Source organism: Micromesistius poutassou (genome assembly GCF_964030765.1).
Source record: "Micromesistius poutassou genome assembly, chromosome: 3".
Classification (NCBI taxonomy): Eukaryota; Metazoa; Chordata; class Actinopteri; order Gadiformes; family Gadidae; genus Micromesistius; species Micromesistius poutassou.
The window spans coordinates 19,198,568-19,270,656 of NC_140273.1; the positions used below are offsets into that span (position 1 = coordinate 19,198,568).

The 72,089-nt window shown below is 49.4% G+C and overlaps 3 protein-coding genes across 3 annotated transcripts in view; all 3 read left to right on the top strand.

Moving 5' to 3' along the window:
- Positions 1-207: 207 nt before the first annotated feature.
- LOC311341102 (uncharacterized protein) lies at positions 208-13,590 on the top strand (the record flags this gene model as incomplete). Its single annotated transcript, XM_084466006.1, has 6 exons — positions 208-339; positions 832-900; positions 1,225-1,287; positions 3,892-3,951; positions 4,735-4,810; positions 12,242-13,590. Coding segments are annotated over 6 exons (1,749 nt in total), but the record flags the coding sequence as incomplete, so codon positions are not given.
- A 4,173-nt stretch (positions 13,591-17,763) lies between these two features.
- LOC311341103 (uncharacterized protein) lies at positions 17,764-55,344 on the top strand (the record flags this gene model as incomplete). Its single annotated transcript, XM_084466007.1, has 6 exons — positions 17,764-18,256; positions 21,599-22,455; positions 23,899-23,929; positions 36,560-37,317; positions 54,454-54,531; positions 55,288-55,344. Coding segments are annotated over 6 exons (2,274 nt in total), but the record flags the coding sequence as incomplete, so codon positions are not given.
- A 16,356-nt stretch (positions 55,345-71,700) lies between these two features.
- LOC311341104 (uncharacterized protein) overlaps positions 71,701-72,089 on the top strand; it is a gene marked incomplete at both ends in the record, with an annotated part of 9,075 nt that continues 8,686 nt past the window's right edge. Inside the window, one exon of the mRNA XM_084466008.1 lies at positions 71,701-72,089. This exon is cut by the window's right edge and continues 409 nt beyond it. Coding sequence (XP_084322134.1) covers positions 71,701-72,089 — 389 coding nt within the window.

Here is a 72,089-nt window from a genome sequence, read left to right on the forward strand (position 1 = left end):
CGACCAACGACAACAGCTGCACCAACGACAACGATTGCTGAAGCAACAACGACAAATGCTGAACCAACCACCACAACTGCTGGACCCACCACAACATTTGCAGTACCCACAACAACTGCTGCACCAACGACAACAACTGCTGCACCATCAACAACTGCTGCACCCACCACAACTACTCCTGAACCAACAACCACAACTACTGCACCAATGACAACAACTGATGCACCAACGACAACAACTGCTGGACCAACAACGACAGCTGCTGCACCAACGACAACAACTGCTGGACCAACGAAAACAACTACTACACCAGCGACAACAACTGCTGCACCAACGACAACTGCTGTACCCACCACAACATCTGCAGGACCCACAACAATTGCTGCAACAACGACAACAACTGCTGCACCAACGACAACTGCTGGACCCACCATAACATTTGCAGTAACCACAACAACTGCAGGACCAACAACAACAACTGCTACACCAACGACAACAACTGCTTTACCAACGACGACAACTGCTCGACCAACGACAACAGCTGCACCAACGACAACGATTGCTGAAGCAACAACGACAAATGCTGAACCAACCACCACAACTGCTGGACCCACCACAACATTTGCAGTACCCACAACAACTGCTGCACCAACGACAACAACTGCTGCACCATCAACAACTGCTGCACCCACCACAACTACTCCTGAACCAACAACCACAACTACTGCACCAATGACAACAACTGATGCACCAACGACAACAACTGCTGGACCAACAACAACAGCTGCTGCACCAACGACAACAACTGCTGGACCAACGAAAACAACTACTACACCAGCGACAACAACTGCTGCACCAACGACAACTGCTGTACCCACCACAACATCTGCAGGACCCACAACAATTGCTGCAACAACGACAACAACTGCTGCACCAACGACAACTGCTGGACCCACCATAACATTTGCAGTAACCACAACAACTGCAGGACCAACAACAACAACTGCTGCACCAACGACAACAACTGCTGCACCACCAACAACAACAACTGCTGCACCAACGACGACAACTGCTGCACCAACGACAACAATTGCTACAGCAACAACAACAACTGCAGAACCGACCACCACAACTCCTGGACCCACCACAACATCTGCAGGACCCACAACAACTGCTGCACCAATGACAACAACTGCTGCACCAACGACAACTGCTGCACCAATGACGACAACTGCTGAACCAACGACAACAACTGCTGCACCAACGACAACAACTGCTGCACCAACAACAACAATTGCTGCACCAACGAAACCAATTGCTGCACCAACGACAACAAATGCTGAACCAATAACAACAACTGCTGCACCAACGACAACAACTGCTGCAGCAACAACAACTTCCGGACCAACGACAACAACTGCTGCACCAACGACAACAACTGCTGGACTCACTACAACAACTGCTGGACCAACGGAAACTGCTGTACCCACCACAATTGCTACACTAATGACAACAACTGCTACACGAACAACAACAGCTGCACCAAAAACGACAGCTTCAGGACCAACAACGACAATTGCTGGACCCACCACAATAACTGCAGGACCCACAACAACAACTGCTGCACTAACGACAACAACTGCTACACCAACAACGACAACTGCTACACCAACTATAACAAATGTTGCACCAACGACAACAACTGCTGCAGCAACAACGACAACTGCAGAACCGACCACCACAACTCCTGGACCCACCACATCTGCAGGACCCACAACAACTGCTGCACCAATGACAACAACTGCTGCACCAACGACAACTGCTGCACCAATGACAACAACTGCTGAACCAACGACAACAGCAGCTGCACCAATGACAACAACTGCTGCACCAACGACAACTGCTGTACCCACCACAACATCTGCAGGACCCACAACAATTGCTGCAACAACGACAACAACTGCTGCACCAACGACAACTGCTGGACCCACCATAACATTTGCAGTAACCACAACAACTGCAGGACCAACAACAACAACTGCTACACCAACGACAACAACTGCTTTACCAACGACGACAACTGCTCGACCAACGACAACAGCTGCACCAACGACAACGATTGCTGAAGCAACAACGACAAATGCTGAACCAACCACCACAACTGCTGGACCCACCACAACATTTGCAGTACCCACAACAACTGCTGCACCAACGACAACAACTGCTGCACCATCAACAACTGCTGCACCCACCACAACTACTCCTGAACCAACAACCACAACTACTGCACCAATGACAACAACTGATGCACCAACGACAACAACTGCTGGACCAACAACAACAGCTGCTGCACCAACGACAACAACTGCTGGACCAACGAAAACAACTACTACACCAGCGACAACAACTGCTGCACCAACGACAACTGCTGTACCCACCACAACATCTGCAGGACCCACAACAATTGCTGCAACAACGACAACAACTGCTGCACCAACGACAACTGCTGGACCCACCATAACATTTGCAGTAACCACAACAACTGCAGGACCAACAACAACAACTGCTGCACCAACGACAACAACTGCTGCACCACCAACAACAACAACTGCTGCACCAACGACGACAACTGCTGCACCAACGACAACAATTGCTACAGCAACAACAACAACTGCAGAACCGACCACCACAACTCCTGGACCCACCACAACATCTGCAGGACCCACAACAACTGCTGCACCAATGACAACAACTGCTGCACCAACGACAACTGCTGCACCAATGACGACAACTGCTGAACCAACGACAACAACTGCTGCACCAACGACAACAACTGCTGCACCAACAACAACAATTGCTGCACCAACGAAACCAATTGCTGCACCAACGACAACAAATGCTGAACCAATAACAACAACTGCTGCACCAACGACAACAACTGCTGCAGCAACAACAACTTCCGGACCAACGACAACAACTGCTGCACCAACGACAACAACTGCTGGACTCACTACAACAACTGCTGGACCAACGGAAACTGCTGTACCCACCACAATTGCTACACTAATGACAACAACTGCTACACGAACAACAACAGCTGCACCAAAAACGACAGCTTCAGGACCAACAACGACAATTGCTGGACCCACCACAATAACTGCAGGACCCACAACAACAACTGCTGCACTAACGACAACAACTGCTACACCAACAACGACAACTGCTACACCAACTATAACAAATGTTGCACCAACGACAACAACTGCTGCAGCAACAACGACAACTGCAGAACCGACCACCACAACTCCTGGACCCACCACATCTGCAGGACCCACAACAACTGCTGCACCAATGACAACAACTGCTGCACCAACGACAACTGCTGCACCAATGACAACAACTGCTGAACCAACGACAACAGCTGCTGCACCAATGACAACAACTGCTGCACCAACAACATCAACTGCTGAAGCAACAACGACAACTGCAGGACCAACAACCACAACTGCTGCACCAATGACAACAACTGCTAAACCAACAACAATTGCTAAATCAACAACAACAACTGCTGGACCAAAGAGAACAAATGCTGCAGCAAGAACAACTGCAGGACGAACTACAACTGCTGCACCCACTACAACTACTGAAGGACCAACAACCACAACTGTTTTACCAATGACAACAAATGTTGCACCAACGACAACAATTGCTGCACCAACGACAAAAACTGCTGCAGCAACGACAAATGCAGGACCAACCACCACAACTGCTGGATCCACCACAATATCTGCAGGGCCCACAACAACTGCTTCACCAACGACAACAACTAATGCACCAACAACAACAACTGCTGCACCAACAACGACAACTGCTGCACCAACAACAACTGCTGCAGCAACAACGGCAACTGCTGCACCAACGACAACAACTGCTGCACCAACAACGACAGTTGCCGCACTGACAATGACAACTGCTGTTCCAACGACAACAATTGCTGCAACAACAACAACAATTGTTGAAACAACGACGACAACTGCTGAACCAACGACAACAACTGCTGGACCAACGAAAACAACTACTACACCAGCGACAACAACTGCTGCACCAACGACAACTGCTGCAACCACCACAACATCTGCAGGACCCACAACAATTGCTGCACCAACGACAACAACTGCTGCACCAACGACAACTGCTGCACCCACCACAACTACTGCACCAATGACAACAACTGCTACACAAACAACAACTGATGCACCAAATATGACAACTTCAGGACCAACAACAACAACTGCTGGACCCAACACAATAACTGCAGGACTCACAACAAAAACTGCTGCACCAACGACAACAACTGCTGCACCAACAACAACTGCTGGACCCACCACAACATTTGCAGTAACCACAACAACTGCAGGACCAATAACCACAACTGCTGCACCAATGACAACAACTGATGCACCAACGACAACTACTGCTGAACCAACGACAACAACTGCTGGACCAACAAAAACAACTGCTGCACCAACGACAACAACTGATGCACCAAGGACAACAACTGCTGCACCAAAGTCAACAACTGCTGCAGCAACAACGACAACTGCAGAACCAACCACCACAACTCTTGGACCCACCACAACATCTGCAGGACCCACAACAACTGCTGCACCAACGACAACAACTGCTGCACCAACGACAACTGTTGCACCAACGACGACAACTGCTGAACCAACGACAACAACTGCTGCACCAATGAAAACAACTGCTGCACCAACGACAACAACTGCTGCAGCAACACCGACAACTGCAGGTCCAACCATCACAACTGCTGGACCCACCACAACATCTGCAGGGCCCACAACTACTGCTGCACCAATGACAACAACTGCTGAACCAACGACAACAACTGCTGGACCAACGAAAACAATTGCTGCACCAACGACAACAACTGCTGCACCACCAACAACAACTGCCGCACCAACGACGACAACTGGTCGACCAACGACAACAAATACTGCACCGACGACAACAATTGCTACAGCAACAACAACAACTGCAGAACCGACCACCACAACTCCTGGACCCACCACAACATCTGCAGGACCCACAACAACTGCTGCACCAATGACAACAACTGATGCACCAACGACAACAACTGCTGGACCAACAACGACAGCTGCTGCACCAACGACAACAACTGCTGCACCAACAATGACAGCTGTACCCACCACAACATCTGCAGGACCCACAACAATTGCTGCACCAACGACAACAACTGGACCCGCCATAACATTTGCAGTAACCACAACAACTGCAGGACCAACAACAACAACTGCTGCACCATCAACAACTGCTGCACCCACCACAACTACTCCTGAACCAACAACCACAACTACTGCACCAATGACAACAACTGATGCACCAACGACAACAACTGCTGGACCAACAACGACAGCTGCTGCACCAACGACAACAACTGCTGCACCAACAACGACAGTTGCCGCACCGACAATGACAACTGCTGTACCAACGACAACAACTGCTGCACCAACAACAACTGCTGGACCCACCACAACATTTGCAGTAACCACAACAACTGCAGGACCAACAACCACAACTGCTGCACCAATGACAACAACTGATGCACCAATGACAACTACTGCTGAACCAACGACAACAACTGCTGGACCAACAAAAACAACTGCTGCACCAACGACAACAACTGATGCACCAAGGACAACAACTGCTGCACCAAAGTCAACAACTGCTGCAGCAACAATGACAACTGCAGAACCAACCACCACAACTCTTGGACCCACCACAACATCTGCAGGACCCACAACAACTGCTGCACCAACGACAACAACTGCTGCACCAACGACAACTGTTGCACCAACGACGACAACTGCTGAACCAACGACAACAACTGCTGCACCAACGAAAACAACTGCTGCACCAACGACAACAACTGCTGCAGCAACACCGACAACTGCAGGTCCAACCATCACAACTGCTGGACCCACCACAACATCTGCAGGGCCCACAACTACTGCTTCACCAACGACAACAACTGCTGCACCGACGACAACAACTGCTACACCAACGACAACAACTGCTTTACCAACGACGACAACTGCTCGACCAACGACAACAGCTGCACCAACGACAACGATTGCTGAAGCAACAACGACAAATGCTGAACCACCCACCACAACTGCTGGACCCACCACAACATTTGCAGTACCCACAACAACTGCTGCACCAACGACAACAACTGCTGCACCATCAACAACTGCTGCACCCACCACAACTACTCCTGAACCAACAACCACAACTACTGCACCAATGACAACAACTGATGCACCAACGACAACAACTGCTGGACCAACAACGACAGCTGCTGCACCAACGACAACAACTGCTGGACCAACGAAAACGTCTACTACACCAGCGACAACAACTGCTGCACCAACGACAACTGCTGTACCCACCACAACATCTGCAGGACCCACAACAATTGCTGCAACAACGACAACAACTGCTGCACCAACGACAACTGCTGGACCCACCATAACATTTGCAGTAACCACAACAACTGCAGGACCAACAACCACAACTGCTGCACCAATGACAAAAACTGATGCACCAAGGTCAACTGCTTCACCCACCACAACTATTGCAGGACCAACAACCACAACTGCTGCACCAATGACAACAACTGATGCACCAACGACAACAACTGCTGAACCAACAACAACAACTGCTGGACAAACAAAAACAACTGCTTCACCAACGACAACAACTGATGCACCAAGGACAACAACTGCTGCACCAAAGTCAACAACTGCTGCGGCAACAACGACAATTGCAGAACCAACCACCACAACTCCTGGACCCACCACAACATCTGCAGGACACAGAACAACTGCTGCACCAACGACAACAACTGCTGCACCACCAACAACAACAACTGCTGCACCAACGACGACAACTGGTCGACCAACGACAACAAATGCTGCACCAACGACAACAATTGCTACAGCAACAACAACAACTGCAGAACCGACCACCACAACTCCTGGACCCACCACAACATCTGCAGGACCCACAACAACTGCTGCACCAATGACAACAACTGCTGCACCAATGACGACAACTACTGAACCAACGACAACAACTGCTGCACCAACGACAACAACTGCTGCACCAACAACAACAATTGCTGCACCAACGAAAACAATTGCTGCACCAACGACAACAAATGCTGAACCAACGACAACAACTGCTGCAGCAACACCGACAACTGCAGGTCCAACCATCACAACTGCTGGACCCACCACAACATCTGCAGGGCCCACAACTACTGCTTCACCAACGACAACAACTGCTGCACCGACGACAACAACTGCTACACCAACGACAACAACTGCTTTACCAACGACGACAACTGCTCGACCAACGACAACAGCTGCACCAACGACAACGATTGCTGAAGCAACAACAACAAATGCTGAACCAACCACCACAACTGCTGGACCCACCACAACATTTGCAGTACCCACAACAACTGCTACACCAACGACAACAACTGCTGCACCATCAACAACTGCTGCACCCACCACAACTACTCCTGAACCAACAACCACAACTACTGCACCAATGACAACAACTGATGCACCAACGACAACAACTGCTGGACCAACAACGACAGCTGCTGCACCAACGACAACAACTGCTGGACCAACGAAAACAACTACTACACCAGCGACAACAACTGCTGCACCAACGACAACTGCTGTACCCACCACAACATCTGCAGGACCCACAACAATTGCTGCAACAACGACAACAACTGCTGCACCAACGACAACTGCTGGACCCACCATAACATTTGCAGTAACCACAACAACTGCAGGACCAACAACCACAACTGCTGCACCAATGACAAAAACTGATGCACCAAGGTCAACTGCTTCACCCACCACAACTATTGCAGGACCAACAACCACAACTGCTGCACCAATGACAACAACTGATGCACCAACGACAACAACTGCTGAACCAACAACAACAACTGCTGGACAAACAAAAACAACTGCTTCACCAACGACAACAACTGATGCACCAAGGACAACAACTGCTGCACCAAAGTCAACAACTGCTGCGGCAACAACGACAATTGCAGAACCAACCACCACAACTCCTGGACCCACCACAACATCTGCAGGACACAGAGCAACTGCTGCACCAACGACAACAACTGCTGCACCACCAACAACAACAACTGCTGCACCAACGACGACAACTGGTCGACCAACGACAACAAATGCTGCACCAACGACAACAATTGCTACAGCAACAACAACAACTGCAGAACCGACCACCACAACTCCTGGACCCACCACAACATCTGCAGGACCCACAACAACTGCTGCACCAATGACAACAACTGCTGCACCAATGACGACAACTACTGAACCAACGACAACAACTGCTGCACCAACGACAACAACTGCTGCACCAACAACAACAATTGCTGCACCAACGAAAACAATTGCTGCACCAACGACAACAAATGCTGAACCAATAACAACAACTGCTGCACCAACGACAACAACTGCTGCAGCAACAACAACTTCCGGACCAACGACAACAACTGCTGCACCAACGACAACAACTGCTGGACCAACGGAAACTGCTGTACCCACCACAATTGCTGCACTGATGACAACAACTGCTACACGAACAACAACTGCTACACCAACAACGACAACTGCTACACCAACTATAACAAATGTTGCACCAACGACAACAACTGCTGCAGCAACAACGACAACTGCAGAACCGACCACCACAACTCCTGGACCCACCACATCTGCAGCACCAACGACAACAACTGCTGCACCAACGACAACAACTGCTGCACCAACGACAACTGCTGCACCAATGACGACAACTGCTGCACCAACAACATCAACTGCTGAAGCAACAACGACAACTGCAGGACCAACAACCACAACTGCTGCACCAACGACAACAACTGCTAAACCAACAACAATTGCTAAATCAACAGCAACAACTGCTGGACCAAAGAGAACAAATGCTGCAGCAAGAACAACTGCAGGACGAACTACAACTGCTGCACCCACTACAACTACTGAAGGACCAACAACCACAACTGTTTTACCAATGACAACAAATGTTGCACCAACGACAACAATTGCTGCACCAACGACAAAAACTGCTGCAGCAACGACAAATGCAGGACCAACCACCACAACTGCTGGATCCACCACAATATCTGCAGGGCCCACAACAACTGCTTCACCAACGACAACAACTAATGCACCAACAACAACAACTGCTGCACCAACAACGACAACTGCTGCACCAACAACAACTGCTGCAGCAACAACGGCAACTGCTACACCAACTATAACAAATGTTGCACCAACGACAACAACTGCTGCAGCAACAACGACAACTGCAGAACCGACCACCACAACTCCTGGACCCACCACATCTGCAGGACCCACAACAACTGCTGCACCAATGACAACAACTGCTGCACCAACGACAACTGCTGCACCAATGACAACAACTGCTGAACCAACGACAACAGCTGCTGCACCAATGACAACAACTGCTGCACCAACAACATCAACTGCTGAAGCAACAACGACAACTGCAGGACCAACAACCACAACTGCTGCACCAACGACAACAACTGCTAAACCAACAACAATTGCTAAATCAACAACAACAACTGCTGGACCAAAGAGAACAAATGCTGCAGCAAGAACAACTGCAGGACGAACTACAACTGCTGCACCCACTACAACTACTGAAGGACCAACAACCACAACTGTTTTACCAATGACAACAAATGTTGCACCAACGACAACAATTGCTGCACCAACGACAAAAACTGCTGCAGCAACGACAAATGCAGGACCAACCACCACAACTGCTGGATCCACCACAATATCTGCAGGGCCCACAACAACTGCTTCACCAACGACAACAACTAATGCACCAACAACAACAACTGCTGCACCAACAACGACAACTGCTGCACCAACAACAACTGCTGCAGCAACAACGGCAACTGCTGCACCAACGACAACAACTGCTGCACCAACAACGACAGTTGCCGCACCGACAATGACAACTGCTGTTCCAACGACAACAATTGCTGCAACAACAACAACAATTGTTGAAACAACGACGACAACTGCTGAACCAACGACAACAACTGCTGGACCAACGAAAACAACTACTACACCAGCGACAACAACTGCTGCACCAACGACAACTGCTGCAACCACCACAACATCTGCAGGACCCACAACAATTGCTGCACCAACGACAACAACTGCTGCACCAACGACAACTGCTGCACCCACCACAACTACTGCACCAATGACAACAACTGCTACACAAACAACAACTGATGCACCAAATATGACAACTTCAGGACCAACAACAACAACTGCTGGACCCAACACAATAACTGCAGGACTCACAACAAAAACTGCTGCACCAACGACAACAACTGCTGCACCAACAACAACTGCTGGACCCACCACAACATTTGCAGTAACCACAACAACTACAGGACCAATAACCACAACTGCTGCACCAATGACAACAACTGATGCACCAACGACAACTACTGCTGAACCAACGACAACAACTGCTGGACCAACAAAAACAACTGCTGCACCAACGACAACAACTGATGCACCAAGGACAACAACTGCTGCACCAAAGTCAACAACTGCTGCAGCAACAACGACAACTGCAGAACCAACCACCACAACTCTTGGACCCACCACAACATCTGCAGGACCCACAACAACTGCTGCACCAACGACAACAACTGCTGCACCAACGACAACTGTTGCACCAACGACGAAGACTGCTGAACCAACGACAACAACTGCTGCACCAACGAAAACAACTGCTGCACCAACGACAACAACTGCTGCAGCAACACCGACAACTGCAGGTCCAACCATCACAACTGCTGGACCCACCACAACATCTGCAGGGCCCACAACTACTGCTGCACCAACGACAACAACTGCTGAACCAACGACAACAACTGCTGGACCAACGAAAACAATTGCTGCACCAACGACAACAACTGCTGCACCACCAACAACAACAACTGCCGCACCAACGACGACAACTGGTCGACCAACGACAACAAATACTGCACCGACGACAACAATTGCTACAGCAACAACAACAACTGCAGAACCGACCACCACAACTCCTGGACCCACCACAACATCTGCAGGACCCACAACAACTGCTGCACCAATGACAACAACTGATGCACCAACGACAACAACTGCTGGACCAACAACGACAGCTGCTGCACCAACGACAACAACTGCTGCACCAACAATGACAGCTGTACCCACCACAACATCTGCAGGACCCACAACAATTGCTGCACCAACGACAACAACTGGACCCGCCATAACATTTGCAGTAACCACAACAACTGCAGGACCAACAACAACAACTGCTGCACCATCAACAACTGCTGCACCCACCACAACTACTCCTGAACCAACAACCACAACTACTGCACCAATGACAACAACTGATGCACCAACGACAACAACTGCTGGACCAACAACGACAGCTGCTGCACCAACGACAACAACTGCTGCACCAACAACGACAGTTGCCGCACCGACAATGACAACTGCTGTACCAACGACAACAACTGCTGCACCAACAACAACTGCTGGACCCACCACAACATTTGCAGTAACCACAACAACTGCAGGACCAACAACCACAACTGCTGCACCAATGACAACAACTGATGCACCAATGACAACTACTGCTGAACCAACGACAACAACTGCTGGACCAACAAAAACAACTGCTGCACCAACGACAACAACTGATGCACCAAGGACAACAACTGCTGCACCAAAGTCAACAACTGCTGCAGCAACAATGACAACTGCAGAACCAACCACCACAACTCTTGGACCCACCACAACATCTGCAGGACCCACAACAACTGCTGCACCAACGACAACAACTGCTGCACCAACGACAACTGTTGCACCAACGACGACAACTGCTGAACCAACGACAACAACTGCTGCACCAACGAAAACAACTGCTGCACCAACGACAACAACTGCTGCAGCAACACCGACAACTGCAGGTCCAACCATCACAACTGCTGGACCCACCACAACATCTGCAGGGCCCACAACTACTGCTTCACCAACGACAACAACTGCTGCACCGACGACAACAACTGCTACACCAACGACAACAACTGCTTTACCAACGACGACAACTGCTCGACCAACGACAACAGCTGCACCAACGACAACGATTGCTGAAGCAACAACGACAAATGCTGAACCAACCACCACAACTGCTGGACCCACCACAACATTTGCAGTACCCACAACAACTGCTGCACCAACGACAACAACTGCTGCACCATCAACAACTGCTGCACCCACCACAACTACTCCTGAACCAACAACCACAACTACTGCACCAATGACAACAACTGATGCACCAACGACAACAACTGCTGGACCAACAACGACAGCTGCTGCACCAACGACAACAACTGCTGCACCAACAACGACAGTTGCCGCACCGACAATGACAACTGCTGTACCAACGACAACAATTGCTGCACCAACGACAACAATTGCTGAACCAACGACGACAACTGCTGAACCAACGACAACAACTGCTGCACCAACGAAAACAACTGCTGCACCAACGACAACAACTGCTGCAGCAACACCGACAACTGCAGGTCCAACCATCACAACTGCTGGACCCACCACAACATCTGCAGGGCCCACAACTACTGCTGCACCAACGACAACAACTGCTGAACCAACGACAACAACTGCTGGACCAACGAAAACAATTGCTGCACCAACGACAACAACTGCTGCACCACCAACAACAACAACTGCCGCACCAACGACGACAACTGGTCGACCAACGACAACAAATACTACACCGACGACAACAATTGCTACAGCAACAACAACAACTGCAGAACCGACCACCACAACTCCTGGACCCACCACAACATCTGCAGGACCCACAACAACTGCTGCACCAATGACAACAACTGATGCACCAACGACAACAACTGCTGGACCAACAACGACAGCTGCTGCACCAACGACAACAACTGCTGCACCAACAATGACAGCTGTACCCACCACAACATCTGCAGGACCCACAACAATTGCTGCACCAACGACAACAACTGGACCCGCCGTAACATTTGCAGTAACCACAACAACTGCAGGACCAACAACAACAACTGCTGCACCATCAACAACTGCTGCACCCACCACAACTACTCCTGAACCAACAACCACAACTACTGCACCAATGACAACAACTGATGCACCAACGACAACAACTGCTGGACCAACAACGACAGCTGCTGCACCAACGACAACAACTGCTGCACCAACAACGACAGTTGCCGCACCGACAATGACAACTGCTGTACCAACGACAACAATTGCTGCACCAACGACAACAATTGCTGAACCAACGACGACAACTGCTGAACCAACGACAACAACTGCTGGACCAACGAAAACAACTACTACACCAGCGACAACAACTGCTGCACCAACGACAACTGCTGCACCCACCACAACATCTGCAGGACCCACAACAATTGCTGCACCAACGACAACAACTGCTGCACCAACGACAACTGCTGCACCCACCACAACTACTGCAGGACCAACAACCACACATGCTGCACCAATGACAACAACTGCTACACAAACAACAACTGATGCACCAACAATGACAACTTCAGGACCAACAACAACAACTGCTGGACCCAAGACAATAACTGCAGGACGCACAACAAAAACTGCTGCACCAACAACAACAACTGCTGAACCAACGACAACAACTGCTGGACCAACAAAAACAACTGCTGCACCAACAACGATAACTTCAGGACCAACAACAACTGCTGGACCCACCACAACATCTGCAGCACCCACAACAACTGCTGCACCAATGACAACAACTGCTGCACCAACAACAACAACTGCTGCACCAACAACAACAATTGCTACATCAACAACAACTGATGCACCAACAACAACAACTGCTGCACCAACAACGATAACTTCAGGACCAACAACAACTGCTGGACCCACCACAACATCTGCAGCACCCACAACAACTGTTGCACCAATGACAACAACTGCTGCACCAACGACAACAAGTGCTGCACCAACAACAACAACTGCTGCACCAACGACGACAATAGTTGCAACAACAATGACAACTGCGGCACCAACAATCACAACTGCTGCACCAACGACAACTGCTGCCCCAACGACAACAATTGCTGCACCAACAACAACTGCTGCACCCACCACAACTACTCCTGGACCAACAACCACAATTGTTGCACCAATGACAACAATTGCTGCACCAACGACAACAACTGCTGGACCACCAACAACAACTGCTGCATCAAAAACAACAATTGCAGGACCAACAACAACAACTGCTGAAATAACGCCAACAACTGCTGCACCAACAACAACATTTGCTGCAGCAACAACAACAATTGCAGGACCAACAACAACAACTGTAGGACCCACAGCCACAACAGAAGGACAGACAACTGCAGGACCAATAACAACAAATGCAATACACACAACTACTACAGCAATATCCACAACTGCTACAGTAGGATTCACTACAACTGCAGTACAAAGAACAACTGCAGGCCCAACAACTACAACAGCAAAACCATCAAGAACAGCTGCAGAACCAACAACAACTACTGGACTATTAACTACTACCGTGGGATCCACAACATCAACGACTGCTGCACCGACGACAACAACTGCTACACCAACGACAACAACTGCTTTACCAACGACGACAACTGCTCGACCAACGACAACAGCTGCACCAACGACAACGATTGCTGAAGCAACAACGACAAATGCTGAACCAACCACCACAACTGCTGGACCCACCACAACATTTGCAGTACCCACAACAACTGCTGCACCAACGACAACAACTGCTGCACCATCAACAACTGCTGCACCCACCACAACTACTCCTGAACCAACAACCACAACTACTGCACCAATGACAACAACTGATGCACCAACGACAACAACTGCTGGACCAACAACGACAGCTGCTGCACCAACGACAACAACTGCTGGACCAACGAAAACAACTACTACACCAGCGACAACAACTGCTGCACCAACGACAACTGCTGTACCCACCACAACATCTGCAGGACCCACAACAATTGCTGCAACAACGACAACAACTGCTGCACCAACGACAACTGCTGGACCCACCATAACATTTGCAGTAACCACAACAACTGCAGGACCAACAACCACAACTGCTGCACCAACGACAAAAACTGATGCACCAAGGTCAACTGTTGCACCCACCACAACTATTGCAGGACCAACAACCACAACTTCTGCACCAATGACAACAACTGATGCACCAACAACAACAATTGCTGAACCAACGACAACAACTGCTGGACCAACAAAAACAACTGCTGCACCAACAACGATAACTTCAGGACCAACAACAACTGCTGGACCCACCACAACATCTGCAGCACCCACAACAACTGCTGCACCAATGACAACAACTGCTGCACCAACAACAACAACTGCTGCACCAACAACAACAATTGCTACATCAACAACAACTGATGCACCAACAACAACAACTGCTGCACCAACAACGATAACTTCAGGACCAACAACAACTGCTGGACCAACCACAACATCTGCAGCACCCACAACAACTGTTGCACCAATGACAACAACTGCTGCACCAACGACAACAAGTGCTGCAACAACAACAACAACTGCTGCACCAACGACGACAATAGTTGCAACAACAATGACAACTGCTGCACCAACAATCACAACTGCTGCACCAACGACAACTGCTGCCCCAACGACAACAATTGCTGCACCAACAACAACTGCTGCACCCACCACAACTACTCCTGGACCAACAACCACAATTGTTGCACCAATGACAACAATTGCTGCACCAACGACAACAACTGCTGGACCACCAACAACAACTGCTGCATCAAAAACAACAATTGCAGGACCAACAACAACAACTGCTGAAATAACGCCAACAACTGCTGCACCAACAACAACATTTGCTGCAGCAACAACAACAATTGCAGGACCAACAACAACAACTGTAGGACCCACAGCCACAACAGAAGGACAGACAACTGCAGGACCAATAACAACAAATGCAATACACACAACTACTACAGCAATATCCACAACTGCTACAGTAGGATTCACTACAACTGCAGTACAAAGAACAACTGCAGGCCCAACAACTACAACAGCAAAACCATCAAGAACAGCTGCAGAACCAACAACAACTACTGGACTATTAACTACTACCGTGGGATCCACAACATCAACGACTGCTGCACCGACGACAACAACTGCTACACCAACGACAACAACTGCTTTACCAACGACGACAACTGCTCGACCAACGACAACAGCTGCACCAACGACAACGATTGCTGAAGCAACAACGACAAATGCTGAACCAACCACCACAACTGCTGGACCCACCACAACATTTGCAGTACCCACAACAACTGCTGCACCAACGACAACAACTGCTGCACCATCAACAACTGCTGCACCCACCACAACTACTCCTGAACCAACAACCACAACTACTGCACCAATGACAACAACTGATGCACCAACGACAACAACTGCTGGACCAACAACGACAGCTGCTGCACCAACGACAACAACTGCTGGACCAACGAAAACAACTACTACACCAGCGACAACAACTGCTGCACCAACGACAACTGCTGTACCCACCACAACATCTGCAGGACCCACAACAATTGCTGCAACAACGACAACAACTGCTGCACCAACGACAACTGCTGGACCCACCATAACATTTGCAGTAACCACAACAACTGCAGGACCAACAACAACAACTGCTACACCAACGACAACAACTGCTTTACCAACGACGACAACTGCTCGACCAACGACAACAGCTGCACCAACGACAACGATTGCTGAAGCAACAACGACAAATGCTGAACCAACCACCACAACTGCTGGACCCACCACAACATTTGCAGTACCCACAACAACTGCTGCACCAACGACAACAACTGCTGCACCATCAACAACTGCTGCACCCACCACAACTACTCCTGAACCAACAACCACAACTACTGCACCAATGACAACAACTGATGCACCAACGACAACAACTGCTGGACCAACAACAACAGCTGCTGCACCAACGACAACAACTGCTGGACCAACGAAAACAACTACTACACCAGCGACAACAACTGCTGCACCAACGACAACTGCTGTACCCACCACAACATCTGCAGGACCCACAACAATTGCTGCAACAACGACAACAACTGCTGCACCAACGACAACTGCTGGACCCACCATAACATTTGCAGTAACCACAACAACTGCAGGACCAACAACAACAACTGCTGCACCAACGACAACAACTGCTGCACCACCAACAACAACAACTGCTGCACCAACGACGACAACTGCTGCACCAACGACAACAATTGCTACAGCAACAACAACAACTGCAGAACCGACCACCACAACTCCTGGACCCACCACAACATCTGCAGGACCCACAACAACTGCTGCACCAATGACAACAACTGCTGCACCAACGACAACTGCTGCACCAATGACGACAACTGCTGAACCAACGACAACAACTGCTGCACCAACGACAACAACTGCTGCACCAACAACAACAATTGCTGCACCAACGAAACCAATTGCTGCACCAACGACAACAAATGCTGAACCAATAACAACAACTGCTGCACCAACGACAACAACTGCTGCAGCAACAACAACTTCCGGACCAACGACAACAACTGCTGCACCAACGACAACAACTGCTGGACTCACTACAACAACTGCTGGACCAACGGAAACTGCTGTACCCACCACAATTGCTACACTAATGACAACAACTGCTACACGAACAACAACAGCTGCACCAAAAACGACAGCTTCAGGACCAACAACGACAATTGCTGGACCCACCACAATAACTGCAGGACCCACAACAACAACTGCTGCACTAACGACAACAACTGCTACACCAACAACGACAACTGCTACACCAACTATAACAAATGTTGCACCAACGACAACAACTGCTGCAGCAACAACGACAACTGCAGAACCGACCACCACAACTCCTGGACCCACCACATCTGCAGGACCCACAACAACTGCTGCACCAATGACAACAACTGCTGCACCAACGACAACTGCTGCACCAATGACAACAACTGCTGAACCAACGACAACAGCAGCTGCACCAATGACAACAACTGCTGCACCAACGACAACTGCTGTACCCACCACAACATCTGCAGGACCCACAACAATTGCTGCAACAACGACAACAACTGCTGCACCAACGACAACTGCTGGACCCACCATAACATTTGCAGTAACCACAACAACTGCAGGACCAACAACAACAACTGCTACACCAACGACAACAACTGCTTTACCAACGACGACAACTGCTCGACCAACGACAACAGCTGCACCAACGACAACGATTGCTGAAGCAACAACGACAAATGCTGAACCAACCACCACAACTGCTGGACCCACCACAACATTTGCAGTACCCACAACAACTGCTGCACCAACGACAACAACTGCTGCACCATCAACAACTGCTGCACCCACCACAACTACTCCTGAACCAACAACCACAACTACTGCACCAATGACAACAACTGATGCACCAACGACAACAACTGCTGGACCAACAACAACAGCTGCTGCACCAACGACAACAACTGCTGGACCAACGAAAACAACTACTACACCAGCGACAACAACTGCTGCACCAACGACAACTGCTGTACCCACCACAACATCTGCAGGACCCACAACAATTGCTGCAACAACGACAACAACTGCTGCACCAACGACAACTGCTGGACCCACCATAACATTTGCAGTAACCACAACAACTGCAGGACCAACAACAACAACTGCTGCACCAACGACAACAACTGCTGCACCACCAACAACAACAACTGCTGCACCAACGACGACAACTGCTGCACCAACGACAACAATTGCTACAGCAACAACAACAACTGCAGAACCGACCACCACAACTCCTGGACCCACCACAACATCTGCAGGACCCACAACAACTGCTGCACCAATGACAACAACTGCTGCACCAACGACAACTGCTGCACCAATGACGACAACTGCTGAACCAACGACAACAACTGCTGCACCAACGACAACAACTGCTGCACCAACAACAACAATTGCTGCACCAACGAAACCAATTGCTGCACCAACGACAACAAATGCTGAACCAATAACAACAACTGCTGCACCAACGACAACAACTGCTGCAGCAACAACAACTTCCGGACCAACGACAACAACTGCTGCACCAACGACAACAACTGCTGGACTCACTACAACAACTGCTGGACCAACGGAAACTGCTGTACCCACCACAATTGCTACACTAATGACAACAACTGCTACACGAACAACAACAGCTGCACCAAAAACGACAGCTTCAGGACCAACAACGACAATTGCTGGACCCACCACAATAACTGCAGGACCCACAACAACAACTGCTGCACTAACGACAACAACTGCTACACCAACAACGACAACTGCTACACCAACTATAACAAATGTTGCACCAACGACAACAACTGCTGCAGCAACAACGACAACTGCAGAACCGACCACCACAACTCCTGGACCCACCACATCTGCAGGACCAACAACAACTGCTGCACCAATGACAACAACTGCTGCACCAACGACAACTGCTGCACCAATGACAACAACTGCTGAACCAACGACAACAGCTGCTGCACCAATGACAACAACTGCTGCACCAACAACATCAACTGCTGAAGCAACAACGACAACTGCAGGACCAACAACCACAACTGCTGCACCAACGACAACAACTGCTAAACCAACAACAATTGCTAAATCAACAACAACAACTGCTGGACCAAAGAGAACAAATGCTGCAGCAAGAACAACTGCAGGACGAACTACAACTGCTGCACCCACTACAACTACTGAAGGACCAACAACCACAACTGTTTTACCAATGACAACAAATGTTGCACCAACGACAACAATTGCTGCACCAACGACAAAAACTGCTGCAGCAACGACAAATGCAGGACCAACCACCACAACTGCTGGATCCACCACAATATCTGCAGGGCCCACAACAACTGCTTCACCAACGACAACAACTAATGCACCAACAACAACAACTGCTGCACCAACAACGACAACTGCTGCACCAACAACAACTGCTGCAGCAACAACGGCAACTGCTGCACCAACGACAACAACTGCTGCACCAACAACGACAGTTGCCGCACTGACAATGACAACTGCTGTTCCAACGACAACAATTGCTGCAACAACAACAACAATTGTTGAAACAACGACGACAACTGCTGAACCAACGACAACAACTGCTGGACCAACGAAAACAACTACTACACCAGCGACAACAACTGCTGCACCAACGACAACTGCTGCAACCACCACAACATCTGCAGGACCCACAACAATTGCTGCACCAACGACAACAACTGCTGCACCAACGACAACTGCTGCACCCACCACAACTACTGCACCAATGACAACAACTGCTACACAAACAACAACTGATGCACCAAATATGACAACTTCAGGACCAACAACAACAACTGCTGGACCCAACACAATAACTGCAGGACTCACAACAAAAACTGCTGCACCAACGACAACAACTGCTGCACCAACAACAACTGCTGGACCCACCACAACATTTGCAGTAACCACAACAACTGCAGGACCAATAACCACAACTGCTGCACCAATGACAACAACTGATGCACCAACGACAACTACTGCTGAACCAACGACAACAACTGCTGGACCAACAAAAACAACTGCTGCACCAACGACAACAACTGATGCACCAAGGACAACAACTGCTGCACCAAAGTCAACAACTGCTGCAGCAACAACGACAACTGCAGAACCAACCACCACAACTCTTGGACCCACCACAACATCTGCAGGACCCACAACAACTGCTGCACCAACGACAACAACTGCTGCACCAACGACAACTGTTGCACCAACGACGACAACTGCTGAACCAACGACAACAACTGCTGCACCAATGAAAACCACTGCTGCACCAACGACAACAACTGCTGCAGCAACACCGACAACTGCAGGTCCAACCATCACAACTGCTGGACCCACCACAACATCTGCAGGGCCCACAACTACTGCTGCACCAATGACAACAACTGCTGAACCAACGACAACAACTGCTGGACCAACGAAAACAATTGCTGCACCAACGACAACAATTGCTACAGCAACAACAACAACTGCAGAACCGACCACCACAACTCCTGGACCCACCACAACATCTGCAGGACCCACAACAACTGCTGCACCAATGACAACAACTGCTGCACCAATGACGACAACTACTGAACCAACGACAACAACTGCTGCACCAACGACAACAACTGCTGCACCAACAACAACAATTGCTGCACCAACGAAAACAATTGCTGCACCAACGACAACAAATGCTGAACCAACGACAACAACTGCTGCAGCAACACCGACAACTGCAGGTCCAACCATCACAACTGCTGGACCCACCACAACATCTGCAGGGCCCACAACTACTGCTTCACCAACGACAACAACTGCTGCACCGACGACAACAACTGCTACACCAACGACAACAACTGCTTTACCAACGACGACAACTGCTCGACCAACGACAACAGCTGCACCAACGACAACGATTGCTGAAGCAACAACAACAAATGCTGAACCAACCACCACAACTGCTGGACCCACCACAACATTTGCAGTACCCACAACAACTGCTGCACCAACGACAACAACTGCTGCACCATCAACAACTGCTGCACCCACCACAACTACTCCTGAACCAACAACCACAACTACTGCACCAATGACAACAACTGATGCACCAACGACAACAACTGCTGGACCAACAACGACAGCTGCTGCACCAACGACAACAACTGCTGGACCAACGACGACAACTGCTGAACCAACGACAACAACTGCTGGACCAACGAAAACAACTACTACACCAGCGACAACAACTGCTGCACCAACGACAACTGCTGCACCCACCACAACATCTGCAGGACCCACAACAATTGCTGCACCAACGACAACAACTGCTGCACCAACGACAACTGCTGCACCCACCACAACTACTGCAGGACCAACAACCACACATGCTGCACCAATGACAACAACTGCTACACAAACAACAACTGATGCACCAACAATGACAACTTCAGGACCAACAACAACAACTGCTGGACCCAAGACAATAACTGCAGGACGCACAACAAAAACTGCTGCACCAACAACGACAACTGCTGAACCAACGACAACAACTGCTGGACCAACGAAAACAACTACTACACCAGCGACAACAACTGCTGCACCAACGACAACTGCTGTACCCACCACAACATATGCAGGACCCACAACAATTGCTGCACCAACGACAACAACTGCTGCAGCAACACCGACAACTGCAGGTCCAACCATCACAACTGCTGGACCCACCACAACATCTGCAGGGCCCACAACTACTGCTTCACCAACGACAACAACTGCTGAACCAACAACAACAACTGCTGGACCAACGAAAACAATTGCTGCACCAATGACAACGACTGCTGCACCAACGACAACTGCTGAACCCACAACAACTACTGCAGGACCAACAACCACACCTGCTGCACCAATGACAACAACTGCTACACAAACAACAACTGATGCACCAACAATGACAACTTCAGGACCAACAACAACAACTGCAGGACCCAACACAATAACTGCAGGACTCACAACAAAAACTGCTGCACCAACGACGACAACTGCTGAACCAACGACAACAACTGCTGGACCAACGAAAACAACTACTACACCAGCGACAACAACTGCTGCACCAACGACAACTGCTGCACCCACCACAACATCTGCAGGACCCACAACAATTGCTGCACCAACGACAACAACTGCTGCACCACCAACAACAACAAATGCTGCACCAACGACGACAACTGGTCGACCAACGACAACAAGTGCTGCACCAACGACAACAATTGCTACAGCAACAACAACAACTGCAGAACCGACCACCACAACTCCTGGACCCACCACAACATCTGCAGGACCCACAACAACTGCTGCACCAATGACAACAACTGCTGCACCAACGACAACTGCTGCACCAATGACGACAACTGCTGAACCAACGACAACAACTGCTGCACCAACGACAACAACTGCTGCACCAACGACAACAACTGCTGCACCAACAACAACAATTGCTGCACCAACGAAAACAATTGCTGCACCAACGACAACAAATGCTGAACCAATAACAACAACTGCTGCACCAACGACAACAACTGCTGCAGCAACAACAACTTCCGGACCAACGACAACAACTGCTGCACCGACGACAAAAATTGCTGGACTCACTACAACAACTGCTGGACCAACGGAAACTGCTGTACCCACCACAATTGCTACACTAATGACAACAACTGCTACACGAACAACAACAGCTGCACCAAAAACGACAGCTTCAGGACCAACAACGACAATTGCTGGACCCACCACAATAACTGCAGGACCCACAACAACAACTGCTGCACTAACGACAACAACTGCTACACCAACAACGACAACTGCTACACTAACTATAACAAATGTTGCACCAACGACAACAACTGCTGCAGAAACATTGACAACTGCAGAACCGACCACCACAACTCCTGGACCCACCACATCTGCAGGACCCACAACAACTGCTGCACCAACGACAACAACTGCTGCACCAACGACAACTGCTGCACCAATGACAACAACTGCTGAACCAACGACAACAGCTGCTGCACCAATGACAACAACTGCTGCACCAACAACATCAACTGCTGAAGCAACAACGACAACTGCAGGACCAACAACCACAACTGCTGCACCAACGACAACAACTGCTAAACCAACAACAATTGCTAAATCAACAACAACAACTGCTGGACCAAAGAGAACAAATGCTGCAGCAAGAACAACTGCAGGACGAACTACAACTGCTGCACCCACTACAACTACTGAAGGACCAACAACCACAACTGTTTTACCAATGACAACAAATGTTACACCAACGACAACAATTGCTGCACCAACGACAAAAACTGCTGCAGCAACGACAACTGCAGGACCAACCACCACAACTGCTGGATCCACCACAATATCTGCAGGGCCCACAACAACTGCTTCACCAACGACAACAACTAATGCACCAACAACAACAACTGCTGCACCAACAACGACAACTGCTGCACCAACAACAACTGCTGCACCAACAACAACTGCTGCAGCAACAACGGCAACTGCTGCACCAACGACAACAACTGCTGCACCAACAACGACAGTTGCTGCACCGACAATGACAACTGCTGTTCCAACGACAACAATTGCTGCACCAACAACAACAATTGTTGAAACAACGACGACAACTCTTGAACCAACGACAACAACTGCTGGACCAACTCAAACAACTACTACACCAGCGACAACAACTGCTGCACCAACGACAACTGCTGCAACCACCACAACATCTGCAGGACCCACAACAATTGCTGCACCAACGACAACAACTGCTGCACCAACGACAACTGCTGCACCCACCACAACTACTGCACCAATGACAACAACTGCTACACAAACAACAACTGATGCACCAAATATGACAACTTCAGGACCAACAACAACAACTGCTGGACCCAACACAATAACTGCAGGACTCACAACAAAAACTGCTGCACCAACGACAACAACTGCTGCACCAACAACAACTGCCGGACCCACCACAACATTTGCAGTAACCACAACAACTGCAGGACCAATAACCACAACTGCTGCACCAATGACAACAACTGATGCACCAACGACAACTACTGCTGAACCAACAACAACAACTGCTGGACCAACAAAAACAACTGCTGCACCAACGACAACAACTGATGCACCAAGGACAACAACTGCTGCACCAAAGTCAACAACTGCTGCAGCAACAACGATAACTGCAGAACCAACCACCACAACTCTTGGACCCACCACAACATCTGCAGGGCCCACAACTACTGCTGCACCAACGACAACAACTGCTGAACCAACGACAACAACTGCTGGACCAACGAAAACAATTGCTGCACCAACGACAACAACTGCTGCACCACCAACAACAACAACTGCCGCACCAACGACGACAACTGGTCGACCAACGACAACAAATACTGCACCGACGACAACAATTGCTACAGCAACAACAACAACTGCAGAACAGACCACCACAACTCCTGGACCCACCACAACATCTGCAGGACCCACAACAACTGCTGCACCAATGACAACAACTGCTGCACCAACGACAACTGCTCCACCAATGACGACAACTGCTGAACCAACGACAACAACTACTGCACCAATGACAACAACTGATGCACCAACGACAACAACTGCTGGACCCACAACAATTGCTGCACCAACGACAACAACTGGACCCGCCATAACATTTGCAGTAACCACAACAACTGCAGGACCAACAACAACAACTGCTGCACCATCAACAACTGCTGCACCCACCACAACTACTCCTGAACCAACAACCACAACTACTGCACCAATGACAACAACTGATGCACCAACGACAACAACTGCTGGACCAACAACGACAGCTGCTGCACCAACGACAACAACTGCTGCACCAACAACGACAGTTGCCGCACCGACAATGACAACTGCTGTACCAACGACAACAATTGCTGCACCAACGACAACAATTGCTGAACCAACGACGACAACTGCTGAACCAACGACAACAACTGCTGGACCAACGAAAACAACTACTACACCAGCGACAACAACTGCTGCACCAACGACAACTGCTGCACCCACCACAACATCTGCAGGACCCACAACAATTGCTGCACCAACGACAACAACTGCTGCACCAACGACAACTGCTGCACCCACCACAACTACTGCAGGACCAACAACCACACATGCTGCACCAATGACAACAACTGCTACACAAACAACAACTGATGCACCAACAATGACAACTTCAGGACCAACAACAACAACTGCTGGACCCAAGACAATAACTGCAGGACGCACAACAAAAACTGCTGCACCAACAACGACAACTGCTGAACCAACGACAACAACTGCTGGACCAACGAAAACAACTACTACACCAGCGACAACTGCTGCACCAACGACAACTGCTGTACCAAACACAACATCTGCAGGACCCACAACAATTGCTTCACAAACGACAACAACTGCTGCAGCAACACCGACAACTGCAGGTCCAACCATCACAACTGCTGGACCCACCACAACATCTGCAGGGCCCACAACTACTGCTGCACCAACGACAACAACTGCTGAACCAACGACAACAACTGCTGGACCAACGAAAACAATTGCTGCACCAACGACAACAACTGCTGCACCACCAACAACAACAACAACTGCCGCACCAACGACGACAACTGGTCGACCAACGACAACAAATACTGCACCGACGACAACAATTGCTACAGCAACAACAACAACTGCAGAACCGACCACCACAACTCCTGGACCCACCACAACATCTGCAGGACCCACAACAACTGCTGCACCAATGACAACAACTGCTGCACCAACGACAACTGCTCCACCAATGACGACAACTGCTGAACCAACGACAACAACTGCTGCACCAACGACAACAACTGCTGCACCAACAACAACAATTGCTGCACCAACGACGACAACGGCTGAACCAACGACAACAACTGCTGGACCAACGAAAACAACTACTACACCAGCGACAACAACTGCTGCACCCACCACAACATCTGCAGGACCCACAACAATTGCTGCACCAATGACAACAACTGCTGCACCAACGACAACTGCTGCACCCACCACAACAACTGCAGGACCAACAACCACACCTGCTGCACCAATGACAGCAACTGCTACACAAACAACAACTGATGCACCAACAATGACAACTTCAGGACCAACAACAACAACTGCTGGACCCAACACAATAACTGCAGGACTCACAACAAAAACTGCCGCACCAACAACGACAACTGCTGAACCAACGAAAACTACTAATACACCAGCGACAATAACTGCTGCACCAACGACAACTGCTGTACCCACCACAACATCTGCAGGACCCACAACAATTGCTGCACCAACGACAACAACTGGACCCGCCATAACATTTGCAGTAACCACAACAACTGCAGGACCAACAACAACAACTGCTGCACCATCAACAACTGCTGCACCCACCACAACTACTCCTGAACCAACAACAACAACTACTGCACCAATGACAACAACTGATGCACCAACGACAACAACTGCTGGACCAACAACGACAGCTGCTGCACCAACGACAACAACTGCTGCACCAACAACGACAGTTGCCGCACCGACAGTGACAACTGCTGTACCAACGACAACAATTGCTGCACCAACGACAACAATTGCTGAACCAACGACGACAACTGCTGAACCAACGACAACAACTGCTGGACCAACGAAAACAACTACTACACCGGCGACAACAACTGCTGCACCAACGACAACTGCTGCACCCACCACAACATCTGCAGGACCCACAACAATTGCTGCACCAACGACAACAACTGCTGCACCAACGACAACTGCTGCACCCACCACAACTACTGCAGGACCAACAACCACACATGCTGCACCAATGACAACAACTGCTACACAAACAACAACTGATGCACCAACAATGACAACTTTAGGACCAACAACAACAACTGCTGGACCCAAGACAATAACTGCAGGACGCACAACAAAAACTGCTGCACCAACAACGACAACTGCTGAACCAACGACAACAACTGCTGGACCAACGAAAACAACTACTACACCAGCGACAACAACTGCTGCACCAACGACAACTGCTGTACCCACCACAACATCTGCAGGACCCACAACAATTGCTGCACCAACGACAACAACTGCTGCACCAACGACAACTGCTGGACCCACCATAACATTTGCAGTAACCACAACAACTGCAGGACCAACAACCACAACTGCTGCACCAATGACAAAAACTGATGCACCAAGGTCAACCGCTCCACCCACCACAACTATTGCAGGACCAACAACCACAACTGCTGCACCAATGACAACAACTGCTGCACCAACGACAACTGCTGCACCAACCACAACTACTGCAGGACCAACAACCACACCTGCTGCACCAATGACAACAACTGCTACACAAACAACAACTGATGCACCAACAATGACAACTTCAGGACCAACAACAACAACTGCTGGACCCACCACAACATCTGCAGGACCCACAACAATTGCTGCACCAACGACAACAACTGCTGCACCAACGACAACTGCTGCACCAACAACAACAATTGCTGCACCAACGAAAATAATTGCTGCACCAACGACAACAAATTCTGAACCAACAACAACAACTGCTGAACCAACGACAACAACTGCTGCAGCAACAACAACTTCCGGACCAACGACAACAACTGCTGCACCAACGACAACAACTGCTGGACTCACCACAACAACTGCTGGACCAACAAAAACAACTGCTGCACCAACGACAACAACTGCTGCACCAACAACAACAACTGCTGGACCAAAGAGAACAAATGCTGCAGCAAGAACAACTGCAGGACGAACTACAACTCCTGCACCCACTACAACTACTGAAGGACCAACAACCATAACTGTTTTATCAACGACAACAAATGTTGCACCAACGACAACAATTGCTGCACCAACGACAAAAACTGCTGCAGCAACGACAAATGCAGGACCAACCACCACAATTGCTGGATCCACCACAACATCTGCAGGGCCCACAATAACTGCTTCACCAACGACAACAACTGCTGCACCAACAACGACAACTGCTGCACCAACAACAACTGCTGCAGCAACAACGGCAACTGCTGCACCAACGACAACAACTGATGCACCAACAACGACAGTTGCCGCACCGACAATGACAATTGCTGTGCCAACGACAATTGCTGTGCCAACGACAACATTTGCTGCACCAACGACAACTATTGCTGAAACAACGACGACTACGGCTGAACCAACGACAACAACTGCTGGACCAACGAAAACAACTACTACACCAGCGACAACAACTGCTGCACCAACGACAACTGCTGCACCCACCACAACATCTGCAGGACCCACAACAATTGCTGCACCAACGACAACAACTGCTGCACCAACGACAACTGCTGCACCCACAACAACTACTGCAGGACCAACAACCACACCTGCTGCACCAATGACAACAACTGCTACACAAACAACAACTGATGCACCAACAATGACAACTTCAGGACCAACAACAACAACTGCAGGACCCAACACAATAACTGCAGGACTCACAACAAAAACTGCTCCACCAATGATGACAACTGCTGAACCAACGACAACAACTGCTGCACCAACGACAACTGCTGGACCCACCATAACATTTGCAGTAACCACAACAACTGCAGGACCAACAACCACAACTGCTGCACCAACGACAACAACTGCTGAACCAACGACAACAACTGCTGGACCAACAAAAACAACTGCTGCACCAACGACAACAACTGATGCACCAAGGACAAAAACTGCTGCACCAAAGTCAAAAACTGCTGCAGCAACAACGACAACTGCAGAACCAACCACCACAACTCCTGGATCCACCACAACATCTGCAGTACCCACAACAACTGCTGCACCAACGACAACAACTGCTGCACCAACGACAACTGTTGCACCAACGACGACAACTGCTGAACCAACGACAAAAACTGCTGCAGCAACGACAAATGCAGGACCAACCACCACAACTGCTGGATCCACCACAACATCTGCAGGGACCACAATAACTGCTTCACCAACGACAACAACTGCTGCACCAACAACGACAACTGCTGCACCAACAACAACAACTGCTGCACCAACAACGACAACTGCTGCTCCAACAACAACTGCTGCAGCAACAACAGCAACTGCTGCACCAACGACAACAACTGCTGCACCAACAACGACAGTTGCCGCACCGAAAATGACAATTGCTGTGCCAACGACAACAATTGCTGAACCAACGACGACAACTGCTGAACCAACGACAACAACTGCTGGACCAACGAAAACAACTACTACACCAGCGACAACAACTGCTGCACCAACGACAACTGCTGCACCCACCACAACATCTGCAGGACCCACAACAATTGCTGCACCAACGACAACAACTGCTGCACCAACGAAAACAACTACTACACCAGCGACAACAACTGCTGCACCAACGACAACTGCTGCACCCACCACAACATCTGCAGGACCCACAACAATTGCTGCACCAACGACAACAACTGCTGCCCCAACGACAACTGCTGGACCCACCATAACATTTTCAGTAACCACAACAACTGCAGGACCAACAACCACAACTGCTGCACCAACGACAACAACTGCTGAACCAACGACAACAACTGCTGGACCAACAAAAACAACTGCTGCACCAACGACAACAACTGATGCACCAAGGACAAAAACTGCTGCACCAAAGTCAAAAACTGCTGCAGCAACAACGACGACAACTGTTGCACCAACGACAACAACTGCTGCACCAACAACGACAGTTGCCGCACCGAAAATGACAATTGCTGTGCCAACGACAACAATTGCTGAACCAACGACGACAACTGCTGAACCAACGACAACAACTGCTGGACCAACGAAAACAACTACTACACCAGCGACAACAACTGCTGCACCAACGACAACTGCTGCACCCACCACAACATCTGCAGGACCCACAACAATTGCTGCACCAACGACAACAACTGCTGCACCAACGAAAACAACTACTACACCAGCGACAACAACTGCTGCACCAACGACAACTGCTGCACCCACCACAACATCTGCAGGACCCACAACAATTGCTGCACCAACGACAACAACTGCTGCACCAACGACAACTGCTGGACCCACCATAACATTTGCAGTAACCACAACAACTGCAGGACCAACAACCACAACTGCTGCACCAACGACAACAACTGCTGAACCAACGACAACAACTGCTGGACCAACAAAAACAACTGCTGCACCAATGACAACAACTGCTGCACCAACAACAACAATTGCTGCACCAACGAAAACAATTGCTGCACCAACGACAACAAATGCTGAACCAACGACAACAACTGCTGCAGCAACACCGACAACTGCAGGTCCAACCATCACAACTGCTGGACCCACCACAACATCTGCAGGGCCCACAACTACTGCTTCACCAACGACAACAACTGCTGCACCGACGACAACAACTGCTACACCAACGACAACAACTGCTTTACCAACGACGACAACTGCTCGACCAACGACAACAGCTGCACCAACGACAACGATTGCTGAAGCAACAACAACAAATGCTGAACCAACCACCACAACTGCTGGACCCACCACAACATTTGCAGTACCCACAACAACTGCTGCACCAACGACAACAACTGCTGCACCATCAACAACTGCTGCACCCACCACAACTACTCCTGAACCAACAACCACAACTACTGCACCAATGACAACAACTGATGCACCAACGACAACAACTGCTGGACCAACAACGACAGCTGCTGCACCAACGACAACAACTGCTGGACCAACGAAAACAACTACTACACCAGCGACAACAACTGCTGCACCAACGACAACTGCTGTACCCACCACAACATCTGCAGGACCCACAACAATTGCTGCAACAACGACAACAACTGCTGCACCAACGACAACTGCTGGACCCACCATAACATTTGCAGTAACCACAACAACTGCAGGACCAACAACCACAACTGCTGCACCAATGACAAAAACTGATGCACCAAGGTCAACTGCTTCACCCACCACAACTATTGCAGGACCAACAACCACAACTGCTGCACCAATGACAACAACTGATGCACCAACGACAACAACTGCTGAACCAACAACAACAACTGCTGGACAAACAAAAACAACTGCTTCACCAACGACAACAACTGATGCACCAAGGACAACAACTGCTGCACCAAAGTCAACAACTGCTGCGGCAACAACGACAATTGCAGAACCAACCACCACAACTCCTGGACCCACCACAACATCTGCAGGACACAGAGCAACTGCTGCACCAACGACAACAACTGCTGCACCACCAACAACCACAACTGCTGCACCAATGACAACAACTGATGCACCAACGACAACAACTGCTGAACCAACAACAACAACTGCTGGACAAACAAAAACAACTGCTTCACCAACGACAACAACTGATGCACCAAGGACAACAACTGCTGCACCAAAGTCAACAACTGCTGCGGCAACAACGACAATTGCAGAACCAACCACCACAACTCCTGGACCCACCACAACATCTGCAGGACACAGAGCAACTGCTGCACCAACGACAACAACTGCTGCACCACCAACAACAACAACTGCTGCACCAACGACGACAACTGGTCGACCAACGACAACAAATGCTGCACCAACGACAACAATTGCTACAGCAACAACAACAACTGCAGAACCGACCACCACAACTCCTGGACCCACCACAACATCTGCAGGACCCACAACAACTGCTGCACCAATGACAACAACTGCTGCACCAATGACGACAACTACTGAACCAACGACAACAACTGCTGCACCAACGACAACAACTGCTGCACCAACAACAACAATTGCTGCACCAACGAAAACAATTGCTGCACCAACGACAACAAATGCTGAACCAATAACAACAACTGCTGCACCAACGACAACAACTGCTGCAGCAACAACAACTTCCGGACCAACGACAACAACTGCTGCACCAACGACAACAACTGCTGGACTCACTACAACAACTGCTGGACCAACGGAAACTGCTGTACCCACCACAATTGCTGCACTGATGACAACAACTGCTACACGAACAACAACTGCTACACCAACAACGACAACTGCTACACCAACTATAACAAATGTTGCACCAACGACAACAACTGCTGCAGCAACAACGACAACTGCAGAACCGACCACCACAACTCCTGGACCCACCACATCTGCAGGACCCACAACAACTGCTGCACCAACGACAACAACTGCTGCACCAACGACAACTGCTGCACCAATGACAACAACTGCTGCACCAACAACATCAACTGCTGAAGCAACAACGACAACTGCAGGACCAACAACCACAACTGCTGCACCAACGACAACAACTGCTAAACCAACAACAATTGCTAAATCAACAGCAACAACTGCTGGACCAAAGAGAACAAATGCTGCAGCAAGAACAACGGCAGGACGAACTACAACTGCTGCACCCACTACAACTACTGAAGGACCAACAACCACAACTGTTTTACCAATGACAACAAATGTTGCACCAACGACAACAATTGCTGCACCAACGACAAAAACTGCTGCAGCAACGACAAATGCAGGACCAACCACCACAACTGCTGGATCCACCACAATATCTGCAGGGCCCACAACAACTGCTTCACCAACGGCAACAACTAATGCACCAACAACAACAACTGCTGCACCAACAACGACAACTGCTGCACCAACAACAACTGCTGCAGCAACAACGGCAACTGCTACACCAACTATAACAAATGTTGCACCAACGACAACAACTGCTGCAGCAACAACGACAACTGCAGAACCGACCACCACAACTCCTGGACCCACCACATCTGCAGGACCCACAACAACTGCTGCACCAATGACAACAACTGCTGCACCAACGACAACTGCTGCACCAATGACAACAACTGCTGAACCAACGACAACAGCTGCTGCACCAATGACAACAACTGCTGCACCAACAACATCAACTGCTGAAGCAACAACGACAACTGCAGGACCAACAACCACAACTGCTGCACCAACGACAACAACTGCTAAACCAACAACAATTGCTAAATCAACAACAACAACTGCTGGACCAAAGAGAACAAATGCTGCAGCAAGAACAACTGCAGGACGAACTACAACTGCTGCACCCACTACAACTACTGAAGGACCAACAACCACAACTGTTTTACCAATGACAACAAATGTGGCACCAACGACAACAATTGCTGCACCAACGACAAAAACTGCTGCAGCAACGACAAATGCAGGACCAACCACCACAACTGCTGGATCCACCACAATATCTGCAGGGCCCACAACAACTGCTTCACCAACAACAACAACTAATGCACCAACAACAACAACTGCTGCACCAACAACGACAACTGCTGCACCAACAACAACTGCTGCAGCAACAACGGCAACTGCTGCACCAACGACAACAACTGCTGCACCAACAACGACAGTTGCCGCACCGACAATGACAACTGCTGTTCCAACGACAACAATTGCTGCAACAACAACAACAATTGTTGAAACAACGACGACAACTGCTGAACCAACGACAACAACTGCTGGACCAACGAAAACAACTACTACACCAGCGACAACAACTGCTGCACCAACGACAACTGCTGCAACCACCACAACATCTGCAGGACCCACAACAATTGCTGCACCAACGACAACAACTGCTGCACCAACGACAACTGCTGCACCCACCACAACTACTGCACCAATGACAACAACTGCTACACAAACAACAACTGATGCACCAAATATGACAACTTCAGGACCAACAACAACAACTGCTGGACCCAACACAATAACTGCAGGACTCACAACAAAAACTGCTGCACCAACGACAACAACTGCTGCACCAACAACAACTGCTGGACCCACCACAACATTTGCAGTAACCACAACAACTACAGGACCAATAACCACAACTGCTGCACCAATGACAACAACTGATGCACCAACGACAACTACTGCTGAACCAACGACAACAACTGCTGGACCAACAAAAACAACTGCTGCACCAACGACAACAACTGATGCACCAAGGACAACAACTGCTGCACCAAAGTCAACAACTGCTGCAGCAACAACGACAACTGCAGAACCAACCACCACAACTCTTGGACCCACCACAACATCTGCAGGACCCACAACAACTGCTGCACCAACGACAACAACTGCTGCACCAACGACAACTGTTGCACCAACGACGAAGACTGCTGAACCAACGACAACAACTGCTGCACCAACGAAAACAACTGCTGCACCAACGACAACAACTGCTGCAGCAACACCGACAACTGCAGGTCCAACCATCACAACTGCTGGACCCACCACAACATCTGCAGGGCCCACAACTACTGCTGCACCAACGACAACAACTGCTGAACCAACGACAACAACTGCTGGACCAACGAAAACAATTGCTGCACCAACGACAGCAACTGCTGCACCACCAACAACAACAACTGCCGCACCAACGACGACAACTGGTCGACCAACGACAACAAATACTGCACCGACGACAACAATTGCTACAGCAACAACAACAACTGCAGAACCGACCACCACAACTCCTGGACCCACCACAACATCTGCAGGACCCACAACAACTGCTGCACCAATGACAACAACTGATGCACCAACGACAACAACTGCTGGACCAACAACGACAGCTGCTGCACCAACGACAACAACTGCTGCACCAACAATGACAGCTGTACCCACCACAACATCTGCAGGACCCACAACAATTGCTGCACCAACGACAACAACTGGACCCGCCATAACATTTGCAGTAACCACAACAACTGCAGGACCAACAACAACAACTGCTGCACCATCAACAACTGCTGCACCCACCACAACTACTCCTGAACCAACAACCACAACTACTGCACCAATGACAACAACTGATGCACCAACGACAACAACTGCTGGACCAACAACGACAGCTGCTGCACCAACGACAACAACTGCTGCACCAACAACGACAGTTGCCGCACCGACAATGACAACTGCTGTACCAACGACAACAACTGCTGCACCAACAACAACTGCTGGACCCACCACAACATTTGCAGTAACCACAACAACTGCAGGACCAACAACCACAACTGCTGCACCAATGACAACAACTGATGCACCAATGACAACTACTGCTGAACCAACGACAACAACTGCTGGACCAACAAAAACAACTGCTGCACCAACGACAACAACTGATGCACCAAGGACAACAACTGCTGCACCAAAGTCAACAACTGCTGCAGCAACAATGACAACTGCAGAACCAACCACCACAACTCTTGGACCCACCACAACATCTGCAGGACCCACAACAACTGCTGCACCAACGACAACAACTGCTGCACCAACGACAACTGTTGCACCAACGACGACAACTGCTGAACCAACGACAACAACTGCTGCACCAACGAAAACAACTGCTGCACCAACGACAACAACTGCTGCAGCAACACCGACAACTGCAGGTCCAACCATCACAACTGCTGGACCCACCACAACATCTGCAGGGCCCACAACTACTGCTTCACCAACGACAACAACTGCTGCACCGACGACAACAACTGCTACACCAACGACAACAACTGCTTTACCAACGACGACAACTGCTCGACCAACGACAACAGCTGCACCAACGACAACGATTGCTGAAGCAACAACGACAAATGCTGAACCAACCACCACAACTGCTGGACCCACCACAACATTTGCAGTACCCACAACAACTGCTGCACCAACGACAACAACTGCTGCACCATCAACAACTGCTGCACCCACCACAACTACTCCTGAACCAACAACCACAACTACTGCACCAATGACAACAACTGATGCACCAACGACAACAACTGCTGGACCAACAACGACAGCTGCTGCACCAACGACAACAACTGCTGCACCAACAACGACAGTTGCCGCACCGACAATGACAACTGCAGTACCAACGACAACAATTGCTGCACCAACGACAACAATTGCTGAACCAACGACGACAACTGCTGAACCAACGACAACAACTGCTGCACCAACGAAAACAACTGCTGCACCAACGACAACAACTGCTGCAGCAACACCGACAACTGCAGGTCCAACCATCACAACTGCTGGACCCACCACAACATCTGCAGGGCCCACAACTACTGCTGCACCAACGACAACAACTGCTGAACCAACGACAACAACTGCTGGACCAACGAAAACAATTGCTGCACCAACGACAACAACTGCTGCACCACCAACAACAACAACTGCCGCACCAACGACGACAACTGGTCGACCAACGACAACAAATACTGCACCGACGACAACAATTGCTACAGCAACAACAACAACTGCAGAACCGACCACCACAACTCCTGGACCCACCACAACATCTGCAGGACCCACAACAACTGCTGCACCAATGACAACAACTGATGCACCAACGACAACAACTGCTGGACCAACAACGACAGCTGCTGCACCAACGACAACAACTGCTGCACCAACAATGACAGCTGTACCCACCACAACATCTGCAGGACCCACAACAATTGCTGCACCAACGACAACAACTGGACCCGCCATAACATTTGCAGTAACCACAACAACTGCAGGACCAACAACAACAACTGCTGCACCATCAACAACTGCTGCACCCACCACAACTACTCCTGAACCAACAACCACAACTACTGCACCAATGACAACAACTGATGCACCAACGACAACAACTGCTGGACCAACAACGACAGCTGCTGCACCAACGACAACAACTGCTGCACCAACAACGACAGTTGCCGCACCGACAATGACAACTGCTGTACCAACGACAACAATTGCTGCACCAACGACAACAATTGCTGAACCAACGACGACAACTGCTGAACCAACGACAACAACTGCTGGACCAACGAAAACAACTACTACACCAGCGACAACAACTGCTGCACCAACGACAACTGCTGCACCCACCACAACATCTGCAGGACCCACAACAATTGCTGCACCAACGACAACAACTGCTGCACCAACGACAACTGCTGCACCCACCACAACTACTGCAGGACCAACAACCACACATGCTGCACCAATGACAACAACTGCTACACAAACAACAACTGATGCACCAACAATGACAACTTCAGGACCAACAACAACAACTGCTGGACCCAAGACAATAACTGCAGGACGCACAACAAAAACTGCTGCACCAACAACGACAACTGCTGAACCAACGACAACAACTGCTGGACCAACGAAAACAACTACTACACCAGCGACAACAACTGCTGCACCAACGACAACTGCTGTACCCACCACAACATCTGCAGGACCCACAACAATTGCTGCACCAACGACAACAACTGCTGCAGCAACACCGACAACTGCAGGTCCAACCATCACAACTGCTGGACCCACCACAACATCTGCAGGGCCCACAACTACTGCTTCACCAACGACAACAACTGCTGAACCAACAACAACAACTGCTGGACCAACGAAAACAATTGCTGCACCAATGACAACGACTGCTGCACCAACGACAACTGCTGAACCCACAACAACTACTGCAGGACCAACAACCACACCTGCTGCACCAATGACAACAACTGCTACACAAACAACAACTGATGCACCAACAATGACAACTTCAGGACCAATAACAACAACTGCAGGACCCAACACAATAACTGCAGGACTCACAACAAAAACTGCTGCACCAACGACGACAACTGCTGAACCAACGACAACAACTGCTGGACCAACGAAAACAACTACTACACCAGCGACAACAACTGCTGCACCAACGACAACTGCTGCACCCACCACAACATCTGCAGGACCCACAACAATTGCTGCACCAACGACAACAACTGCTGCACCACCAACAACAACAAATGCTGCACCAACGACGACAACTGGTCGACCAACGACAACAAGTGCTGCACCAACGACAACAATTGCTACAGCAACAACAACAACTGCAGAACCGACCACCACAACTCCTGGACCCACCACAACATCTGCAGGACCCACAACAACTGCTGCACCAATGACAACAACTGCTGCACCAACGACAACTGCTGCACCAATGACGACAACTGCTGAACCAACGACAACAACTGCTGCACCAACGACAACAACTGCTGCACCAACGACAACAACTGCTGCACCAACAACAACAATTGCTGCACCAACGAAAACAATTGCTGCACCAACGACAACAAATGCTGAACCAATAACAACAACTGCTGCACCAACGACAACAACTGCTGCAGCAACAACAACTTCCGGACCAACGACAACAACTGCTGCACCGACGACAACAATTGCTGGACTCACTACAACAACTGCTGGACCAACGGAAACTGCTGTACCCACCACAATTGCTACACTAATGACAACAACTGCTACACGAACAACAACAGCTGCACCAAAAACGACAGCTTCAGGACCAACAACGACAATTGCTGGACCCACCACAATAACTGCAGGACCCACAACAACAACTGCTGCACTAACGACAACAACTGCTACACCAACAACGACAACTGCTACACTAACTATAACAAATGTTGCACCAACGACAACAACTGCTGCAGAAACAATGACAACTGCAGAACCGACCACCACAACTCCTGGACCCACCACATCTGCAGGACCCACAACAACTGCTGCACCAACGACAACAACTGCTGCACCAACGACAACTGCTGCACCAATGACAACAACTGCTGAACCAACGACAACAGCTGCTGCACCAATGACAACAACTGCTGCACCAACAACATCAACTGCTGAAGCAACAACGACAACTGCAGGACCAACAACCACAACTGCTGCACCAACGACAACAACTGCTAAACCAACAACAATTGCTAAATCAACAACAACAACTGCTGGACCAAAGAGAACAAATGCTGCAGCAAGAACAACTGCAGGACGAACTACAACTGCTGCACCCACTACAACTACTGAAGGACCAACAACCACAACTGTTTTACCAATGACAACAAATGTTACACCAACGACAACAATTGCTGCACCAACGACAAAAACTGCTGCAGCAACGACAACTGCAGGACCAACCACCACAACTGCTGGATCCACCACAATATCTGCAGGGCCCACAACAACTGCTTCACCAACGACAACAACTAATGCACCAACAACAACAACTGCTGCACCAACAACGACAACTGCTGCACAAACAACAACTGCTGCACCAACAACAACTGCTGCAGCAACAACGGCAACTGCTGCACCAACGACAACAACTGCTGCACCAACAACGACAGTTGCTGCACCGACAATGACAACTGCTGTTCCAACGACAACAATTGCTGCACCAACAACAACAATTGTTGAAACAACGACGACAACTCTTGAACCAACGACAACAACTGCTGGACCAACTCAAACAACTACTACACCAGCGACAACAACTGCTGCACCAACGACAACTGCTGCAACCACCACAACATCTGCAGGACCCACAACAATTGCTGCACCAACGACAACAACTGCTGCACCAACGACAACTGCTGCACCCACCACAACTACTGCACCAATGACAACAACTGCTACACAAACAACAACTGATTCACCAAATATGACAACTTCAGGACCAACAACAACAACTGCTGGACCCAACACAATAACTGCAGGACTCACAACAAAAACTGCTGCACCAACGACAACAACTGCTGCACCAACAACAACTGCCGGACCCACCACAACATTTGCAGTAACCACAACAACTGCAGGACCAATAACCACAACTGCTGCACCAACAACGACAACTGCTGCTCCAACAACAACTGCTGCAGCAACAACAGCAACTGCTGCACCAACGACAACAACTGCTGCACCAACAACGACAGTTGCCGCACCGAAAATGACAATTGCTGTGCCAACGACAACAATTGCTGAACCAACGACGACAACTGCTGAACCAACGACAACAACTGCTGGACCAACGAAAACAACTACTACACCAGCGACAACAACTGCTGCACCAACGACAACTGCTGCACCCACCACAACATCTGCAGGACCCACAACAATTGCTGCACCAACGACAACAACTGCTGCACCAACGACGACAACTGCTGAACCAACGACAACAACTGCTGCACCAACGAAAACAACTGCTGCACCAACGACAACAACTGCTGCAGCAACAACAACAACTGCAGGTCCAACCATCACGACTGCTGGACCCACCACAACATCTGCAGGGCCCACAACTACTGCTGCACCAATGACAACAACTGCTGAACCAACGACAACTGCTGGACCAACGAAAACAACTGCTGCACCAACGACAACAACTGCTGCACCACCAACAACAACAACTGCTGCACCAACGACGACAACTGGTCGACCAATGACAACAATTGCTGCACCAACGACAACAACTGCTGGACCACCAACAACAACTGCTGCATCAAAAAGAACAATTGCAGGACCAACAACAACAACTGCTGAAATAACGCCAACAACTGCTGCACCAACAACAACATTTGCTGCAGCAACAACAACAATTGCAGAACCAACAACAACAACTGTAGGACCCACAGCCACAACAGAAGGACAGACAACTGCAGGACCAATAACAACAAATGCAATACACACAACTACTACAGCAATATCCACAACTGCTACAGTAGGATTCACTACAACTGCAGTACAAAGAACAACTGCAGGCCCAACAACTACAACAGCAAAACCATCAAGAACAGCTGCAGAACCAACAACAACTACTGGACTATTAACTACTACCGTGGGATCCACAACATCAACAACTGCTGCACCGACGACAACAACTGCTACACCAACGACAACAACTGCTTTACCAACGACGACAACTGCTCGACCAACGACAACAGCTGCACCAACGACAACGATTGCTGAAGCAACAACGACAAATGCTGAACCAACCACCACAACTGCTGGACCCACCACAACATTTGCAGTACCCACAACAACTGCTGCACCAACGACAACAACTGCTGCACCATCAACAACTGCTGCACCCACCACAACTACTCCTGAACCAACAACCACAACTACTGCACCAATGACAACAACTGATGCACCAACGACAACAACTGCTGGACCAACAACGACAGCTGCTGCACCAACGACAACAACTGCTGGACCAACGAAAACAACTACTACACCAGCGACAACAACTGCTGCACCAACGACAACTGCTGTACCCACCACAACATCTGCAGGACCCACAACAATTGCTGCACCAACGACAACAACTGCTGCACCAACGACAACTGCTGCACCCACCACAACTACTGCAGGACCAACAACCACACATGCTGCACCAATGACAACAACTGCTACACAAACAACAACTGATGCACCAACAATGACAACTTTAGGACCAACAACAACAACTGCTGGCCCCAAGACAATAACTGCAGGACGCACAACAAAAACTGCTGCACCAACAACGACAACTGCTGAACCAACGACAACAACTGCTGGACCAACGAAAACAAGTACTACACCAGCGACAACAACTGCTGCACCAACGACAACTGCTGTACCCACCACAACATCTGCAGGACCCACAACAATTGCTGCACCAACGACAACAACTGCTGCACCAACGACAACTGCTGGACCCACCATAACATTTGCAGTAACCACAACAACTGCAGGACCAACAACCACAACTGCTGCACCAATGACAAAAACTGATGCACCAAGGTCAACCGCTCCACCCACCACAACTATTGCAGGACCAACAACCACAACTGCTGCACCAATGACAACAACTGCTGCACCAACGACAACTGCTGCACCCACCACAACTACTGCAGGACCAACAACCACACCTGCTGCACCAATGACAACAACTGCTACACAAACAACAACTGATGCACCAACAATGACAACTTCAGGACCAACAACAACAACTGCTGGACCCACCACAACATCTGCAGGACCCACAACAATTGCTGCACCAACGACAACAACTGCTGCACCAACGACAACTGCTGCACCAACAACAACAATTGCTGCACCAACGAAAATAATTGCTGCACCAACGACAACAAATGCTGAACCAACAACAACAACTGCTGAACCAACGACAACAACTGCGGCAGCAACAACAACTTCCGGACCAACGACAACAACTGCTGCACCAACGACAACAACTGCTGGACTCACCACAACAACTGCTGGACCAACAAAAACAACTGCTGCACCAACGACAACAACTGCTGCACCAACAACAACAACTGCTGGACCAAAGAGAACAAATGCTGCAGCAAGAACAACTGCAGGACGAACTACAACTCCTGCACCCACTACAACTACTGAAGGACCAACAACCATAACTGTTTTATCAACGACAACAAATGTTGCACCAACGACAACAATTGCTGCACCAACGACAAAAACTGCTGCAGCAACGACAAATGCAGGACCAACCACCACAATTGCTGGATCCACCACAACATCTGCAGGGCCCACAATAACTGCTTCACCAACGACAACAACTGCTGCACCAACAACGTCAACTGCTGCACCAACAACAACTGCTGCAGCAACAACGGCAACTGCTGCACCAACGACAACAACTGCTGCACCAACAACGACAGTTGCCGCACCGACAATGACAATTGCTGTGCCAACGACAATTGCTGTGCCAACGACAACATTTGCTGCACCAACGACAACTATTGCTGAAACAACGACGACAACGGCTGAACCAACGACAACAACTGCTGGACCAACGAAAACAACTACTACACCAGCGACAACAACTGCTGCACCAACGACAACTGCTGCACCCACCACAACATCTGCAGGACCCACAACAATTGCTGCACCAACGACAACAACTGCTGCACCAACGACAACTGCTGCACCCACCACAACTACTGCAGGACCAACAACCACACATGCTGCACCAATGACAACAACTGCTACACAAACAACAACTGATGCACCAACAATGACAACTTTAGGACCAACAACAACAACTGCTGGACCCAAGACAATAACTGCAGGACGCACAACAAAAACTGCTGCACCAACAACGACAACTGCTGAACCAACGACAACAACTGCTGGACCAACGAAAACAACTACTACACCAGCGACAACAACTGCTGCACCAACGACAACTGCTGTACCCACCACAACATCTGCAGGACCCACAACAATTGCTGCACCAACGACAACAACTGCTGCACCAACGACAACTGCTGGACCCACCATAACATTTGCAGTAACCACAACAACTGCAGGACCAACAACCACAACTGCTGCACCAATGACAAAAACTGATGCACCAAGGTCAACCGCTCCACCCACCACAACTATTGCAGGACCAACAACCACAACTGCTGCACCAATGACAACAACTGCTGCACCAACGACAACTGCTGCACCCACCACAACTACTGCAGGACCAACAACCACACCTGCTGCACCAATGACAACAACTGCTACACAAACAACAACTGATGCACCAACAATGACAACTTCAGGACCAACAACAACAACTGCTGGACCCACCACAACATCTGCAGGACCCACAACAATTGCTGCACCAACGACAACAACTGCTGCACCAACGACAACTGCTGCACCAACAACAACAATTGCTGCACCAACGAAAATAATTGCTGCACCAACGACAACAAATGCTGAACCAACAACAACAACTGCTGAACCAACGACAACAACTGCGGCAGCAACAACAACTTCCGGACCAACGACAACAACTGCTGCACCAACGACAACAACTGCTGGACTCACCACAACAACTGCTGGACCAACAAAAACAACTGCTGCACCAACGACAACAACTGCTGCACCAACAACAACAACTGCTGGACCAAAGAGAACAAATGCTGCAGCAAGAACAACTGCAGGACGAACTACAACTCCTGCACCCACTACAACTACTGAAGGACCAACAACCATAACTGTTTTATCAACGACAACAAATGTTGCACCAACGACAACAATTGCTGCACCAACGACAAAAACTGCTGCAGCAACGACAAATGCAGGACCAACCACCACAATTGCTGGATCCACCACAACATCTGCAGGGCCCACAATAACTGCTTCACCAACGACAACAACTGCTGCACCAACAACGTCAACTGCTGCACCAACAACAACTGCTGCAGCAACAACGGCAACTGCTGCACCAACGACAACAACTGCTGCACCAACAACGACAGTTGCCGCACCGACAATGACAATTGCTGTGCCAACGACAATTGCTGTGCCAACGACAACATTTGCTGCACCAACGACAACTATTGCTGAAACAACGACGACAACGGCTGAACCAACGACAACAACTGCTGGACCAACGAAAACAACTACTACACCAGCGACAACAACTGCTGCACCAACGACAACTGCTGCACCCACCACAACATCTGCAGGACCCACAACAATTGCTGCACCAACGACAACAACTGCTGCACCAACGACAACTGCTGCACCCACAACAACTACTGCAGTAACCACAACAACTGCAGGACCAACGACAACAACTGCTGAACCAACGACAACAACTGCTGGACCAACAAAAACAACTGCTGCACCAACGACAACAACTGATGCACCAAGGACAAAAACTGCTGCACCAAAGTCAAAAACTGCTGCAGCAACAACGACAACTGCAGAACCAACCACCACAACTCCTGGATCCACCACAACATCTGCAGTACCCACAACAACTGCTGCACCAACGACAACAACTGCTGCACCAACGACAACTGTTGCACCAACGACGACAACTGCTGAACCAACGACAAAAACTGCTGCAGCAACGACAAATGCAGGACCAACCACCACAACTGCTGGATCCACCACAACATCTGCAGGGACCACAATAACTGCTTCACCAACGACAACAACTGCTGCACCAACAACGACAACTGCTGCACCAACAACAACAACTGCTGCACCAACAACGACAACTGCTGCTCCAACAACAACTGCTGCAGCAACAACAGCAACTGCTGCACCAACGACAACAACTGCTGCACCAACAACGACAGTTGCCGCACCGAAAATGACAATTGCTGTGCCAACGACAACAATTGCTGAACCAACGACGACAACTGCTGAACCAACGACAACAACTGCTGGACCAACGAAAACAACTACTACACCAGCGACAACAACTGCTGCACCAACGACAACTGCTGCACCCACCACAACATCTGCAGGACCCACAACAATTGCTGCACCAACGACAACAACTGCTGCACCAACGACGACAACTGCTGAACCAACGACAACAACTGCTGCACCAACGAAAACAACTGCTGCACCAACGACAACTGCAGGTCCAACCATCACGACAGCTGGACCCACCACAACATCTGCAGGGCCCACAACTACTGCTGCACCAATGACAACAACTGCTGAACCAACGACAACTGCTGGACCAACGAAAACAACTGCTGCACCAACGACAACAACTGCTGCACCACCAACAACAACAACTGCTGCACCAACGACGACAACTGGTCGACCAATGACAACAATTGCTGCACCAACGACAACAACTGCTGGACCACCAACAACAACTGCTGCATCAAAAAGAACAATTGCAGGACCAACAACAACAACTGCTGAAATAACGCCAACAACTGCTGCACCAACAACAACATTTGCTGCAGCAACAACAACAATTGCAGAACCAACAACAACAACTGTAGGACCCACAGCCACAACAGAAGGACAGACAACTGCAGGACCAATAACAACAAATGCAATACACACAACTACTACAGCAATATCCACAACTGCTACAGTAGGATTCACTACAACTGCAGTACAAAGAACAACTGCAGGCCCAACAACTACAACAGCACAACCATCAAGAACAGCTGCAGAACCAACAACAACTACTGGACTATTAACTACTACCGTGGGATCCACAACATCAACAACTGCTGCACCGACGACAACAACTGCTACACCAACGACAACAACTGCTTTACCAACGACGACAACTGCTCGACCAACGACAACAGCTGCACCAACGACAACGATTGCTGAAGCAACAACGACAAATGCTGAACCAACCACCACAACTGCTGGACCCACCACAACATTTGCAGTACCCACAACAACTGCTGCACCAACGACAACAACTGCTGCACCATCAACAACTGCTGCACCCACCACAACTACTCCTGAACCAACAACCACAACTACTGCACCAATGACAACAACTGATGCACCAACGACAACAACTGCTGGACCAACAACGACAGCTGCTGCACCAACGACAACAACTGCTGGACCAACGAAAACAACTACTACACCAGCGACAACAACTGCTGCACCAACCGCAACTGCTGTACCCACCACAACATCTGAAGGACCCACAACAATTGCTGCAACAACGACAACAACTGCTGCACCAACGACAACTGCTGGACCCACCATAACATTTGCAGTAACCACAACAACTGCAGGACCAACAACCACAACTGCTGCACCAATGACAAAAACTGATGCACCAAGGTCAACTGCTTCACCCACCACAACTATTGCAGGACCAACAACAACAACTGCTGCACCAATGAAAACAACTGATGCACCAACGACAACAACTGCTGAACCAACAACAACAACTGCTGCACCACCAACAACAACAACTGCTGCACCAACGACGACAACTGGTCGACCAACGACAACAAGTGCTGCACCAACGACAACAATTGCTACAGCAACAACAACAACTGCAGAACCAACCACCACAACTCCTGGACCCACCACAACATCTGCAGGACCCACAACAACTGCTGCACCAATGACAACAACTGCTGCACCAACGACAACTGCTGCACCAATGACGACAACTGCTGAACCAACGACGACAACTGCTGCACCAACGACAACAACTGCTGCACCAACGAAAACAACTGCTGCACCAACGACAACAACTGCTGCAGCAACAACGACAACTGCAGGTCCAACCATCACGACTGCTGGACCGACCACAACATCTGCAGGGCCCACAACTACTGCTGCACCAATGACAACAACTGCTGCACCAACGACAACTGCTGCCCCAACGACAACAATTGCTGCACCAACAACAACTGCTGCAACCACCACAACTACTCCTGGACCAACAACCACAATTGTTGCACCAATGACAACAATTGCTGCACCAACGACAACAATTGCTACAGCAACAACAACAACTGCAGAACCGACCACCACAACTCCTGGACCCACCACAACATCTGCAGGACCCACAACAACTGCTGCACCAACGACAACAACTGCTGCACCACCAACAACAACAACTGATGCACCAACGACGACAACTGGTCGACCAACGACAACAACTGCTGCACCAACGACAACAATTGCTACAGCAACAACAACAACTGCAGAACCGACCACCACAACTCCTGGACCCACCACAACATCTGCAGGACCCACAACAACTGCTGCACCAATGACAACAACTGCTGCACCAACGACAACTGCTGCACCAATGACGACAACTGCTGAACCAACGACGACAACTGCTGCACCAACGACAACAACTGCTGCACCAACGAAAACAACTGCTGCACCAACGACAACAACTGCTGTAGCAACAACGACAACTGCAGGTCCAACCATCACGACTGCTGGACCCACCACAACATCTGCAGGGCCCACAACTACTGCTGCACCAATGACAACAACTGCTGCACCAACGACAACTGCTGCACCCACCACAACTACTCCTGGACCAACAACCACAATTGTTGCACCAATGACAACAATTGCTGCACCAACGACAACAACTGCTGGACCACCAACAACAACTGCTGCATCAAAAACAACAATTGCAGGACCAACAACAACAACTGCTGAAATAACGCCAACAACTGCTGCACCAACAACAACATTTGCTGCAGCAACAACAACAATTGCAGGACCTACAACAACAACTGTAGGACCCACAGCCACAACAGAAGGACAGACAACTGCAGGACCAATAACAACAAATGCAATACACACAACTACTACAGCAATATCCACAACTGCTACAGTAGGATTCACTACAACTGCAGTACAAAGAACAACTGCAGGCCCAACAGCTACAACAGCAAAACAATCAAGAACAGCTGCAGAACCAACAACAACTACTGGACTATTAACTACTACCGTGGGATCCACAACATCAACAACTGCTGCACCGACGACAACAACTGCTACACCAACGACAACAACTGCTTTACCAACGACGACAACTGCTCGACCAACGACAACAGCTGCACCAACGACAACGATTGCTGAAGCAACAACGACAAATGCTGAACCAACCACCACAACTGCTGGACCCACCACAACATTTGCAGTACCCACAACAACTGCTGCACCAACGACAACAACTGCTGCACCATCAACAACTGCTGCACCCACCACAACTACTCCTGAACCAACAACCACAACTACTGCACCAATGACAACAACTGCTGCACCAACGACAACAACTGCTGCACCAACAACGACAGTTGCCGCACCGACAATGACAATTGCTGTGCCAACGACAATTGCTGTGCCAACGACAACATTTGCTGCACCAACGACAACTATTGCTGAAACAACGACGACAACGGCTGAACCAACGACAACAACTGCTGGACCAACGAAAACAACTACTACACCAGCGACAACAACTGCTGCACCAACGACAACTGCTGCACCCACCACAACATCTGCAGGACCCACAACAATTGCTGCACCAACGACAACAACTGCTACACCAACGACAACTGCTGCACCCACAACAACTACTGCAGTAACCACAACAACTGCAGGACCAACGACAACAACTGCTGAACCAACGACAACAACTGCTGGACCAACAAAAACAACTGCTGCACCAACGACAACAACTGATGCACCAAGGACAAAAACTGCTGCACCAAAGTCAAAAACTGCTGCAGCAACAACGACAACTGCAGAACCAACCACCACAACTCCTGGATCCACCACAACATCTGCAGTACCCACAACAACTGCTGCACCAACGACAACAACTGCTGCACCAACGACAACTGTTGCACCAACGACGACAACTGCTGAACCAACGACAAAAACTGCTGCAGCAACGACAAATGCAGGACCAACCACCACAACATCTGCAGGGACCACAATAACTGCTTCACCAACGACAACAACTGCTGGACCAACAACGACAACTGCTGCACCAACAACAACAACTGCTGCACCAACAACGACAACTGCTGCTCCAACAACAACTGCTGCAGCAACAACAGCAACTGCTGCACCAACGACAACAACTGCTGCACCAACAACGACAGTTGCCGCACCGAAAATGACAATTGCTGTGCCAACGACAACAATTGCTGAACCAACGACGACAACTGCTGAACCAACGACAACAACTGCTGGACCAACGAAAACAACTACTACACCAGCGACAACAACTGCTGCACCAACGATAACTGCTGCACCCACCACAACATCTGCAGGACCCACAACAATTGCTGCACCAACGACAACAACTGCTGCACCAACGACGACAACTGCTGAACCAACGACAACAACTGCTGCACCAACGAAAACAACTGCTGCACCAACGACAACAACTGCTGCAGCAACAACAACAACTGCAGGTCCAACCATCACAACTGCTGGACCCACCACAACATCTGCAGGGCCCACAACTACTGCTGCACCAATGACAACAACTGCTGAACCAACGACAACTGCTGGACCAACGAAAACAACTGCTGCACCAACGACAACAACTGCTGCACCACCAACAACAACAACTGCTGCACCAACGACGACAACTGGTCGACCAATGACAACAATTGCTGCACCAACGACAACAACTGCTGGACCACCAACAACAACTGCTGCATCAAAAAGAACAATTGCAGGACCAACAACAACAACTGCTGAAATAACGCCAACAACTGCTGCACCAACAACAACATTTGCTGCAGCAACAACAACAATTGCAGAACCAACAACAACAACTGTAGGACCCACAGCCACAACAGAAGGACAGACAACTGCAGGACCAATAACAACAAATGCAATACACACAACTACTACAGCAATATCCACAACTGCTACAGTAGGATTCACTACAACTGCAGTACAAAGAACAACTGCAGGCCCAACAACTACAACAGCAAAACCATCAAGAACAGCTGCAGAACCAACAACAACTACTGGACTATTAACTACTACCGTGGGATCCACAACATCAACAACTGCTGCACCGACGACAACAACTGCTACACCAACGACAACAACTGCTTTACCAACGACGACAACTGCTCGACCAACGACAACAGCTGCACCAACGACAACGATTGCTGAAGCAACAACGACAAATGCTGAACCAACCACCACAACTGCTGGACCCACCACAACATTTGCAGTACCCACAACAACTGCTGCACCAACGACAACAACTGCTGCACCATCAACAACTGCTGCACCCACCACAACTACTCCTGAACCAACAACCACAACTACTGCACCAATGACAACAACTGATGCACCAACGACAACAACTGCTGGACCAACAACGACAGCTGCTGCACCAACGACAACAACTGCTGGACCAACGAAAACAACTACTACACCAGCGACAACAACTGCTGCACCAACGACAACTGCTGTACCCACCACAACATCTGCAGGACCCACAACAATTGCTGCACCAACGACAACAACTGCTGCACCAACGACAACTGCTGCACCCACCACAACTACTGCAGGACCAACAACCACACATGCTGCACCAATGACAACAACTGCTACACAAACAACAACTGATGCACCAACAATGACAACTTTAGGACCAACAACAACAACTGCTGGACCCAAGACAATAACTGCAGGACGCACAACAAAAACTGCTGCACCAACAACGACAACTGCTGAACCAACGACAACAACTGCTGGACCAACGAAAACAACTACTACACCAGCGACAACAACTGCTGCACCAACGACAACTGCTGTACCCACCACAACATCTGCAGGACCCACAACAATTGCTGCACCAACGACAACAACTGCTGCACCAACGACAACTGCTGGACCCACCATAACATTTGCAGTAACCACAACAACTGCAGGACCAACAACCACAACTGCTGCACCAATGACAAAAACTGATGCACCAAGGTCAACCGCTCCACCCACCACAACTATTGCAGGACCAACAACCACAACTGCTGCACCAATGACAACAACTGCTGCACCAACGACAACTGCTGCACCCACCACAACTACTGCAGGACCAACAACCACACCTGCTGCACCAATGACAACAACTGCTACACAAACAACAACTGATGCACCAACAATGACAACTTCAGGACCAACAACAACAACTGCTGGACCCACCACAACATCTGCAGGACCCACAACAATTGCTGCACCAACGACAACAACTGCTGCACCAACGACAACTGCTGCACCAACAACAACAATTGCTGCACCAACGAAAATAATTGCTGCACCAACGACAACAAATGCTGAACCAACAACAACAACTGCTGAACCAACGACAACAACTGCTGCAGCAACAACAACTTCCGGACCAACGACAACAACTGCTGCACCAACGACAACAACTGCTGGACTCACCACAACAACTGCTGGACCAACAAAAAGAACTGCTGCACCAACGACAACAACTGCTGCACCAACAACAACAACTGCTGGACCAAAGAGAACAAATGCTGCAGCAAGAACAACTGCAGGACGAACTACAACTCCTGCACCCACTACAACTACTGAAGGACCAACAACCATAACTGTTTTATCAACGACAACAAATGTTGCACCAACGACAACAATTGCTGCACCAACGACAAAAACTGCTGCAGCAACGACAAATGCAGGACCAACCACCACAATTGCTGGATCCACCACAACATCTGCAGGGCCCACAATAACTGCTTCACCAACGACAACAACTGCTGCACCAACAACGTCAACTGCTGCACCAACAACAACTGCTGCAGCAACAACGGCAACTGCTGCACCAACGACAACAACTGCTGCACCAACAACGACAGTTGCCGCACCGACAATGACAATTGCTGTGCCAACGACAATTGCTGTGCCAACGACAACATTTGCTGCACCAACGACAACTATTGCTGAAACAACGACGACAACGGCTGAACCAACGACAACAACTGCTGGACCAACGAAAACAACTACTACACCAGCGACAACAACTGCTGCACCAACGACAACTGCTGCACCCACCACAACATCTGCAGGACCCACAACAATTGCTGCACCAACGACAACAACTGCTGCACCAACGACAACTGCTGCACCCACAACAACTACTGCAGTAACCACAACAACTGCAGGACCAACGACAACAACTGCTGAACCAACGACAACAACTGCTGGACCAACAAAAACAACTGCTGCACCAACGACAACAACTGATGCACCAAGGACAAAAACTGCTGCACCAAAGTCAAAAACTGCTGCAGCAACAACGACAACTGCAGAACCAACCACCACAACTCCTGGATCCACCACAACATCTGCAGTACCCACAACAACTGCTGCACCAACGACAACAACTGCTGCACCAACGACAACTGTTGCACCAACGACGACAACTGCTGAACCAACGACAAAAACTGCTGCAGCAAAGACAAATGCAGGACCAACCACCACAACTGCTGGATCCACCACAACATCTGCAGGGACCACAATAACTGCTTCACCAACGACAACAACTGCTGCACCAACAACGACAACTGCTGCACCAACAACAACAACTGCTGCACCAACAACGACAACTGCTGCTCCAACAACAACTGCTGCAGCAACAACAGCAACTGCTGCACCAACGACAACAACTGCTGCACCAACAACGACAGTTGCCGCACCGAAAATGACAATTGCTGTGCCAACGACAACAATTGCTGAACCAACGACGACAACTGCTGAACCAACGACAACAACTGCTGGACCAACGAAAACAACTACTACACCAGCGACAACAACTGCTGCACCAACGACAACTGCTGCACCCACCACAACATCTGCAGGACCCACAACAATTGCTGCACCAACGACAACAACTGCTGCACCAACGACGACAACTGCTGAACCAACGACAACAACTGCTGCACCAACGAAAACAACTGCTGCTCCAACGACAACTGCAGTTCCAACCATCACGACTGCTGGACCCACCACAACATCTGCAGGGCCCACAACTACTGCTGCACCAATGACAACAACTGCTGAACCAACGACAACTGCTGGACCAACGAAAACAACTGCTGCACCAACGACAACAACTGCTGCACCACCAACAACAACAACTGCTGCACCAACGACGACAACTGGTCGACCAATGACAACAATTGCTGCACCAACGACAACAACTGCTGGACCACCAACAACAACTGCTGCATCAAAAAGAACAATTGCAGGACCAACAACAACAACTGCTGAAATAACGCCAACAACTGCTGCACCAACAACAACATTTGCTGCAGCAACAACAACAATTGCAGAACCAACAACAACAACTGTAGGACCCACAGCCACAACAGAAGGACAGACAACTGCAGGACCAATAACAACAAATGCAATACACACAACTACTACAGCAATATCCACAACTGCTACAGTAGGATTCACTACAACTGCAGTACAAAGAACAACTGCAGGCCCAACAACTACAACAGCAAAACCATCAAGAACAGCTGCAGAACCAACAACAACTACTGGACTATTAACTACTACCGTGGGATCCACAACATCAACAACTGCTGCACCGACGACAACAACTGCTACACCAACGACAACAACTGCTTTACCAACGACGACAACTGCTCGACCAACGACAACAGCTGCACCAACGACAACGATTGCTGAAGCAACAACGACAAATGCTGAACCAACCACCACAACTGCTGGACCCACCACAACATTTGCAGTACCCACAACAACTGCTGCACCAACGACAACAACTGCTGCACCATCAACAACTGCTGCACCCACCACAACTACTCCTGAACCAACAACCACAACTACTGCACCAATGACAACAACTGATGCACCAACGACAACAACTGCTGGACCAACAACGACAGCTGCTGCACCAACGACAACAACTGCTGGACCAACGAAAACAACTACTACACCAGCGACAACAACTGCTGCACCAACCGCAACTGCTGTACCCACCACAACATCTGAAGGACCCACAACAATTGCTGCAACAACGACAACAACTGCTGCACCAACGACAACTGCTGGACCCACCATAACATTTGCAGTAACCACAACAACTGCAGGACCAACAACCACAACTGCTGCACCAATGACAAAAACTGATGCACCAAGGTCAACTGCTTCACCCACCACAACTATTGCAGGACCAACAACAACAACTGCTGCACCAATGAAAACAACTGATGCACCAACGACAACAACTGCTGAACCAACAACAACAACTGCTGGACCAACAAAAACAACTGCTTCACCAACGACAACAACTGATGCACCAAGGACAACAACTGCTGCACCAAAGTCAACAACAACTGCGGCAACAACGACAATTGCAGAACCAACCACCACAACTCCTGGACCCACCACAACATCTGCAGGACACACAACAACTGCTGCACCAACGACAACAACTGCTGCACCACCAACAACAACAACTGCTGCACCAACGACGACAACTGGTCGACCAACGACAACAAGTGCTGCACCAACGACAACAATTGCTACAGCAACAACAACAACTGCAGAACCAACCACCACAACTCCTGGACCCACCACAACATCTGCAGGACCCACAACAACTGCTGCACCAATGACAACAACTGCTGCACCAACGACAACTGCTGCACCAATGACGACAACTGCTGAACCAACGACGACAACTGCTGCACCAACGACAACAACTGCTGCACCAACGAAAACAACTGCTGCACCAACGACAACAACTGCTGCAGCAACAACGACAACTGCAGGTCCAACCATCACGACTGCTGGACCCACCACAACATCTGCAGGGCCCACAACTACTGCTGCACCAATGACAACAACTGCTGCACCAACGACAACTGCTGCCCCAACGACAACAATTGCTGCACCAACAACAACTGCTGCAACCACCACAACTACTCCTGGACCAACAACCACAATTGTTGCACCAATGACAACAATTGCTGCACCAACGACAACAATTGCTACAGCAACAACAACAACTGCAGAACCGACCACCACAACTCCTGGACCCACCACAACATCTGCAGGACCCACAACAACTGCTGCACCAACGACAACAACTGCTGCACCACCAACAACAACAACTGCTGCACCAACGACGACAACTGGTCGACCAACGACAACAACTGCTGCACCAACGACAACAATTGCTACAGCAACAACAACAACTGCAGAACCGACCACCACAACTCCTGGACCCACCACAACATCTGCAGGACCCACAACAACTGCTGCACCAATGACAACAACTGCTGCACCAACGACAACTGCTGCACCAATGACGACAACTGCTGAACCAACGACGACAACTGCTGCACCAACGACAACAACTGCTGCACCAACGAAAACAACTGCTGCACCAACGACAACAACTGCTGTAGCAACAACGACAACTGCAGGTCCAACCATCACGACTGCTGGACCCACCACAACATCTGCAGGGCCCACAACTACTGCTGCACCAATGACAACAACTGCTGCACCAACGACAACTGCTGCACCCACCACAACTACTCCTGGACCAACAACCACAATTGTTGCACCAATGACAACAATTGCTGCACCAACGACAACAACTGCTGGACCACCAACAACAACTGCTGCATCAAAAACAACAATTGCAGGACCAACAACAACAAATGCAATACACACAACTACTACAGCAATATCCACAACTGCTACAGTAGGATTCACTACAACTGCAGTACAAAGAACAACTGCAGGCCCAACAGCTACAACAGCAAAACCATCAAGAACAGCTGCAGAACCAACAACAACTACTGGACTATTAACTACTACCGTGGGATCCACAACATCAACAACTGCTGCACCGACGACAACAACTGCTACACCAACGACAACAACTGCTTTACCAACGACGACAACTGCTCGACCAACGACAACAGCTGCACCAACGACAACGATTGCTGAAGCAACAACGACAAATGCTGAACCAACCACCACAACTGCTGGACCCACCACAACATTTGCAGTACCCACAACAACTGCTGCACCAACGACAACAACTGCTGCACCATCAACAACTGCTGCACCCACCACAACTACTCCTGAACCAACAACCACAACTACTGCACCAATGACAACAACTGATGCACCAACGACAACAACTGCTGGACCAACAACGACAGCTGCTGCACCAACGACAACAACTGCTGGACCAACGAAAACAACTACTACACCAGCGACAACAACTGCTGCACCAACGACAACTGCTGTACCCACCACAACATCTGCAGGACCCACAACAATTGCTGCAACAACGACAACAACTGCTGCACCAACGACAACTGCTGGACCCACCATAACATTTGCAGTAACCACAACAACTGCAGGACCAACAACCACAACTGCTGCACCAATGACAAAAACTGATGCACCAAGGTCAACTGCTTCATCCACCACAACTATTGCAGGACCAACAACCACAACTGCTGCACCAATGACAACAACTGATGCACCAACGACAACAACTGCTGAACCAACAACAACAACAACTGCTGGACCAACAAAAACAACTGCTTCACCAACGACAACAACTGATGCACCAAGGACAACAACTGCTGCACCAAAGTCAACAACTGCTGCGGCAACAACGACAATTGCAGAACCAACCACCACAACTCCTGGACCCACCACAACATCTGCAAGACACACAACAACTGCTGCACCAACGACAACAACTGCTGCACCACCAACAACAACAACTGCTGCACCAACGACGACAACTGGTCGACCAACGACAACAAGTGCTGCACCAACGACAACAATTGCTACAGCAACAACAACAACTGCAGAACCGACCACCACAACTCCTGGACCCACCACAACATCTGCAGGACCCACAACAACTGCTGCACCAATGACAACAACTGCTGCACCAACGACAACTGCTGCACCAATGACGACAACTGCTGAACCAACGACAACAACTGCTGCACCAACGACAACAACTGCTGCACCAACAACAACAATTGCTGCACCAACGAAAACAATTGCTGCACCAACGACAACAAATGCTGAACCAATAACAACAACTGCTGCACCAACGACAACAACTGCTGCAACAACAACAACTTCCGGACCAACGACAACAACTGCTGCACCAACGACAACAACTGCTGGACTCACTACAACAACTGCTGGACCAACGGAAACTGCTGTACCCACCACAATTGCTACACTAATGACAACAACTGCTACACGAACAACAACAGCTGCACCAAAAACGACAGCTTCAGGACCAACAACGACAATTGCTGGACCCACCACAATAACTGCAGGACCCACAACAACAACTGCTGCACTAACGACAACAACTGCTACACCAACAACGACAACTGCTACACCAACTATAACAAATGTTGCACCAACGACAACAACTGCTGCAGCAACAACGACAACTGCAGAACCGACCACCACAACTCCTGGACCCACCACATCTGCAGGACCCACAACAACTGCTGCACCAACGACAACAACTGCTGCACCAACGACAACTGCTGCACCAATGACAACAACTGCTGAACCAACGACAACAGCTGCTGCACCAATGACAACAACTGCTGCACCAACAACGAAAACTGCAGGACCAACAACCACAACTGCTGCACCAACGACAACAACTGCTAAACCAACAACAATTGCTAAATCAACAACAACAACTGCTGGACCAAAGAGAACAAATGCTGCAGCAAGAACAACTGCAGGACGAACTACAACTGCTGCACCCACTACAACTACTGAAGGACCAACAACCACAACTGTTTTACCAATGACAACAAATGTTGCACCAACGACAACAATTGCTGCACCAACGACAAAAACTGCTGCAGCAACGACAAATGCAGGACCAACCACCACAACTGCTGGATCCACCACAATATCTGCAGGGCCCACAACAACTGCTTCACCAACGACAACAACTAATGCACCAACAACAACAACTGCTGCACCAACAACGACAGCTGCTGCACCAACAACGACAGCTGCTGCACCAACAACAACTGCTGCAGCAACAACGGCAACTGCTGCACCAACGACAACAACTGCTGCACCAACAACGACAGTTGCCGCACCGACAATGACAACTGCTGTTCCAACGACAACAATTGCTGCACCAACAACAACAATTGTTGAAACAACGACGACAACTGCTGAACCAACGACAACAACTGCTGGACCAACGAAAACAACTACTACACCAGCGACAACAACTGCTGCACCAACGACAACTGCTGCAACCACCACAACATCTGCAGGACCCACAACAATTGCTGCACCAACGTCAACAACTGCTGCACCAAGGACAACTGCTGCACCCACCACAACTACTGCACCAATGACAACCACTGCTACACAAACAACAACTGATGCACCAAATATGACAACTTCAGGACCAACAACAACAACTTCTGGACCCAACACAATAACTGCAGGACTCACAACAAAAACTGCTGCACCAACGACAACAACTGCTGCACCAACAACAACTGCTGGACCCACCACAACATTTGCAGTAACCACAACAACTGCAGGACCAACAACCACAACTGCTGCACCAATGACAACAACTGATGCACCAATGACAACTACTGCTGAACCAACGACAACAACTGCTGGACCAACGACAACAACTGATGCACCAAGGACAACAACTGCTGCACCAAAGTCAACAACTGCTGCAGCAACAATGACAACTGCAGAACCAACCACCACAACTCTTGGACCCACCACAACATCTGCAGGACCCACAACAACTGCTGCACCAACGACAACAACTGCTGCACCAACGACAACTGCTGGACCCACCACAACATTTGCAGTAACCACAACAACTGCAGGACCAACAACCACAACTGCTGCACCAATGACAACAACTGATGCACCAATGACAACTACTGCTGAACCAACGACAACAACTGCTGGACCAACAAAAACAACTGCTGCACCAACGACAACAACTGATGCACCAAGGACAACAACTGCCGCACCAAAGTCAACAACTGCTGCAGCAACAATGACAACTGCAGAACCAACCACCACAACTCTTGGACCCACCACAACATCTGCAGGACCCACAACAACTGCTGCACCAACGACAACAACTGCTGCACCAACGACAACTGTTGCACCAACGACGACGACTGCTGAACCAACGACAACAACTGCTGCACCAACGAAAACAACTGCTGCACCAACGACAACAACTGCTACACAAACAACAACTGATGCACCAACAATGACAACTTCAGGACCAACGACAACAACTGCTGGACCCAACACAATAACTGCAGGACTCACAACAAAAACTGCTGCACCAACGACAACAACTGCTGCACCAACAACAACTGCTGGACCCACCACAACATTTGCAGTAACCACAACAACTGCAGGACCAACAACCACAACTGCTGCACCAATGACAACAACTGATGCAACAAGGTCAACTGCTGCACCCACCACAACTATTGCAGGACCAACAACCACAACTTCTGCACCAATGACAACAACTGATGCACCAACGACAACAACTGCTGAACCAACGACAACAACTGCTGGACCAACAAAAACAACTGCTGCACCAACAACGATAACTTCAGGACCAACAACAACTGCTGGACCCACCACAACATCTGCAGCACCCACAACAACTGCTGCACCAATGACAACAACTGCTGCACCAACAACAACAACTGCTGCACCAATGACAACAACTGCTGCACCAACAACGAAAACTGCAGGACCAACAACCACAACTGCTGCACCAACGACAACAACTGCTAAACCAACAACAATTGCTAAATCAACAACAACAACTGCTGGACCAAAGAGAACAAATGCTGCAGCAAGAACAACTGCAGGACGAACTACAACTGCTGCACCCACTACAACTACTGAAGGACCAACAACCACAACTGTTTTACCAATGACAACAAATGTTGCACCAACGACAACAATTGCTGCACCAACGACAAAAACTGCTGCAGCAACGACAAATGCAGGACCAACCACCACAACTGCTGGATCCACCACAATATCTGCAGGGCCCACAACAACTGCTTCACCAACGACAACAACTAATGCACCAACAACAACAACTGCTGCACCAACAACGACAGCTGCTGCACCAACAACGACAGCTGCTGCACCAACAACAACTGCTGCAGCAACAACGGCAACTGCTGCACCAACGACAACAACTGCTGCACCAACAACGACAGTTGCCGCACCGACAATGACAACTGCTGTTCCAACGACAACAATTGCTGCACCAACAACAACAATTGTTGAAACAACGACGACAACTGCTGAACCAACGACAACAACTGCTGGACCAACGAAAACAACTACTACACCAGCGACAACAACTGCTGCACCAACGACAACTGCTGCAACCACCACAACATCTGCAGGACCCACAACAATTGCTGCACCAACGTCAACAACTGCTGCACCAAGGACAACTGCTGCACCCACCACAACTACTGCACCAATGACAACCACTGCTACACAAACAACAACTGATGCACCAAATATGACAACTTCAGGACCAACAACAACAACTTCTGGACCCAACACAATAACTGCAGGACTCACAACAAAAACTGCTGCACCAACGACAACAACTGCTGCACCAACAACAACTGCTGGACCCACCACAACATTTGCAGTAACCACAACAACTGCAGGACCAACAACCACAACTGCTGCACCAATGACAACAACTGATGCACCAATGACAACTACTGCTGAACCAACGACAACAACTGCTGGACCAACGACAACAACTGATGCACCAAGGACAACAACTGCTGCACCAAAGTCAACAACTGCTGCAGCAACAATGACAACTGCAGAACCAACCACCACAACTCTTGGACCCACCACAACATCTGCAGGACCCACAACAACTGCTGCACCAACGACAACAACTGCTGCACCAACGACAACTGCTGGACCCACCACAACATTTGCAGTAACCACAACAACTGCAGGACCAACAACCACAACTGCTGCACCAATGACAACAACTGATGCACCAATGACAACTACTGCTGAACCAACGACAACAACTGCTGGACCAACAAAAACAACTGCTGCACCAACGACAACAACTGATGCACCAAGGACAACAACTGCCGCACCAAAGTCAACAACTGCTGCAGCAACAATGACAACTGCAGAACCAACCACCACAACTCTTGGACCCACCACAACATCTGCAGGACCCACAACAACTGCTGCACCAACGACAACAACTGCTGCACCAACGACAACTGTTGCACCAACGACGACGACTGCTGAACCAACGACAACAACTGCTGCACCAACGAAAACAACTGCTGCACCAACGACAACAACTGCTACACAAACAACAACTGATGCACCAACAATGACAACTTCAGGACCAACGACAACAACTGCTGGACCCAACACAATAACTGCAGGACTCACAACAAAAACTGCTGCACCAACGACAACAACTGCTGCACCAACAACAACTGCTGGACCCACCACAACATTTGCAGTAACCACAACAACTGCAGGACCAACAACCACAACTGCTGCACCAATGACAACAACTGATGCAACAAGGTCAACTGCTGCACCCACCACAACTATTGCAGGACCAACAACCACAACTTCTGCACCAATGACAACAACTGATGCACCAACGACAACAACTGCTGAACCAACGACAACAACTGCTGGACCAACAAAAACAACTGCTGCACCAACAACGATAACTTCAGGACCAACAACAACTGCTGGACCCACCACAACATCTGCAGCACCCACAACAACTGCTGCACCAATGACAACAACTGCTGCACCAACAACAACAACTGCTGCACCAACAACAACAATTGCTACATCAACAACAACTGATGCACCAACAACAACAACTGCTGCACCAACAAGGATAACTTCAGGACCAACAACAACTGCTGGACCCACCACAACATCTGCAGCACCCACAACAACTGTTGCACCAATGACAACAACTGCTGCACCAACGACAACAAGTGCTGCACCAACAACAACAACTGCTGTACCAACGACGACAATAGTTGCAACAACAATGACAACTGCTGCACCAACAATCACAACTGCTGCACCAACGACAACTGCTGCCCCAACGACAACAATTGCTGCACCAACAACAACTGCTGCACCCACCACAACTACTCCTGGACCAACAACCACAATTGTTGCACCAATGACAACAATTGCTGCACCAACGACAACAACTGCTGGACCACCAACAACAACTGCTGCATCAAAAACAACAATTGCAGGACCAACAACAACAACTGCTGAAATAACGCCAACAACTGCTGCACCAACAACAACATTTGCTGCAGCAACAACAACAATTGCAGGACCAACAACAACAACTGTAGTACCCACAGCCACAACAGAAGGACAGACAACTGCAGGACCAATAACAACAAATGCAATACACACAACTACTACAGCAATATCCACAACTGCTACAGTAGGATTCACTACAACTGCAGTACAAAGAACAACTGCAGGCCCAACAGCTACAACAGCAAAACCATCAAGAACAGCTGCAGAACCAACAACAACTACTGGACTATTAACTACTACCGTGGGATCCACAACATCAACAACTGCTGCACCGACGACAACAACTGCTACACCAACGACAACAACTGCTTTACCAACGACGACAACTGCTCGACCAACGACAACAGCTGCACCAACGACAACGATTGCTGAAGCAACAACGACAAATGCTGAACCAACCACCACAACTGCTGGACCCACCACAACATTTGCAGTACCCACAACAACTGCTGCACCAACGACAACAACTGCTGCACCATCAACAACTGCTGCACCCACCACAACTACTCCTGAACCAACAACCACAACTACTGCACCAATGACAACAACTGATGCACCAACGACAACAACTGCTGGACCAACAACGACAGCTGCTGCACCAACGACAACAACTGCTGGACCAACGAAAACAACTACTACACCAGCGACAACAACTGCTGCACCAACGACAACTGCTGTACCCACCACAACATCTGCAGGACCCACAACAATTGCTGCAACAACGACAACAACTGCTGCACCAACGACAACTGCTGGACCCACCATAACATTTGCAGTAACCACAACAACTGCAGGACCAACAACCACAACTGCTGCACCAATGACAAAAACTGATGCACCAAGGTCAACTGCTTCACCCACCACAACTATTGCAGGACCAACAACCACAACTGCTGCACCAATGACAACAACTGATGCACCAACGACAACAACTGCTGAACCAACAACAACAACTGCTGGACAAACAAAAACAACTGCTTCACCAACGACAACAACTGATGCACCAAGGACAACAACTGCTGCACCAAAGTCAACAACTGCTGCGGCAACAACGACAATTGCAGAACCAACCACCACAACTCCTGGACCCACCACAACATCTGCAAGACACACAACAACTGCTGCACCAACGACAACAACTGCTGCACCACCAACAACAACAACTGCTGCACCAACGACGACAACTGGTCGACCAACGACAACAAATGCTGCACCAACGACAACAATTGCTACAGCAACAACAACAACTGCAGAACCGACCACCACAACTCCTGGACCCACCACAACATCTGCAGGACCCACAACAACTGCTGCACCAATGACAACAACTGCTGCACCAATGACGACAACTGCTGAACCAACGACAACAACTGCTGCACCAACGACAACAACTGCTGCACCAACAACAACAATTGCTGCACCAACGAAAACAATTGCTGCACCAACGACAACAAATGCTGAACCAATAACAACAACTGCTGCACCAACGACAACAACTGCTGCAGCAACAACAACTTCCGGACCAACGACAACAACTGCTGCACCAACGACAACAACTGCTGGACTCACTACAACAACTGCTGGACCAACGGAAACTGCTGTACCCACCACAATTGCTGCACTGATGACAACAACTGCTACACGAACAACAACTGCTACACCAACAACGACAACTGCTACACCAACTATAACAAATGTTGCACCAACGACAACAACTGCTGCAGCAACAACGACAACTGCAGAACCGACCACCACAACTCCTGGACCCACCACATCTGCAGGACCCACAACAACTGCTGCACCAACGACAACAACTGCTGCACCAACGACAACTGCTGCACCAATGACGACAACTGCTGAACCAACGACAACAGCTGCTGCACCAATGACAACAATTGCTGCACCAACAACATCAACTGCTGAAGCAACAACGACAACTGCAGGACCAACAACCACAACTGCTGCACCAACGACAACAACTGCTAAACCAACAACAATTGCTAAATCAACAACAACAACTGCTGGACCAAAGAGAACAAATGCTGCAGCAAGAACAACTGCAGGACGAACTACAACTGCTGCACCCACTACAACTACTGAAGGACCAACAACCACAACTGTTTTACCAATGACAACAAATGTTGCACCAACGACAACAATTGCTGCACCAACGACAAAAACTGCTGCAGCAACGACAAATGCAGGACCAACCACCACAACTGCTGGATCCACCACAATATCTGCAGGGCCCACAACAACTGCTTCACCAACGACAACAACTAATGCACCAACAACAACAACTGCTGCACCAACAACGACAACTGCTGCACCAACAACAACTGCTGCAGCAACAACGGCAACTGCTGCACCAACGACAACAACTGCTGCACCAACAACGACAGTTGCCGCACCGACAATGACAACTGCTGTTCCAACAACAACAATTGCTGCACCAACAACAACAATTGTTGAAACAACGACGACAACTGCTGAACCAACGACAACAACTGCTGGACCAACGAAAACAACTACTACACCAGCGACAACAACTGCTGCACCAACGACAACTGCTGCAACCACCACAACATCTGCAGGACCCACAACAATTGCTGCACCAACGACAACAACTGCTGCACCAACGACAACTGCTGCACCCACCACAACTACTGCACCAATGACAACAACTGCTACACAAACAACAACTGATGCACCAAATATGACAACTTCAGGACCAACAACAACAACTGCTGGACCCAACACAATAACTGCAGGACTCACAACAAAAACTGCTGCACCAACGACAACAACTGCTGCACCAACAACAACTGCTGGCAACACCACAACATTTGCAATAACCACAACAACTGCAGGACCAACAACCACAACTGCTGCACCAATGACAACAACTGATGCACCAAGGTCAACTGCTGCACCCACCACAACTATTGCAGGACCAACAACCACAACTGCTGCACCAATGACAACAACTGATGCACCAACGACAACTACTGCTGAACCAACGACAACAACTGCTGGACCAACAAAAACAACTGCTGCACCAATGACAACAACTGATGCACCAAGGACAACAACTGCTGCCCCAAAGTCAACAACTGCTGCAGCAACAATGACAACTGCAGAACCAACCACCACAACTCTTGGACCCACCACAACATCTGCAGGACCCACAACAACTGCTGCACCAACGACAACAACTGCTGCACCAACGACAACTGTTGCACCAACGACGACGACTGCTGAACCAACGACAACAACTGCTACACCAACGAAAACAACTGCTGCACCAACGACAACAACTGCTGCAGCAACACCGACAACTGCAGGTCCAACCATCACAACTGCTGGACCCACCACAACATCTGCAGGGCCCACAACTACTGCTGCACCAACGACAACAACTGCTGAACCAACGACAACAAATGCTGGACCAACGAAAACAACTGCTGCACCAACGACAACAACTGCTACACAAACAACAACTGATGCACCAACAATGACAACTTCAGGACCAACGACAACAACTGCTGGACCCAACACAATAACTGCAGGACTCACAACAAAAACTGCTGCACCAACGACAACAACTGCTGCACCAACAACAACTGCTGGACCCACCACAACATTTGCAGTAACCACAACAACTGCAGGACCAACAACCACAACTGCTGCACCAATGACAACAACTGATGCAACAAGGTCAACTGCTGCACCCACCACAACTATTGCAGGACCAACAACCACAACTTCTGCACCAATGACAACAACTGATGCACCAACGACAACAACTGCTGAACCAACGACAACAACTGCTGGACCAACAAAAACAACTGCTGCACCAACAACGATAACTTCAGGACCAACAACAACTGCTGGACCCACCACAACATCTGCAGCACCCACAACAACTGCTGCACCAATGACAACAACTGCTGCACCAACAACAACAACTGCTGCACCAACAACAACAATTGCTACATCAACAACAACTGATGCACCAACAACAACAACTGCTGCACCAACAAGGATAACTTCAGGACCAACAACAACTGCTGGACCCACCACAACATCTGCAGCACCCACAACAACTGTTGCACCAATGACAACAACTGATGCACCAACGACAACAAGTGCTGCACCAACAACAACAACTGCTGTACCAACGACGACAATAGTTGCAACAACAATGACAACTGCTGCACCAACAATCACAACTGCTGCACCAACGACAACTGCTGCCCCAACGACAACAATTGCTGCACCAACAACAACTGCTGCACCCACCACAACTACTCCTGGACCAACAACCACAATTGTTGCACCAATGACAACAATTGCTGCACCAACGACAACAACTGCTGGACCACCAACAACAACTGCTGCATCAAAAACAACAATTGCAGGACCAACAACAACAACTGCTGAAATAACGCCAACAACTGCTGCACCAACAACAACATTTGCTGCAGCAACAACAACAATTGCAGGACCAACAACAACAACTGTAGGACCCACAGCCACAACAGAAGGACAGACAAATGCAGGACCAATAACAACAAATGCAATACACACAACTACTACAGCAATATCCACAACTGCTACAGTAGGATTCACTACAACTGCAGTACAAAGAACAACTGCAGGCCCAACAGCTACAACAGCAAAACCATCAAGAACAGCTGCAGAACCAACAACAACTACTGGACTATTAACTACTACCGTGGGATCCACAACATCAACAACTGCTGCACCGACGACAACAACTGCTACACCAACGACAACAACTGCTTTACCAACGACGACAACTGCTCGACCAACGACAACAGCTGCACCAACGACAACGATTGCTGAAGCAACAACGACAAATGCTGAACCAACCACCACAACTGCTGGACCCACCACAACATTTGCAGTACCCACAACAACTGCTGCACCAACGACAACAACTGCTGCACCATCAACAACTGCTGCACCCACCACAACTACTCCTGAACCAACAACCACAACTACTGCACCAATGACAACAACTGATGCACCAACGACAACAACTGCTGGACCAACAACGACAGCTGCTGCACCAACGACAACAACTGCTGGACCAACGAAAACAACTACTACACCAGCGACAACAACTGCTGCACCAACGACAACTGCTGTACCCACCACAACATCTGCAGGACCCACAACAATTGCTGCAACAACGACAACAACTGCTGCACCAACGACAACTGCTGGACCCACCATAACATTTGCAGTAACCACAACAACTGCAGGACCAACAACCACAACTGCTGCACCAATGACAAAAACTGATGCACCAAGGTCAACTGCTTCACCCACCACAACTATTGCAGGACCAACAACCACAACTGCTGCACCAATGACAACAACTGATGCACCAACGACAACAACTGCTGAACCAACAACAACAACTGCTGGACAAACAAAAACAACTGCTTCACCAACGACAACAACTGATGCACCAAGGACAACAACTGCTGCACCAAAGTCAACAACTGCTGCGGCAACAACGACAATTGCAGAACCAACCACCACAACTCCTGGACCCACCACAACATCTGCAAGACACACAACAACTGCTGCACCAACGACAACAACTGCTGCACCACCAACAACAACAACTGCTGCACCAACGACGACAACTGGTCGACCAACGACAACAAATGCTGCACCAACGACAACAATTGCTACAGCAACAACAACAACTGCAGAACCGACCACCACAACTCCTGGACCCACCACAACATCTGCAGGACCCACAACAACTGCTGCACCAATGACAACAACTGCTGCACCAATGACGACAACTGCTGAACCAACGACAACAACTGCTGCACCAACGACAACAACTGCTGCACCAACAACAACAATTGCTGCACCAACGAAAACAATTGCTGCACCAACGACAACAAATGCTGAACCAATAACAACAACTGCTGCACCAACGACAACAACTGCTGCAGCAACAACAACTTCCGGACCAACGACAACAACTGCTGCACCAACGACAACAACTGCTGGACTCACTACAACAACTGCTGGACCAACGGAAACTGCTGTACCCACCACAATTGCTGCACTGATGACAACAACTGCTACACGAACAACAACTGCTACACCAACAACGACAACTGCTACACCAACTATAACAAATGTTGCACCAACGACAACAACTGCTGCAGCAACAACGACAACTGCAGAACCGACCACCACAACTCCTGGACCCACCACATCTGCAGGACCCACAACAACTGCTGCACCAACGACAACAACTGCTGCACCAACGACAACTGCTGCACCAATGACGACAACTGCTGAACCAACGACAACAGCTGCTGCACCAATGACAACAATTGCTGCACCAACAACATCAACTGCTGAAGCAACAACGACAACTGCAGGACCAACAACCACAACTGCTGCACCAACGACAACAACTGCTAAACCAACAACAATTGCTAAATCAACAACAACAACTGCTGGACCAAAGAGAACAAATGCTGCAGCAAGAACAACTGCAGGACGAACTACAACTGCTGCACCCACTACAACTACTGAAGGACCAACAACCACAACTGTTTTACCAATGACAACAAATGTTGCACCAACGACAACAATTGCTGCACCAACGACAAAAACTGCTGCAGCAACGACAAATGCAGGACCAACCACCACAACTGCTGGATCCACCACAATATCTGCAGGGCCCACAACAACTGCTTCACCAACGACAACAACTAATGCACCAACAACAACAACTGCTGCACCAACAACGACAACTGCTGCACCAACAACAACTGCTGCAGCAACAACGGCAACTGCTGCACCAACGACAACAACTGCTGCACCAACAACGACAGTTGCCGCACCGACAATGACAACTGCTGTTCCAACAACAACAATTGCTGCACCAACAACAACAATTGTTGAAACAACGACGACAACTGCTGAACCAACGACAACAACTGCTGGACCAACGAAAACAACTACTACACCAGCGACAACAACTGCTGCACCAACGACAACTGCTGCAACCACCACAACATCTGCAGGACCCACAACAATTGCTGCACCAACGACAACAACTGCTGCACCAACGACAACTGCTGCACCCACCACAACTACTGCACCAATGACAACAACTGCTACACAAACAACAACTGATGCACCAAATATGACAACTTCAGGACCAACAACAACAACTGCTGGACCCAACACAATAACTGCAGGACTCACAACAAAAACTGCTGCACCAACGACAACAACTGCTGCACCAACAACAACTGCTGGCAACACCACAACATTTGCAATAACCACAACAACTGCAGGACCAACAACCACAACTGCTGCACCAATGACAACAACTGATGCACCAAGGTCAACTGCTGCACCCACCACAACTATTGCAGGACCAACAACCACAACTGCTGCACCAATGACAACAACTGATGCACCAACGACAACTACTGCTGAACCAACGACAACAACTGCTGGACCAACAAAAACAACTGCTGCACCAACGACAACAACTGATGCACCAAGGACAACAACTGCTGCACCAAAGTCAACAACTGCTGCAGCAACAACGACAACTGCAGAACCAACCACCACAACTCCTGGACCCACCACAACATCTGCAGGACCCACAACAACTGCTGCACCAACGACAACAACTGCTGCACCAATGACAACTGTTGCACCAACGACGACAGCTGCTGAACCAACGACAACAACTGCTGCACCAACGAAAACAACTGCTGCACCAACGACAACAACTGCTGCAGCAACAACGACAACTGCAGGTCCAACCATCACAACTGCTGGACCCACCACAACATCTGCAGGGCCCACAACTACTGCTGCACCAACGACAACAACTGCTGAACCAACGACAACAACTGCTGGACCAACGAAAACAACTGCTGCACCAACGACAACAACTGCTGCACCACCAACAACAACAACTGCCGCACCAACGACGACAACTGGTCGACCAACGACAACAAATACTGCACCGACGACAACAATTGCTACAGCAACAAGAACAACTGCAGAACCGACCACCACAACTCC